The sequence below is a fragment of the Triticum urartu genome, chromosome 7A (genome assembly GCF_056163025.1).
Source record: "Triticum urartu cultivar PI428250 chromosome 7A, HENAU_Tu73, whole genome shotgun sequence".
Lineage (NCBI taxonomy): Eukaryota > Viridiplantae > Streptophyta > Magnoliopsida > Poales > Poaceae > Triticum > Triticum urartu.
Window position 1 is genome coordinate 635,321,933 of NC_141879.1, and position 70,317 is coordinate 635,392,249.

Consider the following 70,317-nt stretch of genomic DNA (forward strand, 5'->3'; position numbering starts at 1 on the left):
GATGGATTATGATGTATGTGAACCCTAGGCATCATATGAACCCTAGGAAAAATTAGTAATGTTCTAGTGGTAGACACTGAAATATTTCGGTACACACCGGTAGGCACTGAAATATTTCGGAACTGCCCTAGGAAAAATTTGTAATGTTGTAGTGGTGGACACTGAAATATTTCGGTACACACCGGTAGGCACTGAAATATTTCGGTACTGCCCTAGGCAAAATTTGTAATGTTGTAGTGGTAGACACTGAAATATTTCGGTACACACCGATAGGCACTGAAATATTTCGTTGCTACAATTTCAGTACACACCGATGCACACTGAATTATTTCACTACTGCAGTTTCAGTACACACCGGTACACACTGAAATATTTCAGTACTGCAAATTCTATACAAAGTTGGCATTTTGTCATTTATGTGTGAATTAAGCCATGCATCATATGGCCTAACTTTGTACATGAGTTTGGGTCAATTTCATGTCTATTTATTGTTAAAATTATTGTCATGCCATGAAACACAAGACAAGTCACTGACCCAAGCTTGCAAAGATGCCATATCAATGTTGCTGATATGAAATATGCATGTTTTCACCAAGTCTTGTGTCTGAATTAAAACTGAGCATTTTTTCTTGATGGTATCCATGGATCTAGAACTCCTATGAATTAGCTCATGTTGGATGTTTTGTTCTCCATCATTTGTACTAGCATTCCGTGCGATTAGATGCCATGACAAGACCCCTGGCATATTTATTTTCTTGCCTCCAACATCACATGTGTGTTTTGCAGGAAAAAACCTGGAGTTCACCAGGCTGGCTGAAGTTGTGAGGCTGGGAGGCTGATGGTGCTGCTACTGGCTGATCCTTCTTCTTTCAGTTTGTGTTCGTCATTTCTCAAGCCGTTGGACCAGGGCTACTTCCCTATGCGCTGTTAATGTATTAACTAATTCCTTCGAATTTGTAGTATTAGTTAGTTTGAATGTGGAAGTACCTTAATTTTTAGGAACGTAATGTTGCTATGTATGACCAAGGGTTTCATACCTTAATCTTTGGATAATTAATTATGTGAACTATTGGATGTGGCGCATAACGAAACGCCTCTACCATTGATACTAGTTCAACATGTCGGTCCAATTAGAGACCAGCCACTACCATATAGAACAGTTAGCATTTCATACTACAACCTGGCACATACAAAACATCACACAGTGGAAGCACATCCCTAAGCACCTTGCATTGTACAAGGTCTTAGAGACAAGCCTCTACCATATATAACAGTTACCATGTCACACTACAGCCTATAAAACATCACACAGTGGAATAATCATAGCTAGTAGAGCATTAGTTACCAGTTAATAATAGTTGCAATCCATCACAAGCAATAGTACCTAGATATGAGTAGATATAGGTACGGTAATACACGACAAGTACTCGCAAACAAGAGCTAACATAACAAGTTCATTTCACATTGATACATGGCCCACCCCAGTTCTAAATGAGGTGGATGGTGATCATCATCCTCAAGTCATGGCGACGGGTGTTCGCAATAGTGAGTAGGATGGCCTGTCCTACCCGAAGATTCTTGGCACGAAGGAACTTCTTCCACCCTGCCCTGCTCAAGACAGTGCGACCGTCCGTGTCCACTGCATAGGCACAGCTGGTGATGGAGCCCGTTCTGGTAAGGCGTAGTCCAGCAGCCATGCCTTCTTCGTCCGGGTTGATGCCACAGCTATCAAGTAACCTCTTAGGTAATTTCTGAAAACAGTTGACATGATATATGATCATGTCACGTGCAATTATCAACAAAGCATACACTTCAAGACACATATATCATTGGATTCAACACTGAGCATATATATCATCACATCACTACACTATACGCCAAGCATCAAATTACTACAGTAATTAGGCATATCATTAGATTACTGCGTACACTAAGCATATCATCGCATATTACTACACTACATGCATGTCATAAAATTCTTCACTAAATGAATTCTAAACTAGGCCTCTCATCACAGTACTACAACATGCATATCATATGAACTACTACACTAACTAAGCATGCATATCATGTAATTACCACACTAAGTAACATACCATGATATGCCGTTTAACATTCGTCCTTGTGATGCGGGTCACGAATGGCTTTCCTAGGTAGTCTTCACGTAGCGGAAGCATGTCCCAGAGGTTGCCGATTTCCTCGTCGCCCAGTCTGAGTCCTTGGGCATACAGGTATTCAACAAGTGGGTTCTCATCATCATCTGAATCGTCAACATCTGAATCAGCACCATCTTCCTCCTCATGAACTTCATCCTCACTATCCGGAATCAAATTTAGATAGATAACAGAAATCCTGGGCCTATCTCTTCTGAAGGAGAAGCTGATCAATTCACCCCCACTAAGACGCATGCGGGCGATGAAACGATCCCAATCATCTCCTCCTATCTGGGTTATCTTTCGCCCCTTCTCGACCTGCATAGTGTATGGGCCCCCAAGAGCGTCGAAGGTCACGGTGTCTGCGACGAGCTCATTGAATGCCAATCTCACATTGCATGGTACGATCTGTGTAAGATAAAAACAAATAACAGACACAATACATTAGTGGAAATAGCAAAAAAACACAAAAAGAATGTACTGTCAGAAGGTTCATATAAATTGTTACCGCTGCAAAAACAAAAGAAGGCTGGAAGTAGATGCCGAATAGCGTGGCAGTAGAAAGGCTGGTCCGGCACCATGAGTTGCAGCGTCCACATTGTGCTTCCTCCATTCTACACAGAACATGTTGAACTCTAAGTTGAATTGTACATAGTACAATACAAAGATCATACATATAATAAATCATAGTGATAACCTATACTGGCAATGGCCAATCAATCTATTTTATATCATCTACATAATAAAGCAATGCCAATGACAATGGCAATGCCCGTCTCATCTAAACCTGGGAATAGTTCGGCATCCAAACTAAAACCAGTCCAATCCACGGCACACATCAAAACCAAACCAATCCAGATATTTTCATTTAGAATCTAGACCAAACCGAACTATACATGCTCGTCATCCAACCCAGTCCAAACCGTTTTCAACTTTTGGATTGAATCCAAAGGTTCAAACCGTGGACAAAGCATATGCGAGGGCACGTCATGAATCTAGATCAGACATGGCGTCAAAGCTCGAGAGAGCCGACGAGCTCCAGCCGGCAACTGTGGCTCTTGGATTTGAAGCAGTAGTAGGTGGTAGTGGCGGCTCAAACTAATTGATTGATTTGGTCTCAAACCATAGAAACCAAATCAAGATCCAATCCAAAAACTAAGTTTCAGTCCAAACCAATCGGCTCAGATCCGCCTCTGTAGGGAGACGCGTTTGGGGAAGGGAAGAAGAGTGGAGATCTCACGTACTTGCCGGAGTTGGCGGCGGCCGCGCACCGGCAGCGAAGAGAGGGGTCGTCGGCACATGGCGGCGGAGGCGGCGGTGCTGGTCGAGAAGGGGAGAAAGAAAGATGTGGAGTGGTCGAGACGGGGAGAAAGAAAAATGTGGTACATGTGGTGGCTCGGTTGTGGGGATGACAAGGGGACCCACTTGTGAGACCGATAGCAATTGATGGCAAACCGCAGGAGGTGCACGACCGCGTGCACGACCGCCACGTCCCCACGTGGAATCGGGATGGCCGGGTGGGTGTGTCAAGTCAAATCGGCACCCGCGGCTTCTCGGTAACTCCAAGAGGCAGGAGCAGTGCCTTTCTTCCCCAAATCAGGTAGAAAACCCTCGTCCTCTCCCGAACCTAACCACCCTCTCTTCCTTCCTCACCACCTCACCACCCTCTCCTCCTTCGTCACCACCATCCTCCCTTCTTACGCCTCCCTCCTCCTGTCTTCGACCGACGATGAAGCGCGGGCGTGAAGATGCGGCGGACGAGCCGGAGGCAACCATCGGAGCAGAGCAGTCTGCTGCCGTGGCTGCAGCCGTGGGTGCAGCGGCTGAGTCCGCCGTAGCGGCGGAAGCTGGCGGTGCAGCGACCATTGTGCCTGCTCCCGCTGCCATCGCAGCCGTCGAGGCACCCGTCGGCGAGCACAAGGTCGGGGAAGATCTGGAGGAGGAGAAGATGAGAAGGCGTAAGCGCAAGGTGCATGACGAAATCGAAGAGCTGATGGAGGAGAACGCCATAAAGGAGTTCGACCTAGATAGCAGGAAGGGCAGCGACTTCGACGAGGATGCCATCGACGAGCTATCTGAGGTAGTACTCTGTTTTTTGCTCTGTTTTTTCATGACATTGGGGTTTTTCTTGTTAACTAGATGAGCATCAATTTCACTTGGGCGTTCTAGTTGTACGTATGTAGGATTGTAGGGATCTAGCATAGATCTTCATGTTGGATGTGGATTTTTAAATCTGATTCACATTTTGATTCTAGTAGATACTCTGGGTTTTTTTCATGGCATTGGGGTTAGTCTTGTTAACTAGATGAGCATAAGTTTCACAAGGGATACATTAATGAAAGAAGTGGGGTAATGAACCCAAATACAAGAAAATGTTCATGGCAGGGATACATTAATGAAAAAAGTGGGTTAAACAATGGATATATGGCAGGATTCTCCATTGGCTTCCCCAGGACAGTGACAAAATGCTGCAGTTCCTGATTCATTATAGTTTATGTACATGAATTAATTTGCACACATGTTCATAGATGATTAGTTTGCACACATGTTCATAGATGATCCATTTGCAAATTCTATACAGATTTCCATTTTGCAAAGGAAGTGATCGCTCCCTTAATAATTATGGGCTGACATTACATATCCACTGGATACCAAAAAATCAAAACATTTCATCTAGCCAATTTTCCACAGTATGTTATTTAGATGATCATAGCCACATCTCTCATCAATATGAGCAGTGAGACACCCCATAGCTCCTTTACCAATTTCCTTCTGAAAGTTATCAGAGTCTAACAATGTTGGAGAAGCAGTATTGTCACTGTCAGAAAGAATAATGGTTTCTTCATTCCAGTAGATAGAACAAACCCCCCTTGTGTGAAACATGGAGGAGTACAATGAAGCCATTTTTCTGATTCCAATAAGAATTACACCTGTAACAAGTATCAAATATCATTAAACCAAGCCACTTCATGTAGTCTTTCATGTGTTAATTATGTACTACTTGTGCACTAATCTATAAATGCAACTATTCCACCGTCCATATTTATGCATGTCAATTTATTTGGCTCAATTATGTATGTGCACATAAGCCTTATTTCTAGCAAATAGATAGTTGCCATGTTTCACATGTGTACTTTCAAAACATTGTAATTAAAGTCAATGTACCATAATAGATTACCTGAGTTGTTCTATGTGTACTAATTCACTAATTGACAGGAGGATGACGACGACGTGGACTACAGCATGGACAGCAGGCACAGCAAGAGCCGGTACACCCTGAGGCATCTGATTGCTGGGAAGATCAAGTACCGTTTCTTTGGCAAGATTGAGTGCCCTTTCTGTTGCAAGGTGATCGGTGGCGGCATATATGGCATGATCCAGCATGCCTTCAGCACTGGCAATGGACATGGCAAGAATCGTAGTGCCAGTACTCTGGCTAAACATGCTGCCTACGCACGCTTCCTTGAGATTGTCAAAGTCAATGAGCCCTACAACATGCATTGAAGAAGGGAGAGAAGTGATATGCTGCTAGAGTGCTGTTGCTGCCCCAGGACCGTTGTGTCCTCTTATGTTATCTATGTTTCTTTGTTGTTGGAGTCTAAAACTGATGTCCTATGGTGTGTCTAAACCTATGCTGAGCGGTGGTTGATCTGCCGTTTATGTTAAGAATTTGCTGCTACTCTGGTTTAGTGTTCCTAGTTGTTAATACTATTTTGGTGATACATGTTTAAGCCTTGTACAATGCTAGATGCTTAGGGTGGTGCTTAGAAAAATAAACAGGGTTTTTCTGAAGCACCGGTGCCTATTTGTACAGGAGAGACGCCTAGTTATGCGTCTACCCTGTACAAATAAGCACCTGTGCTTAAGAAAAGCCTGGTTTATTTCTATAAGCAACTCCCCTAAGCACCTTGCATTGTACAAGGCCTTAGCAACTCAAGTATCGTACGGTGGTCTATGTTATGGTTGCTATGTTATTCTGCCGTATGGTGATGCATGCTAGGAACTCTAATAATATGACTATGGTAGTTATAGCTTGGCATGACTATGTTTAGTGTATAACTCAGCATGTTCCTGCCATATCTATGAGCAGTTACAACTGAACTATGCATTAATTTTTGACAAAATTAAAGCATGCAAATGATTGCCGATTCCACCTATTGCCAAATCAAGCTTTGTACTGATGATGCATTAGATATTGCAATAAGTAGAGGATGATCATAATTGCCAAAAGTACTTATTTCCACTTTCTGATAAGAACTCAACGTGTATCAAATGATGCTAAAAGTAGAGCATGAGCATGAGAATGTATCAATGCATTAGATATTGCAATAAGTAGAGGATGCTCATGATTGCCAAAAGCACCTATTTCCACTTTCTGATAAGAAAAACAAAACGTGTATCAAATGATGCTAAAAGTAGAGCATGAGCATGAGCATGTACCAATTAATGATCAATTGATGCTACCTATTTGTGTTTGAATGGGATCAATAAAGCTGGTGCTGGTTTATGCTCTCTGCGTGACCGTGATGGTAACGAAGACACTTGGTTGGCTATGGTCTTGCTGTCAAATTTATGTTTTAGTTCTTTAAGACTCTTTGCTGCTTGCTCGGGATCGACTAGCTTTCTCGGGCGTCCACGTGCTCTCTTCCTTTTGGGGGAGTTGGGTGCACCGGTATCCTTCTGGGAGTTGGATGTGTCAGGTTCGTTGGAACCATCAGGATTATTGACTAATTGTACGTCCTCTTCTGAAGCATCAGGTAGAACTGCTTGCTGGGCATCGTACACTTCCTTCTGTTTAAGAGAGAGTGCTGCGTTAGTTCTAATCATGAGACTTGTGAAATAAATGATATATTCTTGATGTAGCGCTAACCGTTATGGGGAACTTATATGATTCGAGACGAAGCGCATTGCAATTTGAATGCAGTAAGGCTGTACATATTTTCCACCTGAAAATATCTATCCTTGCCTATATTGGATAACCAACACTGACGTCAGCATAGCTTTCAAGCTAAACAAAGTACAAATATAAATTAGGCATTCAATTACCTGGTTCAAAATATCGGTCATTTCATCCCCGTTCCATGACAACATGCACTGCAGTGTCCAAACCGCACAGGAAGTCCTGCGATGTTTAGTTAAAGATCAGTAATCTTATTCGTGTACGCAAATAATAATTTATGAGGCCATGCGTACCCATCGGTCTGTTGTGGTATGTTCTCATAGCGTTTTTTGGTCCATTCGGCAAAATTGATGTTCTTAGCTGGTGATATCAACCCTTTCTTGACAGCTTCGTCAATGCAGAACTAAATCGAGTCCACCTAGGGTACGACGAGTTATACATAGGGTTACGGTACTTTGGGAGCTCATGTTCCATGCGGATCAAAAGAGGCAGCAAGAGAACACTTACAAGAGAATCTTCCTTGGTCTTGTTGCAATGATAATTCATGGAGTTCAGAGTCTGAATTTCTTTTTTGTCAAAATTAAACATCATTAGCATCCAATGGTTTTGGTGTACATTCAGTGGGACATGCACCTGCAGTAAAATTTGGGTTGGGTTGAGAACCGAAATTTGTCGTGTACGTAAACTATGAAAGTGTGGAAAACGTGTACCTTTCGGCGCCCTACAAATTTTCCTGCTACACGAGCTAACCATGAGGCTGCACGTCCAACAGGAACCACCCCCTTCATTTGTAACAGCTTTTCGGTTTCTTGAGGGGATATGATTGAGGTAGTATCATTCTCAATTTGGCTAATGCTAGCATATGCCATAATAACCTGCCAAATTTTCAATCATACAATAATAAGACAGTTGTTGCGGTAATGATGTAGAATAGAGTATAATGGGCTTACATCACCATAAATGTATTTGTCGTCCAAATTTCGCTTCAGATTTTCTGCTGTGAGGGTAATGTCTCCGATTCTAGCTATTTCAACAGGGTCGTATGTTCCGCGGATGTAAACGGATGTCTCTATGTCCTCATCCGTGAACTTGTAATCATTACCAAAGACAGGCTTCATCGGAGTTAATTGTGGTTCCTCATTGTTTTCCGTCACATGTCTTGCACTTGGTGTACTCGAAGTCCCTGTCGTGAATTGGCTAGCCCTAGGAGTTCCTGTCAGGGATGAATTGCACACATTGACTTGATCCTACAATGAACAAAGGTAGTTCATCATTAGTTTGTTACTTTTAGATATTAACGTGTTGGGCCATATTGATCACCTGCACGCCTCCTTTCTGTGACACTGATTGTCGGTTCCTTGTAAATTCGTATTTTAAGTCCTGTAACAATGCAAACAATAATGAACATGAAGGAACATATTCATAAAAAATACAAAATGCACAGTATGACATACATGGAGTTCCCTCCTTAAGTCTTTAATTTCGTCCTCGGCCTTCGACAACCTAGGATTAGTGCCAGTTTTAGTCTTCATGTCGATCAAGTCTTCACCTAGAGTCTGGTATTTGACATCAAATCTGTGCTCAATTTCCATTAACTTCCTGCCTACCTTCTTTTCATGATCAGCAATGCGTGCATTCATGACTTCAACTACCATTTCAATCTGTGTAAACAAAATAAAACCCCGTTGATAACAATAGCTAAATGAATGAGGTTCCATGACACCTATTTGTGATATTGCAAAAACAAATAGTCTTTGGAGTACATACTTGCTGGCTACTAAATTGATGTCCTTGTGATGGTGCTCGATACGAATCATGTTGATGCACATGTCCATCTTTTTTTCTTGGAAAATTGTTAGAATTCTCGGGCGGTCATTGAGGAGCACAAATTTCCATGACAGCCTATTTTTTAAAATATAATGAACCATTAGTACCAAATAAAAAATCGGATATAGAAAGTTCAATTGTAGATAGGTACCAGCCCGTTATAAAGACCTCCTTTCTCGTAAGCATCGCTTCTTATAGTAGCCATCATTTCGTCCCATCGTGCGATCAATGGAGGGGGTCTAGAAGCATACATTAATCGGCCACTACGCACGTGCTCCCAGTACCAATACTACACAATAAATTAGTTCATCACCATACAGATATGCAACAGAATAATAATTAAAGGACATTAAGTAGTGATCTAGCACTAACCTGGAGCAGAATTAGATTTCCTTGTAGATTTACGTGATCTCGATTTCTAAACTTGTGAACGGATAGGAAGAAGTGATTAAGTGTGAAACATCCCCAGTTAAATTTCCGAAGGTTTTCAAGATCTGTAACAAGGTTGAGATATTTCGAGTCCACATAATGTTGTGCTGTTGGTGCTAGAACAGTACCAATTGCGTACAGAATGAACCGTCTCAGGAAATCACCGTCTGGGGCTTTGGAAGCTCGGATCGCCGTTTCAAGGTCAGAAATCAAAATTTGCCCATTGTTTGCATAGGCGGTAAACAATTCTGTGTCGGTTTGATTTTCCAAATGTGGCTCTATATCCTCCCCTTCTATTGGAATGCCAAATATACCTTGCACGTCCTCTTTTGTTATAGGAATTGGCGTTTTACCGATGGTAATGGATTTCGTGTCCATATCTATGCTCTTGGCTAGTCTAACCAACATTATGCGCCGTAGTGTCACTTCATGCATCTGGGTTAGACCGCCAAGACTGGTTTCTGATATGATGTACTTTTTGTGGTCTTCTGACAATAGTTTCATGGTTTTTCCGAACCTTGTCTGTGAGCATACTAACTTCATATGACCATGCTTTTCGGCGAGTTCCTGTTACATTCCATTAAATATTACTGAGTACACATGAATTATGTGTACGAAACGATTGTACACAAACAGTCAATTACTTACCGCATCGGTAGTTTCGGAGATGGGCTTTTCTCCATTATTAATGTTCGTATCTGAAACTGACATTGCTGCCTCGTATGCAATGATAAAATCAGGCTCCATTAATCTGAACAAAATTGGAAAATGTATAACAAAATTAGCAGAGAAATAATTTTAACAAAATTAACTGGGTCATTTAACATATGATCCACTTATGGTTTAAGCACAGAACCTATTTGGGTGAAAAACCTATGAGGGTTCAACAACTAAAGCATCGGCGGACAACGATTATAAAGAGTTACGATCAGCTAATACCTTATCTCGGAGATGGTGCCACCGAGTAGATGGCGGCGGTTAGTGCGTCGGAAACTATAAGTGCCGGTATAGCGCGGTCGACGGCGCAAAGGAAAAACGGCGCGTTCATGCGAGGAGGAGGCGGCGAGAAGAACACTAACGTTCGAGCCCTCAGATCACGTTGGCGGTGGGGGGCGAGTGGTGGCCGCCGACTCCTGTATTCCGTGGGCGACCAGCGTCTCCGATCTGATCTTGCAGCGGTCGTGGGAGGTGCGGACGGCCCAGGTGGTTAGAATGCGGAGCTGTAATCGCGGGATTTAGGGAGGGGTGGGCCGCGTGAGTTATGTGAGATTTGGATAAATGATATAAAGAAATAAGAAAATCTTGTGAACTCGGTGTGGGGTTTACGGGGTTTAGGGTTTAGGGGTTTAGGGTTATTAGGGTTTAGGGGTTTAGGGTTATCAGGGGTTAGGGTTATCAGGGTTTAGGGTTGAGTGTTTACATGCAAGCCCGGAAATGCGCGTGTCAGAGAACGTACTTGCATGTATATGTACTAATGATCCCAAACTTTCTTAATGGCATCCCATGACCACATAGAGAATGAATGCATAATGGTTTCCATGTTGGGCAAAATTTTGAATGTTTTTACGGTTTAGTGGGGGGTTTAGGGTTATCAGGGTTTAGGGTTTAAGGGTTTTAGGGTTGACGGAACTATGTTTGTCTTACGGTGGACGTAGCACACACACCAGACATTGGTGGAGCGTTGGTCTACAATGGATTCCCTCCGGTAGCATCGATCCGATCCGTTGAATGGCTCGGCCGACAAACTTCGTGCCACATAGAGCATGCATCCATCCACTGGACCGGATCAATGTTGGGTTGGTTTCATACAGGTGAGGAAAGCAGCTAGTGCTTTCGGGGTGTTGACATGCTAGGCCGGAAATGCGCTTGTCAGAGATCGTACTTGCATGTATAATCCCAAACTTTTTTCATGGCATCCCATGACCCCATAGAGAATGCATGCATAATGGTTTCCATGTGGGGCAAAAATTTGAATGTTTTTACGGTTTAGTGGGGGGGTTAGGGTTATCAGGGTTTAGGGTTTTAGGGTTGATGGAACTATGTTTGTCTTACGGTGGACGTAGCACACACACCGGACATTGATGGAGCATTGGTCTACAATGAATTCCCTCCGGTACCATCGATCCGGTCCGTTGACTGGCTCGGCCGACAAACTTCGTGCCACATAGAGCATGCATCCATCCACTGGACCGGATCGATGTTTGGTTGGTTTCATACAGGTGAGGAACCCAGCTAGTGCTTTCGGGGTGTTGACATGCTAGGTCGGAAATGCGCGTGTCGGAGATCGTACTTGCGTGTATAATCCCAAAAATCTTTCATGGCATCCCATGACCACATAGATAATGCATGCATAATGGTTTCCATGTGGGGCAAAAATTTGAATGTTTTTACGGTTTAGTGGGAGGGGGTTTAGGGTTATCAGGGTTTAGGGTTTAAGGGTTTTAGGGTTGACGGAACTATGTTTGTCTTACGGTGGACGTAGCACACACACCGGACATTGATGGAGCGTTGGTCTACAATGGAGTCCCTCCTGTAGCATCGATCTGGTCCGTCGACTGGCTCGGCCGACATACTTCGTGCCACATAGAGCATGCATGCATCCACTGAACCGGATCAATGTTGGGTTGGTTTACATGTACATGTACAGGGACCCGAAATGCGCGTGTCAGAGATCGTACTTGCGTGTACATGTACCATCCGTTCCATCCACTGGCTGGGCCGACAACCTTCGTGCCACATTGTTCACATTGTCCAATTAACACTTTGTATAGATTTTTTTGGTAAAAAATGAACGAAATAATGCAACTAATCTGAACGTAACGTTTGGCATGTATCAAACCAAGTTGCCACTATTCCTCAAAAAAAGAACCCAGTTAGCCACTAATTGCGCCAAACATATCTCGTAATTACCAACGAAAATGGGTTGACAATTATATCTGGAAATTCTTGGACTGAATTTATTGCTCTTCCTTTTTTAGAGAACAATAAGTTAGAATGGTGGGCGGCGGGTTGGCACGGGCACGGCGATGGCTCGGGCTTGTGTGATATGTGGTTCGACCTGTGGTCAGTGCACATGTTTTCGAAGCCCCGAGAAGATCGCGCTCGTTAAAAAAAACTTGCATCGAAGCGCATTACTTCAAAATAACTAAATAACCCTACAATCATGGATATATACCTTCCCATTCTACCGCATATCTACCCTATCCTAACCACCCCCATCTACCTTGTTTCTCCTCACATAGCCATCGTCGGGATCGCGCCATCGCTTCTCAAGCAACCACGCCGATGCCGGATTAAAAAGGTCTCCTCCACGGCTTCTCTCATCTTCGATTGCAGTGCTGATTATTTTTTCCATTGATTCGACCAACAAGTAATTTCCGAAGAGATTAGAAAATCCAGCTTTTGCCATAGTTGAGTAGTTCTGGTGTGATTCAAGTACAGGATGTCATGCAAGAGCTTTTTGATTGATAGTTTGTACTAGTTGATCGTACGAACTGATTATGAATATTTTTTCACGGTCGTATTGTTTCGAATTAGTTGGATGAGGGTGTGGATACAGTTTTCATACTATGGGTATATGTGTTGCTGTAGGGACCATGGTCTCAGAGGCGCATAACAACCGTGCGGAGTACGACAAGTCTTTGCATGAAGCGCGTCGGGAGATCGACTTGAAGGTGCAAAAGGATCGCGCTGAGGTAGATAAGAAACTGAAAAAAGAACGTTCATACGTGGACAGGATGATAAAGGAGGAGCGTGAGGAGTTTTCCCGTAAGATGGCGAAGATGCGTCTTGAGATTGAAGAAAAGTATAAGAGGGACTGTGAGTACATGGAAAAAAAGTTTGTCTTAGGCTACAAGGAAATGCATCAAACGTTGCAGAAGGACCGGAAGCTTGTGGACAGTATTATACAGACAGAGCGAGTCAGGATGGATGCCTATGTGTTGCAGGCACGTGCGGATATGGACAGTAAGCTGCTACAGGAGCGGTCGGACATGGATTATAAGGCCATGCTGGAGAAGGTCCGCTTGGAAGGACATATGTTAGAAGACCGTGCGATCTCACGGCCACCCCGACAACATGTCTTCAATTATTCTCCCCCTGTAAGTATCTCGCACTGATTCTATATATTAAGGACCTACGTATTCTATGATATAAACATCTTCAATTTGTGGCAACCTTATGTCGGCGATTGTATGTAGGCTAAGCATCATGAGACGGCACAGTCGCCATTCACTCGAGACATTGCGATAGAGTCACCCGTTCAATGCCACATCAGTCCACCCCAACAACATATCGTCAATTCTCCCCTTGTAAGTACCTCGCAACGATGCATACCCAAGATATGGTATGACCTTTCAAAACTTGTGTGTAAACCCACTGTCGACGTTTCATACGCAGAATAAGAAACCTGTGATGGCAGAGTCCCCAGTCACACCACATGAAGGATACATTCCACATAACAAGGTGAGAAGGTTTGAGATGGCACAATCCCCAGTCACTCCACATGAAGGATACATTCCACAAAAGCAAGTAACAACGCCGCAATGTTGCTATGCACATACAAAATTATGTTTGCCCCTTTACTCATTGAATGTATTAACTCTGATGTGAGATACTAGGTGCTGGTCATGGAATTTTTTGTTAGTAGGGATGATGAGATGTCACATGTCCCGAGAGCATACTTTGATGAACACCCGGCAGAAGTCAGAATTTTTGAACCCGCCAAAGTGACCTACGATCTCATTATGAGTGAAATGAGAGATTCTTTTGGTTTCAAAATGGGAGCAGAACTGTGCTACTTCTTAGCCGGGTCCATGTGGAAGCTGCCAGAAGGAATGTTCTTGATTGCAGGACCAGATGATGTAGAAAAATGCTTTCTGATCTGAATGGCAGCAAGACATGTCACTTGTACATTGTGTACAATAGAACTACGGGTTGTTTTCCCGAGGATGACATTGATCCAGAGGTTTAAATTTTAAATGTTACGTGCATCTAGTTTATGGCTACGACTTTTTTGATTTCTTCCTAATACAATTCCTATGGTTTTCTACAGGAAGTGAGAATCCAAGAAATGGAGGGTCTTGCTAGAGAGTTGGCGGAGAAAGACCAAGAACAACTTCAGTTGTATGGTTACATTGATGTTAAAGAGAAATAGATTGAAGCACATGGGATGGGTCGTCGCCAAGCCCGACGCAATCTCCAACGACGCAACGCAAGAGGTCACTGGCTTTTGGCAGTGCAGAAGACCATATGGAGTAGGCTCAATTGTTTTCAGAGTCAAAACAATTCTAAAAAAGCCCAACCACTCTAAAACTTGTAATAAAGTACTAGCACCTAGGACTACAAGACCAGTTTAAGCTTCAAACCAGGATTATTTTGTTGCAAACAAACATTTTTTTTCAGTTTCACACTATGTTCGCAATTATGGTACAATTTATTCATGAGACAGTTCGTTGAACAACAATGCATGTGTTTTATGACCAATCGTACAGTTGTTTCTGAGTTGTTTGTGAGATGGCATTGCATCTAAAGAAGTTTCCATCTATAAAACTTGTAAAAAATCATTTATGTTGTCTTTGTTGAAACTGTTTTTCGTGCCTTTCATCTACACGTGTGCGTAATCATTATAGCCTACAAAACCATACAACGCCTACAAAACCATACAACGTCGAAAAATAATTTCTAGTTAACCAACGACATATCAAATAGACGGGTAGAAATCATAACAAAGTACTAGACATTACAGAACGGAACAGAACCCACAACCAACATGAAAAACAACCCACCAAAAGGCCAACACAGGCCATTAACCCGAAACGGCTACCAGCCGGCGAGCGTCCTACTGGCGGCGGGAGAGGGCAAGGAGGCGAGGCGAGCGCCTCGGGAAGAGAGGGGAGCGGCGAGGAAGCGTGGTTGGAGTCGCTGGCGTCCTGGCCCAGATTCACGCGTCCACCACCACCCCATCGACGTCGGCGAGCTCCAGGCGGCGCCCTCGCCGGTGGATCGAACCTGGTCAGAAGATCAGCAATGCCGTGCCGAGATTTGGCACGTAGTCGCATCGGAATCGCGTATGACGCGAGAGGCGTGCGTCGCACGTGAGCTTGTTTTTGGGTAGAAATCATAACATAGTTCGGATATATAAAGTTCACGTCCGCCACCCGCGCATGCAAACCCACGTCGCCGCCATTCCCATGCATGCATGCCTCAGGCGCAGACAACGAGACGGCCCATCCGAATTAGGCCCATCCGAATTAGGCCCATCCAAAGGAGGCCATTAGAACCCTCCCCCCACTCCACCTATTCCCCTCGCACTGTGGCCTCCCTCCCTCCATCGCTAGATCCCCCACTCGTCCCCCTCTGTCCGCCGCCCCTGCACGTCGTCAGCGACTCCACCCCCGCCGCCCCCGCGCCCCCCGAACGGGATCGGCCGGATCCATCTCCTCAACCACCGCAGGACAGCGCAGGTACCCCAGTTTCTGTTCATGTCTCAATGGTATCCATGCTGATAATGCTAGGTAGATCGACTGAGTGTAGCAATTTTGTGCCACCAATCCACTTTTCTAGAAAATACTTGCTAGAAAACCATCTGAAACTTGTGATGCTTGCTACTGTATAATATAGGACTTTTCAAAGTTCTGTTATGATGGCACTATTGGACACATACAGTAGAGCTGCGTTTTTAGTTGTTATACTTTCAGTTACCATCACTGCTTGGGAAAGGCCGAATTGGATGCATTCAGGTCTGCAGTTGATAGTGTATCATCATAATGTAGGTGCTGTGTTGTGTGATTCTTCATGCTGAGAACTTCAGCTTTTTCAGTTATAGTGAAAGGCTTCTGTATAAAAAAAACTACTAAATGATCACAAAAACTTCTAGACAACATTCTGTATGATCTGACCAAAACTTGAACTAAATGATCACCAAAAGTTGAAGGATTTTGCATCACATCACAACCATAAGTGTTCTGCACCAGCATCATAACAATCACATAACTACATAACAAAAGCAAACTTGTTCATCATTACAAAAGCAAACTTGTTCAACATAACAAAAGCAAACTTGTTCAGCATTATAAAAGCAAACTTGTTCAACCACATAACTGCAAACTGAGACACATAATACCACAAACAACTCAATATCCCCAGTAGTAGGGGTCATCCCAATGATCCTCCGCCTCTTGCCAGTACTTCAAACCTTCTTTGACGATTTCGATTTTCTTCCATGCCTTGTAGGTGACGTACGCATCTTTCGCTGCGTACTCGATGAGGTTGTTTGGCAGTGGGCTGTCCCCCCATAGTTTGTGGTCCAATTTCTTGTTGATCTTCTGCTTCATTTCCTTGTATGATGGGTGGATGAGGCTGGCTGCAAACTCAGCCAAAGCCTGCCACTTCTTTCCATTGTTTGGAACTCTCCATTTGCGCTGCATGTCGACGTACTTGTTGGGGTTGATCTCCAAACCAGACAATTTCAGCTTCTCCTTGTCACCTCCAATGGAGAAGCCAACAAAGGTGTACAGCTTCTCCTCCTGCAGGAGCGGGCGGAGTTCCTTGGGCCTGCATCAAATTAATCTGGTGCATCAAATTCATCTACTTCAAAAACTTCAGAAACTACTAATTAGACATAAAATTCAGAACTAGTATTGCATCTACTCCAGAACTTTAGAACTAGTATTGCATCTACTTCAGAACTTCAGAACTATTGCATCTACTTGAGAAACTTCAGAACTATTGCATCTACTTGAGAAACTTCAGAAACTACTAATTAGACAGAAACTTCAGAACTTCAGAACTAGTATTGCATCTACTTCAGAACTTCAGAACTATTGCATCTACTTCAGAAACTTCAGAAACTACAGAAACTACTAATTAGACAGAAACTTCAGAACTTCAGAACTAGTATTGCACCTACTTCAGAACTACAGAACTATTGCGTCTACTTCAGAAACTTCAGAAACTACTAATTAGACAGAAACGTCAGAACTTTAGAAACTTCAGAACTGGATGTTTTTACCATTTGGTTGCTGCGGTGATGTGGTATACCAGGACGAGATCCTCCACGCATAACTGTAGAACTGCAGCCATTTGCGGAGGTTCGTCTTCCCTCCTATACTCGACATCAACGCTGATCGACCGAGAAAGCATGCCGTCGAGCCTCCTCCTGATCTCGCAGATCCTCTTGTCCGCTTCGTCTGGATTGCTGGTGCATACGACATCCAGCTTCTCCTTCTTCAGGTGGATATCAACCATGAGCGGCACGGTGTAGTCCTGCTTCTGCCCAGGGACCGGAACGTCGTCGTCGACCACCAGCGGCTCCTTGCCAGACGCCTCACCTTGGTGATGCTTGGCAGATGGAGGGGAGTTGCTCCATGATGCCTCCGCCATTCTCTTGGCAGACGGAGGGGAGTTGCTCCACGATTCCTCCGCCATTACCCTCCTGGCCAGCGATGGTGGAGGCAGAGGGGAGTTGCTTGATGGTGGAGGCAGAGGGAGGCAGAGGGAGGAAGATGGAGCGGCAATGGAATGAGGAGGGAGGCAGATGGAGCGGCAATGGAATAGGAGGGGAGTTCCCTGCGTCGTGGGGAGTTGCTAGTGGAGGGGGTCGTGGGGAGTTGCCAGTGGAGGGGAGACGTGGGGAGTTGCCTTGAAAACTCAAACGTCCTGCCCTTTGGCCCTCGAAAAATCTGGAGGGGAGACGTGGGCCCTTTGGTTTGTCCTGTTTCTGAAACAAAACAAAAAAATAACAGACATATTTTGTTCTCACTGCAACCATATTAAGAGATCAAAAATGGCACCAAAAAGTCACTGCAGCCATCCTAAATGGCACGAAAACAACACCAAAACAACATCAGCCAAAACAGCAAAAAATGCATCCATCGATCGTTCTTTATTTTTTCTAACATTCCGTATTCTGTGCAGTGAAATAGACACAACGCTACAAATGCAGGCTGACAACGCCCGCTATTTCATGACCATCAGGACAGACGGCGGCTTCATCCATGCTCCGGTCCCATGAGTCGAGTCGAAAGTAGTGATGCTATGTGTAGTTCTCAAACATTGATTGGCTCATGTTGTAATTAAACTTTAATGAATTGTATGTCTCTTTGGTTTGGACAGTCGTTCAACTTAGATGTAATCGATGCTATTTATTACTAGGACCATGAATTGTGCTATTAATGTCTTGCTTTTCTCTTCCGATCCTTTTGTTGCATACTTATTTATTGCTTATGTATTGTCTGTTGTTTGGCTTGTGCATAGAGATGCCGTCGTAGGTCGTGTACAAGGGTAAGGTTCCCGGAGTCTACGACGACTGGGAGGAGTGTCGGAGACAGGTTCACCGTTTCAGCGGTAACAGTTACAAAGGGTACACCACTAGGGCGGAGGCAGAATCTAGATACGCCCGCTATCTAGCGCGAGAGAGGAGGGAGCATTGGAGGAACCGGATGAAGACCAGTTTCATCGCGATGATGCTCATCGTGATGACCGCAACTCTCTTCTATGTGATGGTAGTTTAGATGATCGATATCCACTACAAGAAATCTGTTAATTCATGACGGATTTCTGGTGACGTTCACGAGATCCGTCATGAAAACCATCACATATAAGCAAGATACGAATGGGCCTGAAAACAGTAGCCCCTTTATGACAAACTTTGAGGGACCGTCACAAAAACTGTCACGGATCGACCAGCTGTGCCTAGTCGGGCCTAGACTTTTTTTCTTCATATACCATTTGGACCGTCATGGATGGTTCTAGCTGATGTGCCATTTGTTTGGCCCACGGTTCAGTCGAATGCAATCAACCCTAAAGAAACCAAAACTGAGAGCGTGCGCGGCAAAAGAAAATTTTAAGTCGCCAGCGCGGGGTGTTGAAATTTTCGAGCCGACCCGTTTAACTGCAGAGTCCATGCCAACCTAACCCTAATTACCCTTCTCCCAGCTCCTCCCTACCAACCTTCAGCCGCCGCCACTCCACCTATCCTCCTGGTGCCACTCCACCGGCGCCGGCGCTGAACCACCCCGCGTCGGGCCGCTCCCCACCATTCCCCTCCCATCGCCATTCAGATCTCCCCTAGTCCTACCCCTCAAGCCGAGGCGGCAGTGGCGGCAGCGGGACTGACGGCCGGACTTGGAAGCCCCCGAGGTCACCGCGGTGGGGCAGGCAGCCAAATTTGGAAGTCCCCGAGGTCACCGGCGGCGGGCACGGATCCAGCTCCATCCAACGGAGAGACCTTGTGAGTAAGGAGTCACCCATCTTGGTTGTTCGTCAGGGATTGAGTGCTTACATAGTTTCGTATTCGGGATGGGGATCTGCAGGTCGGTCTCATGGGGATGGTTAGCTGCAAGGCGGAGTAGAACACAAATGAGTCCTTCACGCTCGACCACGGCACCGACCGCATCGATTTCATTAGATGGTGAGTGCAGAGCATAGACAACATCGACGATGTTGGCTATTAGTACGACAGTGCAAGAAAATCTAGTAATATGGGAATAAAACCTACAGATTCTTAACCATCTCTGATTAGTTCAGTAATTGAGTTCTAGATGTGTTTTAGGATACAAGTTGCACGCGACTAAGACAGATTTTCCAATTTACATGTCGCAAGATTCATCTCTATCCACCCCTTTGTCTTGCCTTTGGTCTTCCTACGTCCAGGGGAATGGCTTGCTTGCTTTTCACTTGGTACATAATACTTGTTCTTCCCAGAATACTGTCTAGACACCATACTCCATCTTATTTATTAATGATTTTTAGGGGTTCTCATGCTTGTTTATTCTAGATTTCTCTATCAGAACTGCTTGTGTGTCCATCTGCGACAATGGCTTCTGGTCAGTTTATCTATTTCTTGCTTTCCTTGCAGTGGCGGAGTTACAAAGAAAAGCCTGGGCAGGCCAATCTAAAAACCATGAAAAAATCAACCCAAGGAAAGGATGATGGCTGCTGCTGAAAAGTCTTCCTCAACTCCATCCGTAACGTACATCTCTTTTTTCACTTGAAAACCAAATCGATTTTGCGTTGATTAGCGTTGCTACCCAGTGCCCATGGCAATTATCTACTACCCAAATTAGCATGTGTATTATCAATTCACTGAATCTCAGAGTGCTATAGCCTACTTTTTATAGGGAAATTAGACTGCCTGGGAGATGAGAGTTTGCGGGGTGTGCATGTGCCTGTGTTAGTGCAGCAACGCTCGTCGCCTAGGTCTGCACTTGCCGTCGCCCAGCTGGGCGCAGCCGCTGCTAGCTGCCGCTTGGGGTATGGCCAAGCCACCGCGGCATGGGTCGCCCTCGAGCATTCGCAGTCCGCACCGCTCTGCGCTGCTACTCGCTGCGACCGGTAGCCGGACCTTAATTTGCTGCTCCGGCCCACCTCTCTCTTTCCCTCCGTGCAGCTGTTCGCCTGGCTCGTGCCCTAGCATCGAGGGCGACCGAGGCTGGATGCAAGGAGAGAAGCTTGACGAGGCAAGACAGCATGCGAGCGAGGCTGTCGTGGGCTGGCCTGCGCGTATATAGTTAATTTTTACCTCAGCGGCTGGGCGGGTCATGGCACGCTTTTGCCGTCGCAAAGCTCCACCGGTGCTTCCTTGCTCCCTAGTGTTGTTCATTATACTGTATCTTAGGAACCTTAATTACTTATTTCTTTCTACTGCAAGGTATTTGTTCAATTTCAACCTGGATCACGTATCTTGGAGTGACAACCCACATTCAGCTGTTATATCTCGAAATGGCTCACATGGCAAGTTGGATTCCATTCCTGTGCAGGTGAATTTCGGCTTTCTCTTCTTCTTTTACATTGTCATGTAAATCTGAAATTACTCAATATCAATTTATGTATGCAACAGTATTTAACTACTAGGTGTAAATGTAAAAAATGTTGATATAACTTCAAACATTTTAATTTTGGAAGACAATGATTACCCCAATCCAATTGGAGTTCAGTTAGCGTTTACTATTGCTCACTTGTTATACAGTGTACTGTCTATCTATGTTAGACCACTTCTTGGTTCTTTTAGGAATGGTAAATCTCACCATGGACTCATTGTTTGGGCAAAAAAACACTTGTGTTTATTATTAGTAATATTATGCCAATTGGCAATTATTACTGAGCAAACAGAGACAGAGGTGATGGTGGCACTGTGAAGAGCGCCTTATATATCCGTCAGGTTTGGTCAGCTGTGAATGTTCAGACAGTTGTGGTGGTGTATCCACTTCAGATTTTTGTTAAAACCTGAAGTAATATTGCATTTCTTTATTGTGGTCAATACTTTCATGTAGTTTGGAACATGATGAGTCACTATTGCGTGTGTTTCAGTATGCCAAAGCTGAAAACATGTGTGGCAGGTAGTTAGAATAGTGTGGTGTGCGAGCTACAAATGGGACACGTGTCACGCTCCGGAGGCGACGGACGCCCGTGCTGGATCAGCCGGCTGCTCCCAAGCTTTTCCCTTGTTCTAAATTGGTTAACTGAAGTTCTCTCATGCTCGTGAATATTTGGTCTTTGTAAAGAATTATACTATTAGAATAATGAGATCACTAGGTGGATCATTTAATTGCCTAAAATGTTTTGCTTTTAAGTGTTTTTTATTTTACATGAAAAAAGCAAGTTTGATAGGAATTGGCTTTAATTGGTGAAGAAAGTATGCCTCCAGTATTACTTTTTCTGGTTTTCTAACTACAAACTACAGAACATTGTATTGTATGGACCATCCTATATTGTATGAACAATCTGTTTTGATAGACCAAGCCCTATCAGTGTATATAAACTTCATTTTTTGTGGTACTTGATGAATAAGAAATGATCTCTCCATCCTTTGCTTAAAAATTGTTTGGAAAATCAACTACTCCCTCTGTAAACAAATATAAGAGCGTTTAGATCACAACTTTAGTGATCTAACCGGTCTTATATTTCTTTACGGAGGGAGTATACTATTACTCTGTAGATTCATTTGGGGGCTGGCTGTTATTACTTACTATATTTTTGTATATGTTTTGGATTCTATGCAGGTTGGCACTCAGCTGGAGATTGAAGTTTTTAGCAGGAATTACTTGGCTTCGAATAACTACCTGGAAGCATTAGTGGTGCAGTGTTGGAGATTAAATCCAGCTAGTACTATAGTTTACTCGAAATAAAAAAAATGCTTTTAGCGCTTTCTATATATGTTGTGATACAAATATTTGTTTTCAGAAATCAGACTAGATTGTTGGAAGTTTATATTTTCTTGTGGCCAGATGCTATTGTGTGAATGAATTTGTCTTGTTGCAATTGGGTTGCATGAAAAACACGCTGGACAAAAAATGGGCTAATGGTTGGACTAAAAGAATAGGTATTCTAATGGGTAGAACTGAAATAAGTGGCTAATGGGTTGGACTGGACCAAAATTATTGGACTAAAACCTTAATTGGGCTGGATACTAGATGGGCCATGTTGGCTGCCACATCAGATCCACATAGACGCCACCTCAGGTCCATGTTGCTACCAGGTCACGTAAATCTGTGACGGATTAGTCTGTCATGGAATCTTGGGCCCAGCGGGCCTGGGGACAGATCTATGACGGCCAGAAACCGTCAAGGAAGGTGATGTGCCAAATTGTGACGCGATATACATGACGGATTTCAAATCCGTCACGTGTGCACATCCACGACGGTTTCTCATTGATCCATGACAGCTTGGGACTGTCATCGATTAACATGTTTCTTGTAGTGATCGACTTGTAGTGTGAAGACAAACTCGCTACTCGCGGTCTCGAGACTTGTAATGTTCTATCTTTGTTCGGTCTTTTGAATTCGGAGACTAATATGATGAATTGTATTCGGAGAGCTATCTTCTATTGTATTCGATGAATGTGCTGTTGCTGTGTGGTGCTGTCTATATTCTATCCAATAATATATTTTGTAACCTGTGAAAATATCAGAAATGTGCATTTTTTCGACCACCTCCAAATCACCTCAGTTTTGGCACACATGATCTCTTCCACAAACAAAACTAGGTTTCCAAGTTTTTGTATTTTTTTGAATTTTTTTTGAATTTATAATTCCCTCTAGACTGACTGCTGAAAACATCAGTCTATGCCTCAAGGGGGCATTGTAAAATAATTTTTTTCAAAATTTTCTTGCATACACATGTTTTGCACATGTGGGTGACCATGTACAAGAAAATTTGGGTGATTTGGAGGTGGTGGAAAAATTCACGTTTTTTCAAAAACTGGCTTAAGTTAGACCAAAATGGTCCCTCCGGGAATGCGGGCATTTTTTCGACCACCTCCAAATCACCTCAGTTTTGGCACACATGATCTCTTCCACAAACAAAACTAGGTTTCCAAGTTTTTGTATTTTTTTGAATTTTTTTGAATTTATAATGCCCTCTAGACTGACTGCTGAAAACATCGGTCTATGCCTCAAGGGTAAAATAATTTTTTTCCAAATTTTTTTGCATACACATGTGGGTCACCATGTACAAGAAAATTTGGGTGATTTGGAGGTGGTGGAAAAATTCACGTTTTTTCAAAAACTGGCTTAAGTTGGTCCCTCCGGGAATGCGGGCATTTTTTCGACCACCTCCAAATCACCTCAGTTTTGGCACACATGATCTCTTCCACAAACAAAACTAGGTTTCCAAGTTTTCATATTTTTTTGAATTTTTTTGAATTTATAATGCCCTCTAGACTGACTGCTGAAAACATCGGTCTATGCCTCAAGGGGACATTGTAAAATAATTTTTTTCAAAATTTTCTTGCATACACATGTTTTGCACATGTGGGTGACCATGTACAAGAAAATTTGGGTGATTTGGAGGTGGTGGAAAAATTCACGTTTTTTCAAAAACTGGCTTAAGTTAGACCAAATGGTCCCTCCGGGAATGCGGGCATTTTTTCGACCACCTCCAAATCACCTCAGTTTTGGCACACATGATCTCTTCCACAAACAAAACTAGGTTTCCAAGTTTTTGTATTTTTTTGAATTTTTTTGAATTTATAATGCCCTCTGGACTGACTGCTGAAAACATCGGTTTATGCCTCAAGGGGGCATTGTAAAATATATTTTTTCAAAATTTTCTTGCATACACATGTTTTGCACATGTGGGTCACCATGTACAAGAAAATTTGGGTGATTTGGAGGTGGTGGAAAAAATCACGTTTTTTCAAAAACTGGCTTAAGTTAAGACCAAATGGTCCCTCCGGGAATGCGGGCATTTTTTCGACCACCTCCAAATCACCTCAGTTTTGGCACACATGATCTCTTCCACAAACAAAACTAGGTTTCCAAGTTTTTTGTATTTTTTTGAATTTTTTTGAATTTATAATGCCCTCTAGACTGACTGCTGAAAACATCGGTCTATGCCTCAAGGGGACCTGCATGCAAGAGTCGGGGACCTGCATGCAAGAGTCGGGGACCTGCATGTGAATAGTGATTCATCAAGGCCTTGACAGCTACTGGCACAGCGGCTGCCGCCCGATTTGCATGCAGTGAAGATGAACGTGCATGGAGGTTTTTCAAAGATTTCCAAGCACACCCCAGTGGGCCCCGCTTATTTAAAAAATACGTCAGTCATCATTGCTCTGTAAATGAAGAATATGCATGATGATTATGAATATGCATGACAACCATAGTAAGGGTGAAGAATCATAGTGCCCAATTTGTCGAAATACATCATCATTCTTAAAGTTGGACATCAAATGATACACACAAAAAATGGAAACGAAAGATGTCGAACTAATACAGTAACATGGCAGTACAACCGCACTTCACTAAATTACTGTCACGATGAAATAGAATGTAAAGACCACGTCACACAAAGCTGAATGGCGCACGACTTTCTCTGGCTCATCGTCGGTTCATGCTGTATGTAGATATCACAGTTCAGCCTCGAGATCCTACACAGAAGAATACAATAAATCACATGGACATCAATTATGAGTAAAACACATGCAAAAAAAATATGAACATATTTCGTACCTTTAGCAATTTAGCGCATTTACGTCGATTGTGACCTGGTTTCTTGCAATAGCCACAGATATTCTGTGATCTTGACTTCTTTGTCTTTGCCTGCAGCCTTTTCTTCGGTGCACCTCGTCCTGGCACATGCACGGGATCCAGAACCTTATCAACTTTCTGCGAGTGCGGCATCAACGGGCCAAACCTAATGCTGTTATGCTGAGCATTAGTTGACTCCTTGCTGTCAGCTTGTTCAAAACTTGATTGCTTGCCATGATGTTGTGCTTGCAAAAGCATCTTTAGACGGTGATAGTCCTCATCAGAGTGGCATGCCTGGAAACTTGCGGCGTGACTACAATTCCGCAACTTGCGTACCTCTGCAGGCTTACCGAATAGTCATACATCTGGTTTTTTCTGGTAGGTGCGTATGCACATTTTGCATTCATGGTCCACCTAGTGGGAACGCAACAACCGGGCAGAATTATTTGTTTTAAAATCCCCAATATGTAAAAAATGTGGGAACATGGTGTGCCTGCGCATTCCAGCTTACGGCAAGAACAACTCACCCTGTGCAAAAGACCTCCTTGCTCTTCAATGCGCACTCCAAACTTTTTATCCATTCTTTCCTGCTTGGACACAACATAAGTGGAATCTTCTGATCCATCTAGTATCTCTCTAATCTGACATTTGCTGACAGCATCTATGCTCCATAAGACCATCTTAAAGACACTAGGTGTGAAAACTGTTGCGGCGTGTTTCTCAAGCGGCGAAGCATTTTCCTCTGTAAATGGAACGGACTGCAAGGCTTCGACGTCATGGAGAGCTTCGTTAATCCATCGCGACGCAAGGCAACGCTCATAGTGCTCTAGCATTTCAAACAACGACATCTTACCCTCAAGATGCCTATGTAGCACAGAGTTCAAGCTCTCACTCCTCTGATTGCTGCTCAATCCTAGGAAACAACGCCCCTCAAGATATGGAGCACACCACAACTTTCTCATCTGATACATCTGATGCAGCCAAGACTCCTCACTGGTTACTTTATTCCGTTGTAAGAATTGTATCCATTTTATCTCATGCTCTTCAATGGAAGAAGTATCATAAATGAAAGATCTGGATTCCTCCTTTACGTCGTCATCATGCAGATGGCGTACAATGTTCTGCTGAATGTGCCATATACATAGTCTATGGTTTGAGTCTGGCCAGACCACTCTTATTGCTCTCTGCATTGCAAGGTCCCCATCTGTGATCACAGATATCGGATGCTTCTGTGCCATGCAATCAGAAAAGGTCCGCAACATCCACTCGTATGCCTAGCTTGTTTCATGAGAAATTATACCACAGCCAAATATAACAGTGCTGCGGTGGTGATTCAACCCGACAAAAGGCACGAATGGCAGATTGTATTTGTTGGTTCTGTATGTGCTATCGAAAACAATGACGTCTCCGAAAGCCTCGTAGTCAAGTCGCGATTGACTATCAGCCCAGAACAGTCCCTTCAGATGGCCATGCTCGTCTACCAAGTACTTGAAGAAAAAATCCACATCTCGCTCTCGCCTCGCCATCATGTGCATGATCACCGTTTTAGCATCACCGGCACTGATTGTCTCCTGCTTATTAGCATGGCAGAAATTATAAATGTCCCTCTTTATGCATCCAACCTTATCAAATCCACCGTATTGAAAGCACAAAATATCCATCATACGGTATTTGCGGATCCCATATTTTTCCATGTCCGCAATGTCCGCTTTCTGCTCATCGCTAATTCGTCTGTGCGAACGCAGCAGACAAGAAAGATCCCGTGGGGCTAGAGCATGGCTGTGCTCATCGATGAAATCCTTGACAAACCACCGACCGGTTTCCTCCTGTCTCGTAATGACCAATTTAGCATTACACCCAACACGAGTTAAACTTCGTGGCCTCCTCTATCTTCCATCTTTCTTTTCATGTGCTTATCTTCGCGAAACCCTTGACGACTACACACAATTTTCCTTAAAATTATGTATTTGTTGGATCCATCCCACTCAACGTAGCTTTTCCTCACACTAAAACCTTTTTCAAGAGCATATTTGTTGTAGAATTCATAGCCTTCAGCCTCACTATGAAACATCTTGCTGACAACATTTACATACTCGAACATACTCTCATCACTTGCATACGCCATGTCTTCCTGCATATGACATGTGAGGGAAACCAATCATCAACATCTTTCTGTTTATCAATGTTGCAGGTGTAAAATAGCTCATAGGCAAAGACAAGTGCATGGAAAAGACTTTGCTGGTTTGACATGTGAGGGAAACCAATCATCAACATCCAACAAGTAGTATCTCATCTTCCTTTAAACTATATTTCATGCGCTGTGCAAACCTAAAGTGATGATGAATTTAATAAACTAAATTAAGTGAACTATGGAACCAGTATCTCATCTTCCTTTAGTATATCTCATCTCAAACGTCAACATCTTACTTAAACAAACATGATGCGATTAGCTCAAGAGAAACTATGCCACGATGAAGCTTTCCATTCGTTGTTCTAGTCCGTACCCGGATCTTGTGGGGTTGAGGTTGTACTGCATGCACGGTGGAGGGGCGCAACGGCCAAGAGAACGAGCAGAACGCCAAGCCGAATTCATACCTTAAGGATGGTACGCGCGAAGAGATGGGATCGCCCGCCGTGGTTGCCGCCGATTCAGCCGGCGCAGATCCGGCCTTCTTCTTCTTCGGTGACGGCGTGGGGGCTGGGGTTGGTTGGGTGGAGGACGAGGACGATGAATTTATTCCTCTCGCCGGGCAGGTCGAGGACGGAGAAGGTCAGGAGCGGCGAGCGGCGACGAATAGATCGGAGGAGGATTCTGAACTGGATCAAGTAGACATGGATCTGGTCCTCAGGTGATCGGTTCAAGAAAATATATTTTCCCCTGGACCATTATGCCCTTATCGCAATTAACATATTAAATTCAATCAATTAAAATTCCCCGCAAGATCTGACGGCTAATAAAAATCAGACGTGATCAGACATGTAAGTACTGCTAAGTACTCCGAGTACTAACCCAATCACCGTAAAACAGCTCATATTACTGATGACTTCCTATATCTGTTTCAGGAGGCGAGCTAACTGTGCTCTATAGGGCGTGTTTGGTTTCTTGCCTCGCACCTGCATCGCACCCACCATGCAATTTTCGCAACGTTTGGTAGGCTGCGCGTCGTTCTGGGCCAGGCCCGACTGATGCAAAATAGGCCCCCCAGCCAGGCTGAGCTCGCACGCAAGTTTCGGCCGTTTCCGCGAGCTTGTATCCGCGCCCGCACCCACGCCTGCACCCACGCGAGCGAAGAGGGCTAGGGTTTCTCTCCCTGTCGATTCACACCCGCATTTGCGCCGCTCTCCCCACCCCTCTCCTCTCTCCTGCGAACGAATCTCGTCGCCCCGTCGCCTCGTGGGCACGTCGCCGGCGCGCATCCTCTCCGCGCAGAGGTTGGACTCTCCTCCCATCCCTCTTCCATCTGTCCCCATCCCTCACAGATCCCTCTCATCTCTCTCCGCCCTTGCGCTGCTGCTTCTACCGATGCGGATGTGAGCAGGCTGCCGTTCCCTGCACGCGTTTTGGTCGGAGCCGAGCTCCCGGCCATGGCCGTCGTGGCCGGCGCGGGCGTGTTTAGGTCGGAGCCGAGCTCCCAGCCATGGCCGCCGTGGCCATGGGAGCTGCTCCCCTCGCTCTTGTACAGGCACGGCACCCACACGCACACATGCGCGTGCTCACGCGTTCACCGCTGCCCTCCACGCTTGAAGTGAAACTTCCGTTGGGGATTGCAAGGGCCTTGTTAGCAAACGGGTTCATGGAAGCACGTTCCAAGGACCATGTTTGTGGATCTGGAGTCCACTATCTGGTGTTAAAACCATCAGACTACCGTAGTTCCGTTGTTGATATAATCTGGCTTTGAGATTTGGACCGTGTGTTCATAGACCACATGCATCCCGTCGCTCCTGTACAGGCCCTGTCCTGAACCTCCTCTCCTAGATCTGTGTAATCATTTATTCTCTTATGTAATCATTTTTCCTTTTCTTTTGTTTGTTCTGTACATAGAAGTGATGGCTGAGATGGCGGCTGATGGTGGGCATGGCGGTGGGAATCACCCATTGCGCTGGACATCTCCAATGTCTGGGTTCATGTTACGTCGCTTTGTAGAGCTCATTGCTAATGGAGTGAAGACAGAAAAGGGCTTTAAGGAGGTGCACCTAAACCAGGTGGCTAAGAATTGTAGTGAGCACTTTGGTCTTTCCATAACCGGGACCCAAGTGTACAATCACCTCCGCAAGTGGCGTGCTAGGTGGGTGAAGATAAGTAAGCTCCGAGACATTAGTGGGTCACTTTGGGATGATAACAACTATGTCATATTGCTGGAGGAAGAGCACTACATGGGCCATATCAAGGTTTGTACTAGCTTTTAGTGGCTGATCAGTAGCTATTTAGTTACATATGTTCATAGAACTACTTATGCTCATAGAATTATTTATGTTTCATGTAGGACCATCCCAAAGATGTTGAGTACCTCAATGTGCCTTTAGAGAATTATGTTCAGATGCTTGCTATCTTTGGAAGTGGTATTGTTACAGGAAGGTATGCAATGACATCTAATGAGGATCTTGGGGTTCCTTCAATGGTGGGAACCTCCTCATCATTTGTAAACCTTGAAGCTTGTGGTTCTGAATTTGTTGTTGATGGGAATGAACCTGGTTTGAGTGCTACTGCTGCTGCTCATGGGGAAACTGCTGCTGCTCCTCATGGGAAGGAACCATGTAAGGATGCGTCTAGCTCCACTGGCAAAAGGAAGAGGGCTAGCTTGATGAGTGAAGAAGAAGTCTTGGTCATGAGCAACATGTCCGAAGCAGTCCGTGAAGTTGCTATTGCTATCAAGTCCACCGGAGAGGCACATCCTGAACTTTATGGTGCTGTCATGGAGCTCCCTGGTTTTACCGAGGATGATCTGTTAATTGTCTTGGACTATCTCAATGAGAATGCCAACAGGGCTAGGAGCCACTCATTCGTGCAGATGTCGGAGACTCGTCGCACTCGTTGGGTCATGCACCACCTCTCCAAGGTCAACGGTGGAGTGCCCGTGCCCAAGGAAGGATTGCTCAAGGAAGGAATGCCCAAGGATGGAATGCCTGTGACCAGCAATGAAGTGCCCAAGGGTGGAGTGTGAGCAAATATGTGCCAATCAACGAAGCTGACCATATTTTATTGTACTTGGTCAGAAAAACTATCCCCGTATATATGTGATGTAAAGACAATATAGATTTGTGGCTATCTAATATGTGAACTCTGGACTGTAATATGGACCATATGGATTTGTGGCTATCTAATATGTGAACTCTAGTACGTCTTGATTTATGTGCTATTTATGTGCTGGACCGGAAAAGAAGAATTCTTTAGTTATTTTGTACCATAAATTGCTTATATGTGTATATAAACTGCTTGTGTACTTATACAAACAGCAAAGATGCTACTGAAATTTTGCTTTTTCTTACTTCAATCATCTCATTCATTTTTAAGACGTGTGAACATATATTCTTTTATTACCTCAATCAGCAAAGATATCTAATTTGGAGTGCGTATTACCAAAATTATATTATGATTATTTTACATACATGATCAATCACCCTTGAGTCAAATTCCACATCATACAACCTACCAAACAACATATGTTGTATGCTGCATCTCTCATACAACCTCAGATGCAACACACCAAACAAAATCTGAATTGAGCCTGGCTCATCTCATGCAGTACACCAAACACACATTTTAACTCAGTTTTGCATGAGCTCAATCAGGCTAGCCCCAACCAAGCTCCTTCATGCAATGCATGCTAGATGCACCCAGGCAACCAAACACGCCCATAATCAATCTTCAGGTACGAATCCCATGCGAATTCGAAATTTTGAGAGAAAATGTTTCTGTGTACAGCACGTATGCATACCTAGTTAACTGATCTGTTGCTCACTTATGTATAATAACCGCGCTTACATTATGTGACTAAAATTTTACAGGTCAGCCAGGGCTGCGTGGGTGAGTCCTGCTCTTCCTCCGGAGGCAATGCCATCAGCAAGCTACAGGAGTAAATAAAAATTATGAGGTTATCATCTCAGGCTAATCCAATAATCGAATTTGGTTGTAATCAGCCTCCGTGCCTTCGTTTTGTTCACTACACTTTCTGTGGTAGCTACGCAGTTGTATTATTTTAGTTGTGGCAATGTTTAGTCATCAACCAATGGGCCAAACAGGCTCTTAGTATCTCCTTGCCTGTGTAAAGTATGGTGTTCTATTTATTTCTCTTCTATGCTTTCCAAAACTTTCTTTGCACGAATCCTGAAACATGTGTCAGTAATCAGCGAGAAGGAATGTGAAATTCTCATTTCTTTCATGGCAGAAGATTCCCTAGAATTTTATCAATAGCTTTACTCGCAAATTTGTGCATGTATACAAATTTGAAATCGATGGCACGCCTCGGCTAAGTGGCCCAATAACTGATGACTTTTAGTTAGAAGAAATTTGTTCATGGATTAATTAATTTGGATGTAAGTTCAAATTAAATACTATCACTGTTCTCTGCCTTAACCTTGGCCTCAGAGACACGCTTCAGCCTGAGCATATACACTCGAGAGCTTCAGGTGTGTTTTATCTTGCTGGGTCTTCAGGTTTATACACTTGAGATTTAATGCTAACGAAGGATTATATGGAAGAACAACAAAAGTTCACCAACCCAAATACTTACAAGACACAAGCTAAGCACCTCCAGCAAGCTAAATCTAGCTTCAACACTATAACAACTCCTCACTGCGTGCCGGGGATGTTCGCAAGATCATCTCAGCAGAATACCGCCATCGTAGTCACCTGTAGTCGGTCGAAGAAGACCTTGGTTTACCATTGTTCGACGAGTTGAGGTGCAGAGAAACAAGTATCACCCCGATCGCAACGATCAAGCAGCCAACAAGTGTGCCGAAGAAGAGCGCCCCGGGCCGCCTCATCTGCACAAATCCACACACTCCCCCGGATGTCACCAGGATGAAATCAGTCAGCCCATCGCCAGAGAAATCCTTGAGGATTAATGCATGAGTCAGCGGCGCGGGGAGGTCGCTGGACGCCAGTAGGACACCAGAAGGAGAGATCACCACGGCCTCCTGGTCGCCGCCCGCGATGATCACCTGCTTTGGGTCATAGGCGTGCAGAGAGAAGGCTTTGTGAGTGGGGATGACAGCATTCTCTGTCATCCCTGATGGAGATGGAAGGTTGGACCATGTTGCGCCTGTCGATAGTTGCCACCTCCATGTCGCATCGTGATCAAGTAGGCCTGAAGAGTATAAGCTCACCTACGATGATAGACAAACAAGTCAGGGTATTGGAAATAAACCGCTGCTCATTATTTCAAGCTAGTGCCGTCGACTTGATGCGTCCAAAACCGCTAAAGAAATACACCGACCTCTCCCCGGCTTGTTAGAAAGATGATATTGCCATGACTTCTCTCCAGCAGAATTGGTGCCGCCACCTCTAAGTTAGATGGATCAAATGTCCTCCCAAAACTTCTTGAAAAGTCACCATGATGGAACAGATTGAGATGGTTGTAGTGGCAGATTGAAACATTAAAAAGCTGCTCCCGCACCGGCACACCAGACATGGCAACTGCCCAACAGGGTTTCAGCACTTCCATCGACCCGCTAACAACAGTTTGCTCAGCACCATTTGCACCGACAACCTACAGAAGAATGGACCAACAGCTTTGGTAACAATTATTAATAAAAAAAAACATTGGCAAAGCAGTCATATCTGACACCCACATATTCATTAGGAGAATGGAGCAATGAAATTGCCCATCCCAGCGTACAGAGATTAACACATACAAGAACTACTGAGAGATTGAGGTGAAATATATGATACTGGATCTAAGTTGGGTCAGTGTGTGCTAATTCTCTCATGTCCAAATTAAATTAGGAGACCTCAAATTCCATGGTAAATATGAACTCTGATTATTTAAGGTGAAAAGATAAGGGAATGCACTTATCATGATAACATAGCACTTGTGCAAGCATTGCATAATTTTTGGCAAATCATTTATGACGAAGACAAGGCATGATTTCATGAAAAGGTAATTTGCTACTTGCTAGGATAAGATGATAGCAACACAAATTACACAATAATAATACAAAGAACAAGCAATATTCAGTATCATCTATGTTCATGTTTGAGCAGAAAGCTCAATTTCTCCCTCTACAAGGAACTAACTAGAAGTGCTGTAAAACCATTTGAACTATTTATCGAATGACTGGAAAAGCCTAAAAGCTACAGTACATCATAACACCTTGTGACACAAGCAATCGAGAAACAAATCCACAGCTCTGCTGGAAATTACAGACATAAAATACGAGCGGCAGTGGCCTGAAGAGTATTCTCTGTAAAATAGGGTCTAGCATATTGTACATGTACACGTATTTGTATACATATATAATTGTATTCTGATCATCTGTATATTGAGACATGAGGCTGGATGTTAGCCACTCACGCAAAACCCTAAACCCAGTGTTTCAACTTGGTATCAGCTAGGTCAGGCCGCCGCCGCAGGTCCCTCGCGCCGCTGCCGCCCGATCCTCTCTCCGCGTAGCCGCCGCTTCCGCTTGCTGCTTCAACGTACGAGATTAATCTTAATCTAGCCAGAGGAATCCATCCAGCTGCTTGCTAGCTAGCTAGCTAGCTTTGCCTGTACGCTGCGCCGCTTCCGATCGCTGCTCCCGCGCGTGTCATCTTCCGCGCCGCCGCCGCATCTTGCCTCAGCCGCCGCCGTGTGACGTTCTTCTCCATGCCGCCACAGCGATGTCATCTTCCGCCCTCTCCACCGGCCAAACTGCCGGCGCCCTCGTCTCGTCCCCCGTCGCCACGATCCCCGCCGCGCTCACCGTCCCGACGATCTCCGTCCGCCTCAGTCGTCACAACTTCATGCTTTGGGGAGGCATCACCAGCACTGTCCTTGCCGGTGCCAACCTCCACGGACACCTCGATGGCACCAAGGCGGCACCGGCCAAAACACTCGTTGTCGGCACCGGCGACGCTGCTACCGCCGTCGACAACCCGGAGTACCACCACTGGTGGGTTCAAGATCAGCGCGTCAAGGGGCTCCTTCTCACCTCCATGGATGAGGATATTGCATGCCAACTCATTGGCTACGAGTCGGCGCATGCGGTGTGGACAGCCGTCGCCGCCATGTTCGGCGCCCAGAGCCGCGCCAACGTCCGTCACATCCGGCGGCAACTTCAGTCGCTGAGGAAGGACGATCTCTCCGCCGCGGAATACATGCACAAGATGAAGGCACTTGCCGACATTATGGCCGCCGCCGGCTCCCCGATCCGCGATGATGAGCTTATCGATCACATCCTCACCGGCCTCGGCTCCGCCTACAACTCCATCACCGCCTCCTTGGGTGTGAGTAACGCACCCATGCCCTACTCCAGCTTTTACTCATTGGTTCTATCCTTCGAGGCACTGCAGGCACAACAGAGTGCGGTGGAGGGGTGGACTTCCTCGGCTAACGTCGTGACTCACTCTGGCCCCTCCGGACATGGTGGACGCGCTCCCTACTCGGAGCCCTACCCCTCCCAGGGTGGGGGTCGCCCGGCCGATGGCAACGGCCAGCCCGGGCAAGGCCGTCAAGGCGGCAACGGCGGCCCCAATGGTGGCCGCGACCGCAACTCCTCCTACGCCGGCAATGGTCGGCAAGGTGGCGGGGGTAACGGCGGCAACAACGGTGGTGGTGGCCGTCGCAACAACCACTGGCGCCCCCGGTGTCAAATTTGCAAAAACTGGGGGCATGAGGCCGATGATTGCCGCAAGCGTTATGACCAGGACCACAACTCTCGCTCCGCCAACTCGGCCTCCACCAACACCGTCGACTATCCTTGGGTGCTGGACACCGGGGCTACGGATCACCTGACGAGTGATCTTGAATGCCTCCAGGTTCATGAGCGCTATGATGGCAAGGACCAGGTTCAGGTGGCCAATGGTGCAGGTTTGTCTATTTCACACATTGGTCATTCCCGTTTACCCGGTTCATCACTCAAACTGCGCAACATCCTTCATGTTCCACACATCAGAGAGCATCTTCTTTCTGTCTATCGCGTTGTTTGTGATAATGACGTGTTTGTTGAATTTCACCGTCGTTTTTTCTTTGTTAAGGACAAAGCAACCAGGCGCGTCATTCTTCAAGGTAGCAGTCGAGGGGGGGTCTATCCGATTCCCTTTACTTGTGCTTCGTCATCTCGCCATGCTTCATCCAGTGTCTGTGTTTCGTCGTCGCAATGGCATCAATGTCTAGGTCACCCTACAAATAATGTGGTCACCTCCATTGTTCGGAGTCATGATCTTCCCTGCTCTAGTTCAAATACTTCACCATTAGTGTGTGATGCATGTCAGCGTGCTAAGAGTCATCAGCTACCGTATTCCACGTCTTATCATGTCACTACTGTACCTCTTGAATTAATACATTCAGATGTTTGGGGTCCCGCTATTGCGTCTTCGGGGGGTACAAGTATTATGTCAGTTTTGTTGATGATTACACGCGCTTCACTTGGATTTATTTGCTTAAACATAAATCCGATGTTGAGCAAGTCTTCTATAACTTTCAGGCTCATGTCGAACGCCTTTTGGATTGCAAAATCAAGGCTGTTCAGTCTGACTGGGGTGGTGAATACCACAAGCTCCATCACTATTTTCAACGCACGGGCATCTCTCACCGTGTGTCGTGTCCACATACATCTCAGCAGAACGGTATTGCCGAGCGCAAACACCGTCATTTGGTCGAGACCGGTCTTGCCTTACTGGCACACTCGTCTCTCCCACTCCGGTTTTGGGATGGGGCCTTTCTTACGGCGTGTTATCTCATCAACCGTATGCCCACTCCGGTTCTCAACAAAGACACGCCTCTGTTCCGCCTGTTTCATGTTCAACCCAATTATTCCTCTCTCAGGATTTTTGGGTGTGCTTGCTGGCCTAGTCTCCGCAAGTATAATGCTCACAAGTTGGAGTTCCGTTCGAAGATGTGTGTCTTCCTTGGCTATAGCCCTCTGCATAAGGGCTATAAGTGTCTTGATCGCACCTCGGGTAGGATCTACATCTCTCGTGATGTTGTTTTTGACGAGTCAGTTTTCCCTTACTCCAGCCCGGGTGTCTCGGTTGACATTGCCTCCATTGAGCATGCTCTCACTTTTCCATCTAATGAACCGGTTTCGGATGTCCATGTGCGGAAATACGACCTGTTCTATTTGTCACCTGACTTGTTTTTTGCAGATGCTGCTCTAATTTCTTCACAGGAACCCGTCGTCGCACCTGTATCCACCGGCGCGATCGACGAGCATGGTCCCGAGGCAGCCTTGTCGGCCTCGCCCACTGGCGCGTCCGCGGTCCCGTCTGCCTCGCTTGCTGGCGCGACCGTAGGCACGACTTGGTTGCCCGCTGGGTTGCCCGCCTCGCCTGGGTCAGCCCAGCCCGCCTCGCCTACTTCGGTTGTCGTCGAGTCGCTAGCCGCATCCTCTAGGCTGCCGTCTCCACCTGGATCTCCCTCGTCGCCTGTTTCGGCCCAGTCCGACGCGTCCCCCCGGCCCGTGTCGCCTGTTGCTGACGATCGTTCAGCCGCGACACCACCGGCCGGGTCTCCTTCGTCGCCGCCACCTTCTACCGGTGATGCAGCTACCGGGCACACTATGGTCACCCGTCACCGCGATCATACGCGTAAGGCCAAGACATACACGGATGGTACGGTGCGGTACGACACTCGTCGGCGTGCATTCTTCGCCGCACCCACCTCTCATCGTGATGCTCTTGGTGAACCGGCTTGGCGTGCCGCCATGTCTGAGGAATTTGCCGCCCTTCGTCACACAAACACATGGGTGTTGGTGCCTCGGCCTCCTGGTGTTAATATTGTGGGTTGCAAGTGGATCTTTAAGACCAAACATCGTCCGGATGGTTCTGTTGACAAGCACAAAGCTCGCCTCGTTGCTCGCGGTTTTACTCAACAGCAAGGGATAGACTATGGAGATACTTTCAGCCCCGTGGTGAAGCCTACCACGGTTCGTCTGGTCCTCTCTCTCGCCATCTCCCGCGGGTGGTGTCTTCGCCAGATTGATGTGAGTAATGCTTTTCTTCACGGATTTTTGGCCGAAGATGTCTACATGCAGCAGCCCCCTGGCTTTGAGGATGCTCATCATCCCTCTCATGTCTGCAAACTCCAGAGGTCCATCTACGGGCTCAAACAGTCGCCGCGTGCCTGGTATGCTCGGTTGAGTCAGCGTCTCTCACAGCTTGGCTTTGTTCCTTCCAAGGCGGATGCGTCCTTGTTCATATTTTCACATGGTGCTATTCAGATCTACATGCTGGTGTATGTTGATGATATTGTGATTGCCGGTTCTACACCTCATGTGGTGGATCGCCTTGTGCAGTCCTTGTCTGCGAGTTTTCCCATCAAAGACTTGGGCAGGCTGGAGTACTTTCTTGGATTGGAAGCGTCCTTTCATTCAGGGGGCATGACATTGACACAGAAGAAGTATGCACTTGATCTTCTTCATCGCGTCAACATGGAGAACTGCAAGTCCACTTCCACTCCACTTGCTACATCCGAGAGCCACTCGCGTCACAGTGGAGCATTGCTGAGTATCGATGACTCTTTCAGGTACCGCAGTGTAGTTGGAGCACTGCAGTATCTGACACTCACCCGTCCAGATATCTCCTTTGTCGTGAACAAAGTGTGCCAGTTCCTGTCTCAGCCTACCCAGGTTCATTGGAAAGCAGTTAAGCGTATTCTGAGGTATATCAAAGGTACGCTAGACACGGGACTACGGATTCGTAAGTCCAGATTTACTGGAGTCAGTATATTCACCGACGCAGACTGGGCAGGTTGTGTTGATGACCGGCGTTCTACTAGTGGCTTTGTTGTATTTGTTGGACCCAATCTTATATCTTGGAGTTCCAAGAAGCAACCTATGGTCTCGAGTTCTAGCACCGAGGCAGAGTATAAGGCATTGGCAAATGGCGCGGCTGAAGCCATTTGGATAGACACAGTTCTCACAGAACTTGGAGTCACACGGCAGCGCACACCCATATTGTGGTGTGGTAACTTAGGGGCAACTTACCTGACGGCGAATCCAGTGTTTCATGCTCGTACCAAACACATTGAGATTGATTTCCATTTTGTGAAGGAACGGGTAGCTGTTGGTAAACTGGAAGTCAGGTTTATATCAACTGATGATCAGTTAGCGGATGTATTTACTAAACCCGCTACTCGATAGATGCTAGACCGTTTTAAAACCAATCTGAATCTTGTATGTAGTTCAGATTGAGGGGGCATGTAAAATAGGGTCTAGCATATTATACATGTACACGTATTTGTATACGTATGTAATTGTATTCTGATCATCTATATATTGAGACGTGAGGCTGGATGTTAGCCACCCACGCAAAACCCTAAACCCAGTGTTTCAACTTTCTCTGGAACCAAAAAATGTGGTGCGGATGAAAAAAGTGAATTGCAGCTGTAATTTTGACACTTCAACACACCTGAACATGATCTAGAACTCCATCTCCATTAATATCCGCATGAAGGCCTCCTTCTGTCAAATAAAGCTGAAAATGGAAATCACAAAAACAAGTGAGACTATTAACTATGTACAAGATTGTGGTACAGAAACATAAATTTTATCAATACACATGAACTGTGACAATGAAAATGGAAATCACAAAAACAAGTGAAACTCTCTTCTTACAAGTAACATGAGAAAAGAAATAACTTTTCTGATCTTACACGTAGCAGGTACATTGAGTGCAAGACGGCTGGGAAATCGGGTCAACTATGATAAATCTGCAACTGAAATAAAGGTGAAATGAGAAAGAAACTCGTCTCCTTTTACAAGTACGTACGGTAAATGAGAAAAAACTACATTTACGATGTTAGCAGCACGTACCTTGAGTGCGGGATGGTTGGGATGGATCTCAACTGCATGCTTCAAGGACGCATGGGCCTGCTTCAACGACTCATGTGCCTGCAACTCGTCGATACCCCTGCCAGTGTAGCCTAGGATTTCAGCATCAACTTTCTCAAGACGAGGGAGGTTCACCAGGCTATGGAAGTCCCAGCCATTGGTCCCTTCCAGGCCGATTATTATCCTAAAACACTCAAGGCTGGACATTGCTCCCAGTACAAATCTGGGCTGGTTAAAATTCTTCAGTTCCAAGTATCTCAACTTGGGGAATGCACCCTCCTCCATGGCGTTAGGAAAAGCCATGTAATCATAGAGAAGAACGGTGAGAGTAATGAGCTCTGAGAACCTCCCGAGGATCTCCATATTCTGCGATTTCATAGCCGTCAGTTCCATATGCAAGTGGCAGAGGTTCGGGAGGCATGAGGAGTTAATCCACACTGGTAGCCCAGGAAGCAGGCCATTCACTGTCAGATGACGGAGGTGCCCAAGGGTCACAGAGCCAGTGTAATCGGACCAAGGCTGAGGATACGGTCGATGCCTACAAGTAACCATTATGACTTGAAGTTTTTGTAGATTGGCAACATGTCCCATCAAATCTTTGAACAACATATTACCGTGCTCCTCTTCAAAGTGTAGGCTAAACTTTCTCAACTCCTTTAGCTTGGCAAGCCCTTTCAGAAAATCTGGAGAGACAAGGTGCAACTGTAGCTCTTCTAGGGATGTTAAATTCATGCAGTCCAACACCTCCATATTGGAACCGCCAAAGCGCAGGCACTTCAGTTGTGTCAGCCGACCAACACTTTGAGGCAGTTTTTTAATGCCAGTTCTGCCCAAGTCCAGTACCTGCAAAAACCTTAGATCCCCTATTTCTTCAGGGACCTCTAAGATAAGCGGCATGGAGATCCCAGGCAGGGAGAACCCAACCAGCCGGTCCGAGAACCCAAGGTACCTCAGGTGAATCAGCCTCCCAAGATAATTAAGATGATAAGGAGAATCTTCCGGCTTCACAGAGCGCTCACTTCCCATGAAAGTGCAGTCTTCTAAAGCCAACACACGTAGAGCTTTAAAGTTTGAAAGCAATGGCAACGTACTAAAGTGACACATGGTGGCACTATATAACATCACCTGCTTCATGCTCATGTTAGCGACAGATCCATCCTGCTCTATGATTTCATTATTTATGGCCAACCTACGAGAAGTGGTATGTGGAGATGTCATGTTACTGTTTGATGCAGTAACGAAACTTTCGTCTTCTGAAAGAAAATGAATCATATCAAGTACCAAATCATGCACACGACAAGCATATATGATGTTGTGATATTGCCTCTCCACTGCCTGGATCATGCTTCTATCTATGAGCATGTTGAAGTATCTCTCTCCAACCTCAAATAATCCTTTTCCTGGTTCCTCACGGACATATCCTTCAGCCACCCACTTCCAAATTAAAGTGTCCTTTTTTATCTCATAATCTTCGGGGTATATGCCTAGGTGCAATAGGCAAAGCCGTGGATAATATGGAAGATCATAGTAGCTATATAGCAATATCTTTCTTGTGGTATCCACTTCTTTGTTATCTTCATTCCCGAAACCAATAGAGTCATAGACCCCAGGTCAATCTGTTACTGGTTTACTAGCCAACAAGCTAGCTATTGTAATGATAGCTAGCGGTATGCCACCACATTTCTGCAATATCTTCTCAGATATCTTAACCGATTCATGATAAGGACTTTTGCTTTTGCCAATAGACAATCTCATACAGAACAATTCCTTCGATCTACCTGGAGAAAGAGGTTCTTGCTTGTAAATGTCACCAGCCTCTTTTGCCACTTCAAAGATACGAGTAGTTGTGATTACTCTGCTTCCACACTTACTATCAGTAAAAACACATTTGATTATATCCCATGAATTCATATCCCATATATCATCAATGATGATAAGGTACCTATTGACATGGCAGCAGGAGATACATGAATTAGTAAAACTAAAGTGTTGTCCTGGAAATAAAAGAAATATGGCAAGCGTCTCAACCAAGAACTCAAAATGGCATTATTCAATTCACGACAAGGTGCTTTAGGACAACTGAAACATAAGTAAATGATTAATGAATGAATGGAGGACACTATCAAAATACATGCAAGGTTTTGGTTAAATCCATTCTATTAGAGTTTATATAATACATCCATTTTTATTTTTTAATTTGAATAACCATTTGTTCCTACTATAGGTGCATATAATTGGCAAGAACACTTTACCGTAGGTAAAACATGTACCCCTGCTTCCCTGCCGCCGCCGGGGGAGCATGGCGAGCAAAGCTCGCCCGGCGGGCTCTCCTCCTCCCCTCGTGTGGGGGCCTCTGGCCAAGGCGAGGCGTTGCCCCTGGGCACCCGGCGTGGCGGCGGTGGGGGAACGCTGTGGCGACGGTTGTGCCACCACGGCTACGAGGGCAGCGTGGGGGCCGGCCATGGTGTGGCTGGTGGCGGCGGATCTGGGGCTCCCTGCCCAGATCTGTTCCCCTCTTGCGGCGGTCCTAGGGTTCTTCTAGCGCCAAGACGCTGTTCTGCTTGATGGCAGCCCACATTGATCTGGCCGTTGATGAGTTCCAGAAGGCACCAACGGAGACCTCCATTGGGTGCTTGACGCATGTAGATTGCTGGATCTGATGGGATTCAGTCGTGTGCGCCCCTATTTCAGGTCGAGTAGCTCCAGGAGGGTGTGACGCGAAGCTTCGTTGTCTGTTGACATTATGGGACCTGTCGGTATTTCGATTTCAATGGTGAAGACAGTGGCGCAGAACGTCATGGTGGCTGAGTCTGATGCCTAGTAATGGTGGATCGAGTCGAGGCGATGAGAACTTCGTTTGGTGATTCGTGACTAGTAGCAGCGGCGTCGGCAAGTGGGGGAGCCAACATAGTAGGAGTATAGAGCCTTAGCTTTCAGGGTGTAAACCCATGGTCTGGCTTTAATTGGTTGTGTCTGGCAGTGGCCTTGTTGAAGGCATTGTTTTGAGAGCGCGAATTTTCTTCAGGGTGAAAACCAAAGATCTATGATCGAACGACGACGGTGCTTGTGCACTATTTTCTTCTTAGAGGCGTCCCTTTTGGAGAATTTGGACTTCGGGTGTTGTCTTGGTGGTGGTTCGTGTTGCAGTTACAAGGAGTCATCACTGCAGCGGGATATTTCGTTTTGTCTTTTTTGGTTTGTTTTTGGGTTGTGTGCACGCATAATGTCTTTAGGGCATTTCATTGTTGCAGAGTCTAGGTGTAATTGATATCTCCGTGATATTAATATATTACTTTGTCAAAAAAATAACATGCAAATGCAATCTAAATATAATTGATGTAAAACATCTGCAGAAAAATGAAGCTCCCATTTACGCCTCACTCTTTATCACCGTCGCTTAAAGGACATACTATAGTAAACATGCATTTTCAATTACGTTTAAGTGTACGCCGATACTACCTAAATCTTATCTATGCGTAAATGGAATGAATTTTTTCTTAAAACACATAAGTGTACGCCGATACTATCTGAATCTTATCTATGTGAAAATCTGCAAGAATGTGAAGCGCCCATTTCTACTTCACTTTTTATTATGAGCGCTAAAAATTAAACTATATACTAATAAATATGCATTTGCAATGAGGAAAATCTCTCACAGCATGCAAATTAGGATGATGGTGGTACCTCTTGTTCGTAAGCAGTTCTCGGAGTTTTTCAATGAGCAACACCTCATCTAACAGTGTAACATTGTGACAAGAGGCTTTGTCAATTCGGAGGAGAATACCTATGAGAACATTCTTCACATTAGGCTTCTGACCGACGGAAACAAAAGCCTTACATACAAACTCTGCTTGTATCTTGTCGTAAACTGCTCTGGCAAGAGTCGTCTTGCCAAGTCCTCCAAATCCGAAGATCGAGAGGATCTTGAGCTGCTGCTGCTTGGACACACAACCATCTTCATCTGCCAGCCTCTTGATTAGCTCGTCTCTTGGCCCCTCGATGCCAACAAGCTCTCTGTGATCTTTGAACTGAACCATCAAGCGAGGGTCCACAGCGTCAACCATGGTTGAAGCAGCTAGAGTTGCCTCAACTTCATCAATCTTGTACCGGTCGCGTCGATCCGCCACCTGCTGGACCTGATCCTTGATGCCTTTGATTGCATCGGCGATCTGGTGGCGCGCCTTGCCTTTTGTGAACAAGCTGGCCACCTTCTTCACGAACCCTTTGAAGCCGTCGGGGTTAGCGGCGGGCTCAAAGCCCTGGACGCCCACCATGAAGCGCTCAACCACATCCTCCATCTCGTATGCCAGCTCCCTGACATCATTGGCCCAGATCTTGGAGTTGTCGTCGAGCTTGTCGCGCGGCACCATGGCCACTTTGCGGAGGGCGGCGTCTATGCTCCTCATCTCCCTCTCGAGAAATTGTACATCTTTCTTCACGCCCTTCTGCAGCTTGTATTCTCCGTGGAGGAGCTCGAACAGCTTGGGGAGGAGGGAGCCCATGGCCGCCGTCGCGGGGTCCATGGCTCGAAGGGTGGCTTTCGCTTCTCTCTCTTCTTGGTCTAGTTCTTGTACGTCAAAGTCAAACACTGTTGGCGGAGATGGGCACATGCGGTGGTGGAGTTAGTGGCTGGATCCTGGAGGGGGCGACGGAGCGGGGCTGGAGGGGGTGTCATAGTGGAGACGACGGCGGAGCGGGGCTGGAGGGGATGGAGGAGTGGAGGCGCCGGTAGAAAGAGGTCCGGAGGAGGCCGCAGCAGAGGTGCCTGGGGGCTTTGTGGTGGGCAGGAGCGTGAGTTGCCCGGGGCTGTGTGAGTGTGTGGTGGGGAGGAAGAGGGGCGGAGCAGATAGCACTAAAAGGAGGCTACCCTGTGCAAATGTGTGCGGCTGGCGGCTGCTGCCGTGCCGACGCCTCCCACTTTTGTATAGCTCGGCGTGTGCGGTGGTAGAAGTCAGTGGGAGGAGTAGTGGAGCAGCCGGGCCGGACCGAGTTGAGTGGGTTGGGTTCCTGGGCCATGCACGCGAGTGGAAAGCCAGCGAAGAATTGGTTGACTTGACTCAGTCTGCTGCTATCGTTCTCTGTCTTTTTTGCCTTTTCTTTTCCTACTCTTCTATCTAGCCTGCTGCTATAGTGTGAATCTTCGCGATTCCAAGGGAAAAAATGTCTGAACCTGATTGGTGGGAACTGAGCTTCTTCGCTAAGCTAGTTATTTAGTCTTGTGGCGACGGAGATGTGCTAAACAAAGAGACCTTGTTGTGTTTAGCCCTTAGCCGCCTTCACCCTACCGTCTCGTTTTAAAATCCCATTCCTCCTCTTTGTCTTTGTAGGTCGACGAACGGTGTGGTGGCGGACTCCTGGGGCACCAAGCTAGCTGCAGGCGGCGGAGCATAGATGGAGGGCGACAGCGGACGGGAATTTGTTGGTGTTGCACCGATTGTTCCAGAAATTTTTTGGATGTAGACTATGTATGGGCCCCAACGTCAGAGACACGCTATTCCCAGCGTGCTCCTTATTTGCCACGCACAAACTTAACCAGGGATGCTGCCACTAGGCTTGTATGAGTAAGACGATCATGTTTTGATGTAGAATGGTCTGTCAACAGCTTGTCTCACTGGAACAGCATCGGCATGAGCAGTGGCGGAGACAAGCCTAGGGCAACTAGGGCTTAGTACCAAGGTCCCTTGTAATTTCTTTCTACAAAGTACTTAAAATTTCAAGAATTGTAGTTCAAGCTTGCTCAGCCCTAGGCGTAACTGGCTGCTAGCTTCGCCACTGGGCATGAGTAGTGATATGTCCTGTTGATTTATTTTGTTGTTGTTTCCGTCCTTCTCCTTCCGTTTTTAAATATAAACCTTTTCAGACATTTCAATACTGAAAATGTTGTTTGGTGGCCGAGCTACCTGAAAGCCGTTATCATAGTCATCCGTTTATACCGTGGTCAGTAGCAGGCACGTATTTCTCTATTGTATTTCAGTGAGGAGCCTTTTAAACGCGCCCGTATCCGTTCACTGTTGAACAGTTGTATCCCATGGAGATGAGGAGGTCAAGCAGGGGAGCTTCTATTGGGCGCTATAGGCGCCCGTTGGAGAAGTGGCGCCTACAGCGACCAGTAGCGGGCCGCGACCCATTAAAAAATTCGCACCATCGCTCCCTTCGGGTTCGCTTTCGCTTGCCTCATTGGATTTTCTTGTCGGCTGTGTTGCGCTGCTAGTTCAGAAAAAACACCGGCCTCCAGTTTTTTTACAATTTTGAATATGTCTGTGAAAATAAAAAGAGTTCATAGATTTATTTTAAAAAATGGAAAAAAGTGCATTGATTTTAATAATAAAAATAATAAAAAAGTTCATCAATTTTTAAAAAGTTCACCCAATTTAAAAAAATTCATCGGATTGGAAAAAAATTCATAAGATTTAAAAAAAGTTCATTGATTTTTTTAAAAAGTTCACAAAATGGTAAAAAATCATTGATTTCAGAAAAAATACTGAATTAGAAAAAAGTTAATTGAAATTGAAAAAAGTTCATCTATTTAAAAAAGGTTCACGGGTTTTTTAAAAAGACATGCATTAAAAAACGAGTAAGGATGAGAAAAAAGGAAAAAGAAAAAATATGGAGAAGAAACTAAACTGAAGAAAGAACTAAAAGAAGAAAAAAAATGAAGTACTTGTACACCGATGGGGTGATCGCCTGATGGCTGGAGTTAACCGCTCGTAACAAAGGGGTCGGAAGTTCGATTCCTTTGCGAAATGCACTGTAACGGACACATGAAGTGCCGAATAGGATCCGCCTTCAAGCAGCGTGGGAACATGTGCCGTGACAATTCCGTTATGTTGCATGGATCGGACTAGAAAGCAGAACATGAGCTTGACTGGATCGTCATGCTCCCATCTGAACCAGCTAGCCGGTTGGTCGATCGTTGGGGTTCCTCAAAAGAAGAACTCCATCCCATCAATTGCGATCGCACTTATGTTTAGTTTGATGATAGAGGTCGAACCAAGCCAATAAATACAAAGTGGTATTTTTTTTTGGCTGATGGGCTAACCGATTGTTCCACATGATACAAATTTCAAAGTAGCCCACGAGGCACATCATGTTTTCTCAATCATCGAACACAACAGAGGCCCACGTACAAAGAAGGCACAGCAGCCAACGAAACCTATGTTTGTCTGTTACTGAAAAAAAAACACTATGTTTGCCTCAAAATCTATATCTATATCTATACCTACTATTAAAGGGAATAGATATTTTTAGTTTGATTTAGTCCTTTTCGTTAGACTCATACACAGGCTAAGCCATCTGGGCGGAAATCACTAATTAAGGAGTATTCGTTGCAAAGAACACTCCACTTTCCCAGGTCGCGACAAATGGCGCACATGCAGCGCGCCACTTGTCGCAACCTGGGAGTTTTCCCTTTTTTTTGTAGATCCGTTTATTCAAAACGTTTTATCTTTTAAACCGTGCGTGAAATCTCGAACCGTTTTCACTATTGGATTTCTCGCGTCGAGATCTTCAAAACTAGATCCCATATTGATAAGTTTTGACGAACTTTTTTTTCACCAAAAAACCCGGAAGAAAAAACCGGGTGAAAAAACCGAAACCGGGAGCACGGTTTTTTTCCTTCCCAAAAGAGGCACGCCCGTGCCTCTCGCGAAATCACGCCCGTGTCTCTCATGGAAGCAAAACCGTGACTCTCGTGGAAGAAAAAAAACAGAAACGTGTTTTTTTCCGTTTCTGAAAGACATGGTCATGACTTTCGCGAAAGCACAACCGTGCCTCTCGCGAAAGCAAAACCACGACTCTCGGGAAAGAAAAAAAACAGAAAACGCGTATTTTTTTCCCTTTTTGAGAGGCACAGTCGTGACTCTCGCGAAAGCACAACCGTGCCTCTCGCGGAAGCAAAATCGTGACTCTTGCGAAAGAAAAACAATAGAAAACGTGTTTTGTTTTTCCCTTTTCGAGAGGCACGGTCGTGACTCTCGCGAAAGCACAACCGTGCCTCTAGCGGAAGCAAAACCGTGACTCTCGCGAAAGAAAGAAAAAACAGAAAACGCGTTTTGTTTTTCCCTTTCCGAGAGGCACGGTCGTAACTCTCGCGAAAGCACAACCGTGCCTCTCGCGGAAGCAAAATCGTGACTCTCGCGAAAGAAAAAAGAAAGCATTTTTTTCCGTTTTCGAAAGGCACGATCGTGACTCTCGCTAAAGCACAACCGTGCCTCTCACGGGAAAAACCGTGACTTTCGCGAAAGAAAAGAAAAAGAAAATGTGTTTTTTTCGCGCAAAAAGAATTTCGAATTTTTTTTATCGAAAAGCTAAGGAAGATCGGGGGAAAACCAAAACGTCGAAAAAAACCAAAAAAACATTTAAAAAGCCGAAAACGCGTGCGAAAAAATTAAAAAAATAAAATCCGGAGAGAGCGTCCAGAGCGCAACACGTGGCGAATGGCTGAGAGCGCGCCAAGTGGCGCTGATCGTTGCGAGGCTCCCGAAGGAGCGCTCCTTAACTAGTTGCTCCCCACCTGGGCCAGGTACTTATATGTTGTTGGGCCTTTTATGGGCTTTCATAGAGACCGCGAAAAATAATTGGGTCAAAATAAATCAACATTGTTGGAATTGAACACAAGACCTCCTGTCTGGATCTTCGATATAACAACCAACGACCTATGCGCCATTCATATTTACTAATCCCAACTCACTCTAAATATATGAGTGGCAGTCCTCATGTTGAGGGCGAGCTAATTAAGCGAATGAGCTAATTAAAGGAAGAATTGTGGACTTAAATAAAATATTTAAGCAGATGTGGCTAATTAAAGAAAGAATTGTGGGTAAAACGGTGGAATAATTAAAACAAAGACTGTGGTCTTAATAAATAGAATATTCAAATGATGAGGCTAATTAAATGAAGGACTTGAGGTAAAAATGTAGGATAAAAGGAAGGATTAGTAGGTTTCAATGTGTTGGGGCTGCTAAATTAGAAAAGGAAGGATTTGACTCCCGACTAAAACAAGTGAGAGCGTCATCATAATTAAAGAAATGATTATACTTAAATGAAATCAGTGAGAGATTATGCCCGGCAAAGAAAGTATGAACATGGCTAAATTGCATCATATTTTTTTATGTTCATTTTGTAGAAGGATGTTGGGTTGCAGCATGTTCTTCATAGTGAATCCGGTGTTGTGGGACATTATGCTTGCACAAAACATCAATTTTTCTCGTTGCAATGCACGGGCATATGTGCTAGTAAATAAAAAAGGCAACAGAACCTATGTACACATCACAGCCTCAAAACGGTTGGACGAGATTACGAGAGCCAAATAGCTCGTCCTCCAAAACGGACATAAAGTTTCTTAGCCCGAGCTCATATGAGCTCAGTGAACAATAAAATTGAAAGAAAAAGAGAAAAACACTTTTAAAAATTCTGAACTTTTTAGTCAGAAACATTGATAAAAGTTTCAACGCTTGCAAATTTTTATCGTGAAATGGCATTTGTAGAAGGCGGGGCGGCTGAAGGACCTGAATCTTGGCGTCGTGTGTGGGGAGGAGGACCACGACCCTCGGGCCTGCCATCGCCTTTGAGATCCGTGACGAGCGGCGGCGGGAGGCAGTCGGCGCCGTGCTTGTAGCGTCGTCCGAGAGGTGGTACCACGCCTCGTGGAAGGATAGGTCGCCCTCGTGCTGCTCGGCCGGCCCTTGCAGTCAGAAGAATGGCTCATCTAGGAGGATCGCGGCCGGAACTGAAGGAGAATCAAGGAGATGAGTGGGCTGACTTGGAACAAGAAGAAGACGGCGAATGCGGCGAGGAGGAGGATGCCCAGGTCGCGCTTCCACATTTTCGCTTGCACTACTGCTTCACTAGACGGACGAACCCATGGGCCGTTGTCATCGCCATCTAGCTCATTAGATACCCTCAGGAAGTCAAGATTGTCTAAAAAAAGGATACCCTCAGGAAAATAAATGTAAAATGAAATAAACTGAAAAATGTGAAATGAAAATCCATCAAAAAATGTAAAAATAAAGGAGCAATTATATACTCCTTCCGTTCCTAAATATAAGACCTTTTAGAGATTTCAATGTGGACTACATAAAGAGCAAAATGAGTGTAATCTACACTCTAAAATATGTCTATATACATTCATATGTAGTCCGTATTGAAATCTCTAAAATGGCTTATGTTTAGAAACAGAGGGAGTATGTGCAAGTTGCTTGAGTTTATGTGTGCGAAATGAAGTTGCCCCTTTCATTTCACATACAAAACTACTAGAGTAAAATTACACACTGGTCAGCCATCGGTGTCATACAAATTGAATCTTAGTATGATGATCTCATATCTCGCTCCATTTCGGCTTTCAAAGTCCTGTGCACTTTCCATGTCTCTTCATTCCTCACAAATTTATGTGTTTTATTTTCTGTGCACTATCATGATATGAGATGCCAAATTATTGTGTTTGATGGACTCACATAAATCATAAGTTTCTTTGTTATAATTTTTCACATGTCTTTATTTTTTATATCTATGCAATTCAAGTAAGCCTTTTTGTGGAATTTTGATGCATCAAGTTATATGAAAATTTTGCGGAACTCATGGTTTGCGAATTCGTTTCGAGGTTGTTATTTCAAGTAATCGGGGCAGCACAAGAAGTGTAAATCACATCTTTAGACTTTTTAAATTGCACTTTGCAGTGAAACTACTTAATCGTCTGACTGGAATTAGGCAGAAAACACATTTGAACTAAACCATGCACATTTTACTTACAATATCACAACTCAACATTAAAAAGGAAACTATTAGACACACCACACAAGAGCCACAATTAATCCAACCACGTCTGTTTATTGAAAAACCTTTGAGCGGAAGGAATGTCACAGTGCATCATGAGAAAGGACTGAAGTCTGAAGGACCCGCATTGAATGGTGTAATGCCAACCTTCACTTCATCATTGTCCATGTACGATTTTGTTTACGTGACTGCAGGAGAAGACCGGTTTCTCTTTTTCGACCTGAAGGAACTACAAGATAAAGCTCATGGATTACAATCGACCTTTCCACAAGAGGGGAAAAGCAGCCTTTTGGTTTCAACCACAACCATTCTAAGTGCAATTTAATATACAAGAGAATTTTCAATCCTCATGGGGATGGTGATTTCATAGCATGTCATTTTTGAAAAAATGGGCCATTTATATGTGAAGAGTGCGTACAACGTGATGTTAAAGCTTAAGGATCGAAAAAAAAATAGGGTAGTCGAGTACCTCTATTAATGGAGAAAGGAGGTTCAGGAATACCATTGAAGGCCAACATCCTACAAAAAGATTAGAATTTTTGGATGGCGTGAAGCGACTAATACAACCTGGCGCTTTAGGTTGATAGAGTTTTACATCATCATGCTACCACCCATCCTTGCTTTATTTCTGGGGTGGAGGATGAGAGTACTTATCATGCTCTTGTGACTTGTCCTAAGCCTTGTGTGTTGCGTCTGGCGTCAAGGGACGTAGGAAATTTTCGGGAAGAGATTTTTACGTTTTCGGGCCTAGACTGATTGCCTATTTTATTAGACCAATTGAGCTCAACTCAGCAGGAGCATATCCTCTTTGTTGATCTTGGCATGTGAGGAATGATTTGATTTTTGGAAGAGGAAAAGAATCTATCAATAGCTCTGCTATTTTTGTGGATAGTTACCGGTCTTTCTTTACATCCTATCAGGCTAATGCCGAGGTGGCCTCCAATAACAAAGGAAAGGAGGTGGTGGCTGGGTTTACACCTATTACTACTGCTTTGGGGAATCAATTGGTGTGGCGGCCGCACCCTTCTAACCATATCAATATCAATGTTGACGTTAGTTTTCTGGAGAGCATAAGTGCAGCAAGTATTGGTGTGGTGGCTAGAAACTCTTCTAGAGATGCATCTCATCTTGGGACTTTATTGGGTTGTGTTTCGATGAGAAAGAAGCGGAGCTTCGGGCATGCCTGGCTGACGATACTTCTCTTCACACGGCTATTATTTTGAAAATCGATGCACACTCTTGTGGTTTCTTTCCTTGCAAATGAAAGTCCTGATAAATCCATGCTCATTGATCTAAAGAAGGAATAGCTTGGCACCATCAAGCTTCTCGATAGTTTTATGATGTCTAAAATCATTAGGCAGACCAATATGATGACACATGAAATTGCTCGATTTAATTTTGATAATAGATTTGACGGTCTACTTCTTAATAGTTTTCCGCCATGCGCTGCATTTTTTGTAACGAAGGTCTGCAATAATGTTTTAATTAATTATTAATATACGGGGAGTTATTTTATAAAATACTCCTTTCGTTTTTTTTAGTCTGCATATAAGGTTTGGTCAAAGTCAAGCTTTCTAAAGTTTGACTAACTTTATATTAATAAATATAAACATTGACAATATGAATCAACATTACCAGATGCATCATGAAATGTATTTTCATACTATATAGTTTTAATATTGTAGATGTCATATATTTTTATATAAATTTAATCAAACTTTATGTAGTTTGACTTTGACCAAATCTTATATGCGAAGTAAAAAGAAACGGAGGAAAGTACATATGCGAGAGAAGGCACGCAACAATTGCACTGATTGCATGCACGTATCGTATCTTTTCCTAATTAACTACTGACTACAGTAACTACAAGAACATAGAGGGAGTACTCGTACAATTAAGCACTATAATCCACCTATACATGCAGATATACTCGGTGTGCGGATTTGTTCATCCGATGGTGGTGGCGCACTGACAGTCCTGCACGACGACGGCCCTGGGCTGCGACGGCGAGATGGCAGCGGCGACGCACTCGGCAGCGAGGGTGCGGCTGCCGGACACCCAGACGGCCACCTTCCACCGAAGCCGCCCCTCCAGGCGCAGCGTCAGCAGCGTCGGCGACCGCCCGCCCGCCGTCGTTTCCTCCGCCGCCGAGGACGAGGAGAGCGCGGCGGAGAGCACGATGTCGCCCTGGGCCTGCTGGAACGGCGGGATCGGCGCGGCGGCGGCGAGCTGGAGTCCCGCGTAGGACGCGCGCGCCCGGAGGCCGTCATAGAGCGCGAGGGCGTGCGCGTTGGGGTTGTGAGCGACGAGGGCCGCGTCGAGCAGCACGGTGCCCATGCCCCCGGTGGCGTTCGTGGAGGCGGTGGCGGACAGCAGCCTGAACCGCGGGCTGGAAGGAAGGAGGGTGAGCCAGAGTATGATGGCCATGGCCAGCAGCAACGCCACCGCTGACGCCGCCACGATCAGCAGCCGGCGCCGGCGCCTGCCGGAGTGGTGGCGCCTGGCCGCCACGCAGTCCCTCGGGGAGCGGTCGGGATCATCGGTGATGAGGGACATGGAGATGGCCGGAGCGCACGGCAGGCTGAGCTACCTATAGCTAGCTAGTGCAAGAAAGCGCGAGAGAACAGAGGAACAGTGTGTGCGAGAGAGAGCTGAGCTAAGGTCTGTGGGTGAGTGATACTATCAGCAAGGTTACATATATATACCACACGGAGCATCAATCATACGTACATGTTTTCTCTGGTAGTTAGTAAAGTAGTAGTTGATACAACCACCATAATATGAAACTTCGTTACTAAGAATACACACATATGTTCTAGTTACATTAATTATTACATACTTCCTCCGGTCTTTTTTAGTTCGCATATAAGATTTGACTGAAGTCAAGCCTTATAAAGTTTGACCAACTTTGTAGAAAAAAGTGCCAACATTCACAATCTGAAATCAATACCACTAGATGCGTCATGACTTAAAGTTTCATATTATATAACTTTAGCATGGTAGATGTTGATATTTTTTCATATAAATACGGTCAAACTTTGTGAAGTTTGACTTCAGAGAATTCTAATATGCAAAGTAAAATGGACCGGAGGGAGTACAAGGGTTTGAACTTAGGATGAAGTCAGGCGTATGGTTGTTTGTTTGCTGCTACTCCCTCCGTTCGGAATTACTTGTCTCGAATATGGATGTATCTAGAACTAAAATACGTCTAGATACATCCATTCCTACGACAAGTAATTCTGAATGGAGGGGGTACATTTAAAAATAATAAAAAAGACAAAAGATTTATCACTTCCATTGATTAAGAAGAAGGTTTAGAGGTCTAAGCGGAAGTTTGAATTATAAAGCATAATTCTCGCGGCATTACATTATGTAAATATTTGGCCCCCGCAAGGCACCACAATGAAGTCGCCTCTTTCATTCTAGCAACTATAACAAGGGTGGTCTAGTATCACTGTGACTTTTCTCCAAGCATCCTCTAGCCCCCCCCCCCCTCCCTCGGCGGGTAGACCAAACTCTCACCTCCAAACTTTGCTGGCGAGCCCGTGGATTGGCTTTCCTTCTGCCACTCTAGTGGCTGGTGGTGGAGAGAGGAATCCCTGTATCTTCGCTCCGGCTAGTAGTTCAGGTTAGGGGTTTTAGTCATTGCAGATGCGGTGCTCGGGTGGATGGAGGTTTTTATTCTTCCAGATTGTCTTCTGGACTCCAATCCTTCTTGAATTCATCCATCTGGGTGTAGTCGACGAAGCTCCAACGTATATTCTTGCCGCCTTCTTGGGGTGGCAAGGTTAGGGTTTCTCGTCGTGCATGCGTGATGATGAAATTTGATGTCAATTGCTTCGGATCTATTTAATTGGTCAACAGAAGGGTGTTGGTCCTTAGGGGCACGTGCACAAAGACTTCCCGATTATCATCAATAAGATTAAGCCTGCTCCGGTAGGGGAGCGACAACAGCATCACGTTGGTGGTAGTGGTCGTTTTGTGGTCTAGAGACCTCGATGTAATTTTTATTATGTTTGAGGTGTTTTCTTTTCTTCTAATGAACTTCTACAATAGATCTGAATATTCTTCAGAAAAAAAACAGAACTTCAACGGGCACCGCGGTGTTGCGAAGACACGTGCGTTCTTCCCTTTTCAGATTTCTCACGAGATAACCAACATAAGAGAAACCAACACCTTTCGCGATTACATCTTTTTGGATGCATTAAGGCTTCGCCACTCCTTCACGGAATCCACACCGCTCTCCAATCTAAAGGATGCACATCATGCAGACCAAGCTAGGACTTAGTGCCTGTTCGGCAATCCACCAACTTCTGAAAATCCAAGGATCTGCGGAGCGAGGAATTAGCTGCTCCCTGATTTTCAACTACAGCCCCGGCTGCTCCGGAGCGGAGTTGTGGAGTGAGAGTGACTCCGAACAAGGCCTTAATCATCCCCAAACTCTGCTGCTACATCAACCACATCTTGTTTTCTTCTCCTTTCTTCTTGTGAAGAGAAGAGAAGAAGAAAAGCACCTGCGTCCGTCTGCCCCTGATGGAGATGGTCAGATGGAAGATGACTGGCACTGGCTTAGCCATCGCAAGATGCTAAAGTTGCCAAGGAAGTTGTTTTGGTGAATCAGCCAGCAGTTTTAATTAGATCAGACAAGCACGTCTTCACCTGGACTAAGGTAATTACGAAATCTGGCAATCGTCATGTAAAGCTAGTACGTAGAAAGGAAGAATGGAAGCAACCCCCACCTATTCTTCTTTTCTTTCCGCAAAGCAGCAACAACAACTGGCTAGCGCTGGTAGATGGATCGAGTAGCTCTGCCGGAGGTGGAATCTTGTTGTTAATTTGGGTGTGAAGCGTGAGTAAACTGCCATCAAGAAAAAAGAGGTTCACGCATATACTACCAAAGAGGATTCTCGAACATTCAAGTCCATCCTCAGCGCAGCAACCCCGCTCAAATTACTCCTCTTATCACATCAATCAATCATCATAAGATCGATGAGACAGAGTATCTTTCTTCTTCTTTATTTTCTTGCAAACACCGAGTGTAACTCACTGGGGTCGCAGAACTTCATGGTTGGATCGCTCACAATCAACGCCTCGCTATCAGAATTATATCGAGCACACTCACACAAGCAGACAGAAACATTTCATTGATTTATTGCACCGTATCAAAGTGATACAACCGCAAATAGCTTCAACACCCGGTCTCTCTATATCATAAGCACATCAAAGTCCTGATAAGATAATAATCATAACGAGAACAAATTAAAGCATGCCGGGCGGGACAAAGTTACAATGGCGCGTGGCGTAACGAGAACAAGGGACATCAAAATCATGATTTCTATTGCCTAAAAAAATCATGACTTGTAGCCCGTAAGCTGTACATCGGACGTTACCGTTGAGTATATTGTGACATGTATATTTGTGTGTAGGGTCCACCTGCTGTTTCCTTGTATAGTTGAGGTTGTGGCCCACCTCTGTACTTATATATACGTGTCTGGTGCACCGGTCAATACATCGAGATTGCACAGCCCATAACTTGTCCTTCTACATGGTATCTAACGCAGCACGATCCTAAACCCTAAAGCCGCTGCCGCCACCAGCCGCCGCCGCTGCTGGTCGCCGCCGCCTCTCCCCACCACCTCCCACGCCGCTGCCGCCGCCTCTTCCCGAGGCCGCCGCTGCCGCTTCTCCCGCTTCCGCCCGCGCCCTCCCTCTCCCGCACCCTTCCCTCCCACCCGCGCCGCCCCCTTCCACCCGCACCGCACCCGCTCCACCCCACCTGCCACCTGCGCCGCCGCACCTCCCAGCCCGCGCCGCAACCCGCCCCGCGGGTCCCAAACCCTAACCCTTGCCATGAGCTCCTCCTCGTCCACCGTCTCCAACCCGTTCGCCGGTTCCGATGTCACTCTCGTCCGCGACCTCAACATCCATGAGCGTGCTCCGGTCAAGCTTGATCACACCACCGCGTCCTACTCCGCCTGGAAGCAGTATTTTTCGCTTGTGTTCCGTGAGTACCTCCTGCACGGCCACGTGGACGGCACCGTGGACTCGGCGCTCATAATCAACGACGAGGAGTGGATGATCCTCGACGCCACCATCATCCGCTGGTTCTACCTCACCATCTCCAGCGACCTCTTCCACACCGTGGTGGACGACGAGGATGACGCCCATGCGGTCTGGACCAAGCTCAATGGCCTCTTCACCGACAACTGGCTGCAGCGCAAGGTCCTGCTCTACGGTGAGTTTTACAGGTGCCAGCAACTTGACTCATCCATCGATGATTTTTGCATGCGTCTCAAAAAGCTCGCCGATGAGCTCCGTGATCTCGGGGAAAAGATCGGCGACGAGCTCCTCATCAGCACCCTCTCCGGCGGCCTCAACGAGGACTTCGGGAACGCCGCCTCCAACCTCACCCTCATCCCGGAGCCCGCCTTCGCTAAGGTGGTCGCGTACCTCAAGTTGGAGGAGCGCCGAATGCGGGTGGCGTGGACTCGCACGACCCACACCGCCCTCGTCGCCGGCACCCGCGGGGGTTCTGCCCCGCCACCACAGCGCCCGCCGCCTCTTCCCGAGGCCGCCGCTGCCGCTTCTCCCGCTTCCGCCCGCGCCCTCCCTCTCCCGCACCCTTCCCTCCCACCCGCGCCGCCCCCTTCCACCCGCACCGCACCCGCTCCACCCCACCTGCCACCTGCGCCGCCGCACCTCCCAGCCCGCGCCGCAACCCGCCCCGCGGGTCCCAAACCCTAACCCTTGCCATGAGCTCCTCCTCGTCCACCGTCTCCAACCCGTTCGCCGGTTCCGATGTCACTCTCGTCCGCGACCTCAACATCCATGAGCGTGCTCCGGTCAAGCTTGATCACACCACCGCGTCCTACTCCGCCTGGAAGCAGTATTTTTCGCTTGTGTTCCGTGAGTACCTCCTGCACGGCCACGTGGACGGCACCGTGGACTCGGCGCTCATAATCAACGACGAGGAGTGGATGATCCTCGACGCCACCATCATCCGCTGGTTCTACCTCACCATCTCCAGCGACCTCTTCCACACCGTGGTGGACGACGAGGATGACGCCCATGCGGTCTGGACCAAGCTCAATGGCCTCTTCACCGACAACTGGCTGCAGCGCAAGGTCCTGCTCTACGGTGAGTTTTACAGGTGCCAGCAACTTGACTCATCCATCGATGATTTTTGCATGCGTCTCAAAAAGCTCGCCGATGAGCTCCGTGATCTCGGGGAAAAGATCGGCGACGAGCTCCTCATCAGCACCCTCTCCGGCGGCCTCAACGAGGACTTCGGGAACGCCGCCTCCAACCTCACCCTCATCCCGGAGCCCGCCTTCGCTAAGGTGGTCGCGTACCTCAAGTTGGAGGAGCGCCGAATGCGGGTGGCGTGGACTCGCACGACCCACACCGCCCTCGTCGCCGGCACCCGCGGGGGTTCTGCCCCGCCACCACAGCGCCCGCCGCCTCTTCCCGAGGCCGCCGCTGCCGCTTCTCCCGCTTCCGCCCGCGCCCTCCCTCTCCCGCACCCTTCCCTCCCACCCGCGCCGCCCCCTTCCACCCGCACCGCACCCGCTCCACCCCACCTGCCACCTGCGCCGCCGCACCTCCCAGCCCGCGCCGCAACCCGCCCCGCGGGTCCCAAACCCTAACCCTTGCCATGAGCTCCTCCTCGTCCACCGTCTCCAACCCGTTCGCCGGTTCCGATGTCACTCTCGTCCGCGACCTCAACATCCATGAGCGTGCTCCGGTCAAGCTTGATCACACCACCGCGTCCTACTCCGCCTGGAAGCAGTATTTTTCGCTTGTGTTCCGTGAGTACCTCCTGCACGGCCACGTGGACGGCACCGTGGACTCGGCGCTCATAATCAACGACGAGGAGTGGATGATCCTCGACGCCACCATCATCCGCTGGTTCTACCTCACCATCTCCAGCGACCTCTTCCACACCGTGGTGGACGACGAGGATGACGCCCATGCGGTCTGGACCAAGCTCAATGGCCTCTTCACCGACAACTGGCTGCAGCGCAAGGTCCTGCTCTACGGTGAGTTTTACAGGTGCCAGCAACTTGACTCATCCATCGATGATTTTTGCATGCGTCTCAAAAAGCTCGCCGATGAGCTCCGTGATCTCGGGGAAAAGATCGGCGACGAGCTCCTCATCAGCACCCTCTCCGGCGGCCTCAACGAGGACTTCGGGAACGCCGCCTCCAACCTCACCCTCATCCCGGAGCCCGCCTTCGCTAAGGTGGTCGCGTACCTCAAGTTGGAGGAGCGCCGAATGCGGGTGGCGTGGACTCGCACGACCCACACCGCCCTCGTCGCCGGCACCCGCGGGGGTTCTGCCCCGCCACCACAGCGCCCGACGCCGCCACAGCCGACGGCGCCTGCCTTCCCGCCAGGTTTCCCGCCCGCCCCGCCCGCCCCCTTCCCGCCGCCCCAGCCGGCGGCCAATGGGGGGGTCGTCGCGGCGGCCGTCATGGTGGCCGCAAGCAGGGGGCGCAGGCGCTCAGGGAGGAGCACCCCGCCCACCGCAGCAGGCTTATCAGCCGGCCCCGTGGTACGCCGGCCAAAACCCATGGACCGGCGTTGTGCACGCCTACTCCATGCCGGTTCCTCGGGCCCCCGCCCCGGGACTTCTCGGCGCCCGGCCACAGCCACATCAGACATTCTATGTCGCGTCGCCGCCCTACGCGGCGCCCTACGGCCAGCAGACGCAGCCAGGTGGGCCGCAGCCGCTGCTGCCCCTGACGGTCGCGCCACCTCTCTCGCCGGTGCCGTGGGACCCGGCCCTTCTGGCGGCTCTTCACACCGCTCCCTCCCCGTCCAGCTACACCGGCGGTGGCGACTGGTACATGGACACCGGAGCCACCGCCCACATGGCGGCCTATCCCGGTAACCTCCACACCTCCTATCCTGTCCATACTTCCAACCGCATCACCGTCAGTGACGGCTCCTCTCTCCCTATCACCCATATAGGTCACGCATATTTTCCGTCTAACTCTACTCCAATATCCATGTCTAATGTCCTAATTTCTCCTGAACTTATCAAAAATCTTGTTTCTGTTCGTTCTCTTACACGTGAAAATCCGGTTACCGTTGAATTTGACGCATGTGGTTTTTCTGTTAAGGACGCTCGCACGCGGATGGTGCTCCACCGATGTGACAGCCCCGACGAGCTCTACCCGGTTCACTCCGCCACCTCCACCACTTCCGCCGCCCCTGTCGCTCTCGCCACCGGAGTGGATCTTTGGCATGCTCGCTTGGGTCATCCTAATCCTGCCACCCTTCGCCACACTCTTCGGAGTTTTTCTTTCACGTGTAATAAGAACAAGGATCACTCGTGTCATGCATGTCGCCTCGGCAAACATGCTCGTCTTCCGTGCAGGGCTTCTTCTTTTGTTGCATCATACCCGTTTGAGTTAATTCATAGTGATGTTTGGACCTCTCCTGTTGCTAGTAATACGGGCTTTCTTTATTATCTTGTCATACTTGATGATTTTTCGCATTATGTATGGACCTTCCCGTTGCGCTGCAAGTCGGATGTTATATCCACTCTCGCCGCGTTCTACTCCTATGTCCTCACGCAGTTTGGTCGTCCCATTCTCGCGTTGCATACACACAACGGGAAGGAGTTTGACAACCTCGCTGTTCGTAATCTTCTTACCACACATGGCACGATTTTTCGTCTCACTTGCACGTACACCTCGCAGCAGAACGGTCGCGCTGAGTGCATCCTTCGCACTCTCAATGACTGTGTTAGGACTCTTCTCTTTCATGCCAATGTGCCTCCGTGCTTTTGGCCTGACGCTCTCGCCACTGCTTCCCTTCTCATCAACATCTGCCCATGTCGTACTCGCGGGAACTTTACACCTCATCATCTTTTCTTCGGTGCACCCCCCTCTTATGATGGGCTTCGCATCTTCGGCTGCCTCTGCTACCCTAGCATCGCCGCTACTGCGCCTCATAAGCTTGCACCCCGCTCCATCGCCTGCATCTTTCTCGGCTACCCACCTAACACTAAGGGCTACCGCTGCTATGATCCCGTCTCCCATCGTGTTTTCACCTCCCGACATGTTTACTTTGATGAGATGGTGTTTCCGTTTCAGCAGCAGGTACCTCTTGTCGTCTCGTCATCGCCGGCCACCGGCGGCTCTTCGACGACTTCGTCAGGTGGCCGGTCTCGTTCGGCCCGTGGACCGCCTCCGGGCTTTGGCGGTCCTCGCGCCCTCATGCCGGCGCCCGCCCCCTCGACCGACTCGGCCGACCCTGCCGACGCAGCTGGCGCCTCTCCTTCACCCGCCGCCCCGACTCGGGCGCCGCGGGGTCGGGCACCGCTGGCTCGGCCGCTTCTTCGCCGGTCCTGACGCCGGCCCCCTCGCCGGTTCCGACGCCGGCTTCCTCGCCGGCCCTGACGCCGGCCTCCACGCCGGCCTCGACGCCGGCCACCTTGCCGGCCCCCATGTCGGCCTCCTCGCCGGCTCCGACGCCGGCCGCCTCGCCGGTGGCTCCGACGGCGCTGCCTGGCCCAGTTACCCGGGCTCGTGCCGGCGTTCATCGCCCGAGCATCCGGTACTCGAGCGACGAGAAGGGACTGCCGACTTCTACCTTCGAGGAGTTCCGTTCCAGTCTTTGTGTCACTGGCACCGCTTCGACTGCGCGGGGGGGGGGGGGGGTGTTGAGTATATTGTGTACGTGTATATTTGTGTGTAGGGCCCACCTCCTGTTTTTTTGTATAGTTGAGGTTGTGGCCCACCTCTGTACTTATATATACGTGCTTGGTGCACCGATCAATACATCGAGATTGCACAGCCCATAACTTGTCCTTCTACAGTTACAGCACGAAGTTGTTCAGAACTTTCTTGACCAGATGCTCCCCGTACACCACCTTGTCGTACTTGGCAACGCCACCCGTTTTCTCCCGGCATAGCTCCGCGGGCTCAACCACGGCATCGAAGTTTGACTGTATATGTGCGACATAAGAAAAGAATTTGAGTACAAAAGGCCGCATGCATAGAAATGGTTGGTTTTGCTAACCTAACAAAAAATTATTTTCCTTTTGTTGATGAATAGATACCTCGTAAAAGAAGGCAACAGATACACGGTAATGAAGGGAGTCGTTGAAAACTCTATGGAGTGTGGGCTGATATATTCCATTAGACCAAACCTAAAACCATATCAGTACGATAGTCAGCAATGAGCATTTTTTCCCACACAGAAGTTGGAGTAGGATCAAGCATGTTTCATGTTTTGGAGGAGACTAACCTCTAGCATGTCACCAATGTTGCACACGAAGGTTCCAGGGACTGGCTTCGCCTGTATCCACTCGCCACACAGGTTTCTGACCTGACCATAATATATAGCAAAGAATTTTTGAAGCTTTTTTTTCTCTTGATGATAGTGCACGCAGAGGGAACAAACCCAAAAAAAATATGCAAGATGTATATGACAGTGGTGTGTTAATGAAGAGACAAGTACCTCAAGAGCACAAATGTCATCATCTTGGTTAACCAGTGTCAAAAGGCCTACAGTTTAACAAAATGGTGTTACTAATATTTCCTATATAAACTGCAAGACCCTCCACTGATGTTGGGAGGCAACAAAAATGCAGAAAGTATATGATTTTTCAAAGAAGTAAGCAAAGTATACTAGTCCAACTGACCGTAATCCGTGTGAGCTCCACTGAATTAGCCACATAATGCATGAACAGAGAAGAAAAGCAGAGTGAGATTTATCCACCCAAGTGAGCAGAATTTGTGCAGAACATACCAGAAAACATCAATGGTTTATTTATTTATTTTTGCTTACCATCCAGTATCAGTGCGTTGCTCCTGTGGAATACTAGCTGGGGCTGGATACCCAATCAGCCTGAGATACCAGAAGGGATCTCCCGCCGTTCCGCCTTGGAAAGCATCCGACGGCGCACCTAGTGCCAAGGCTATACCTCGCATGATCTTCCTTGAAAGATCTGCAAAGGAAAAAATGGCATGATAAGCATCACTAGTAATGACCACAATCACACAAGAGCAATTGGAGTAGTTAACATGGAGCTGAGTGGGAATTTCTCCCCATCACCCACTTTGACCAATCAAAAAAATAATGAGCTGAGTGGTCATTACTAGTGAAAAAAAATACCAGCCCACGTCGCCGGCCATGCCCGGATCGTCGACCTTCTCCACGAGCGCGCTCATGTCTGAACAATGCGTGCGGAGTGTAGATGAGCAATTACTTACCGGTTGATTCACGGGCTGTTTGATTGACTGGTAGCGTGCCTACGTACCGACGAGCGGGATGGCCTTGAAGTCGGAACCCATGCTGAACGCTGCCGGTGGTGCTGGCCGGCGGCGAGGGGAGAGTGGAATGTAAACGGTCGACGCGGCTCCGCGTGCGACCTGCGCTCCTTATTAGCTCCTGTTCTAGCACATGCGTGGTTGGGTAATTCAAATCAGATCGGGGGACGTGGCTCCGGTCCGGAAAGATTCCTTGAATGATCGGCGGACATGTGTACCCAATTCCCTCGGCTATTTAGCATCTGCATCCCTGCTGATCTAACCGTGGATAAATGGAGGGGTGTGAATGTGTGTGATGTCTTTCGTAGAAGATTGCACCCCTCCCCTTCTTGTCTTGATGATATGTGGCGAGAGCAGAACATCCCATTTACTGTTGGATCTGATCGGATAGGCTGGGCACCTGGGCCTAGCAGTAGGTTCTCCACGAAAATCTATGTACAAAATGCTTGAGAGTAATATCGCAGGCTGCGATTAAAGATGGATCTGGAATGCTAAAATGCCTTTCAAGATGAAAATTTTTCTTTGGTAGCTATTTCAGGACGCTGTCTTGACGAGAGATGTCATGACAAATGACAGTGGCATGGTAACACTATTACACCAGGTGTTCTTTTTGCAACGAGCGTGAGACGTCTCAGCATTTGTTTTTTCTGTGTCTTGTGGCAAGGGTGATATGGCGTTCGGTTGGAGCAGTCTTTGGGTCTTTGTTATTCCTGGCAATATTTTTTTTGGTGCTTTGTGTTTTTACCTAATGGAGCCAGATTCTTCACCTTTGGATTGGCAGTGATCTGTTGGGCCATTTGGAACAGCAGGAATCGGGCCACTTCTGATCGAGTTCAAGCTGTTGAGAATAGCAACTTGTATTATTAGGAGGCCAAAGCCAACATATATACACATACATGAGGATGCCAAAAGGCTACAAGAGAATGTCAAGAGACTAGAATGTGAAAGGCCAAAGGACATCAATAATATAACTCTAACACCCCCCCCCCCCCCTCAAACTCATGGTGGGTCCACAACACTGAGTTTGGAGAGGTGAAATCTATGTTGCGCTCTAGTCTAAGCCTTCGTAAAGAAGTCCGCTAGCTGTAACTCAGAAGGCACATACTGAAGAGCAACAACATGATCCTGCGCAGCAGCACACACATAAGAAGCATCAACACCAATGTGTTTGGTAAGCTCATGCTTCACGGGGTCCCGCGCAATACGGATAGCACCTGTGTTGTCTGATAGGAGGGTGGTAGGTGTAGTAACAGAAACACCAAAATCCTCCAGTAACCATCGTAACCAAGTCACCTCTGCCGTCAGAAGAGCCATAGCTCACAATCCGGCCTCTGCACTCGAACGAGAAACTGCAGTCTGTTTCTTCGTCTTCCAGGAAATGAGAGAACCATCAAGAAAGACACAGTAGGCAGAAAGTGAATGGCGATCCGTAGGATCACTAGCCCATGTAGCATCCGAATAGGCCTGGAGCTGTAACGAGATGGAACGGGGAAAAAAGAGACGATGAGAGATCGTGCCACGAAGATATCGTAGAACACGAAGAAGGTGACTATAGTGAACTGAAGTGGGAGCAGAAACAAACTGACTCAGAATATGGACAGGATAGGAGATATCTGGACGAGTGACAGCAAGATACACAAGACTCCCAACAAGATGGTGATAACGCGTCGGATCAGACAAGGGCTCACCATCAGAAGCACGAAGATGGACATTGAGCTCCATAGGAGTCTCAGCAGTGCGCTCATCACTAAGAGCCGCACGAGTAAGAAGATCCTGGATATACTTTTCTTGGGAAATAAAAAAGCCATCATAGGTGGAGGAAACCTCAATCCCAAGAAAGTAACGAAGAGGACCAAGATCAGACATAAGGAACTGCTCATTGAGACGGGCCTTAACAAAGGCAATGTACTCAGAATCGTCGCCAGTGATGATCATGTCATCAACATATAAAAGAAGAAGAGTGCGACCACGAGCAGAAAGGTGGACAAACAACGCTGGATCATGATCACTGGGTGAAAAACCAGCAGCAGTGACCACAGAGGCAAAACGCTCAAACCAAGCGCGGGGGGCTTGCTTAAGGCCATAGAGAGAGCGACGAAGACGACAAACCATGCCATCAGGAACTAAATACCCAGGTGGTGGCTGCATATAAACCTCCTCACGCAACTCACCATTAAGAAAGGCATTTTTAACATCAAGCTATGACACAGACCAATGGCGAACAGAGGCCACGGCGAGAAGTGTGCGGACAGTGGTCATATGGGCCACAGGAGCAAATGTCTCATCATAATCACGACCATGCTCCTGCTGAAAGCCACGAGCCACAAGATGAGCTTTATAACGCTCAAGAGAACCATCAGAGCGAGTCTTAATCTTATAGACCCACTTACAAGTGATGGGACGAACACGGGGAGGAAGAGAAACCAGATCCCATGTACCGTTGCGCTCAAGAGCGGCAATCTCCTCTGCCATCGCTAACTGCCATTCAGGATGAACAAAAGCATCACGATAAGAGGTAGGCTCAAGTACAACCGAAAGGCCATATTGGCTAGGAGAATAGCGGTCAGGAGGAGGGCAAGGTCGAGCCCGAAAACCATAAGTCGGCTGGGATGAGGAAGACGGTGCATGAGAAGTAGATGGCACGTCAGTAGATTCATCTATAACACGTCGACGACGGGTATAATGAAAAGGAAAAGTGGGATGAGAAGGAACCACTGGAGGTGATGGAGATGGAGAAGACATCGGTGATGAAGGAGGAGTGTCATGCAATAAGGAAGGAGAAGAAATGATAGGAGAAGACGGTGTCGGATCTGCAATAGTGGGACGAGGAGGAGTAGGAATATGAGGCATAGAGGGAGGTGTATCAGGAAGCGTGAGAAAAGAGATATCCTCTACTGAAAAGGTCAAAGAGGATGGTCGTGGGTAGAATGGACGAGACTCATCAAAAGTCACATCCCTAGAAATACGCATCCGTCGACCGACAGGATCCCAACACCGATAACCCTTATGCTCATCACTATAGTCCAGAAAAATACACTCGACAGACTGAGTGGTTAGTTTGGTGCGTTCTCCGGGGGGCAAGGAGAACATAACAAACACAACCAAACAATCAAAGAGCGGAATAATCAGGAGAATGATCAGAAAGACGCTCTAGAGGAATACCTCCCTGTAAAGCAGATGAGGGTTGAATGTTTATGAGATGTGTGGCAGTGGAGACAGCCTCAGCCTAGAAATGAGGCGGAAGAGAGGCGGCAATCATCATCGCACGAGCTGTCTCAAGAAGGTGACGATGCTTGCGCTCAGCCACACCATTCTGAGCGTGAGCACCGGGACAAGAGAACTGAGCAAGAGTACCCTCCTCGGCAAGAAAACCATGCAACATTTTGGAGATATACTCGCCAGCAGAATCAGCACGAAACACACGAATAGGTGTAGAGAACTGAGTGTTGACCATGGCGTCAAAACGCTTATAAATAGAGAGAACCTCGCTACGAGAAGACATGAAATAAAGCCAAGTTTAGCGAGAGAAATCATCTATAAAAATAATATAGTAGCGATGGCCCCCTTTGGAAGAGAAGGGAGCTGGACCCCACACATCTGAATGTACTAAGTCAAAAGGGCGCTGAGACACCGACTCGCTAGTAGGATAAGGTAACTGAACTTGTTTACCAAGCCTACAACCCTGACACTGTAAGGAGACATCTCCTGAGACAGGCCCCAGAAGACCACGACAAACTAAAGACGATAGTCGAGAACCACAAAGATGACCAAATCGATGATGCCACTGCTGGAAGGAGCTGGTAGCTGAAGCAACGAAGGCAGATGGACTGGCGAGTGTGGTGGTAGCGGAAGGAACATTAAGCCAGTCCAACTCCCAAAGCCCATGAGAATCATGGCGGCGCGGGCCAGCCCCAACCAGAGCCTTCGTGTGGCGATCCTGAATAGTGCAAGAATCAACGTCAAGAATGACACGACAACCAGAATCAGTAAGCTGTCCCACAAAAAATAGGTTCATGGTAAGACGAGGCACATGAGAAACATCTGGAACATAAAAGGAAGATGTGGCAAGAGTGCCTCGACTCGCAACAGGAAGAGGAGTACCATCAGCAGTAAGAACATTAATAGGAAAATCGAGAGATCTACGAGAGGACAAGACAGAAGAATCGGATGACATATGAAATGAAGTTTCAGAATCCAGAACCCATGGGGATGTACCTGACTGTTTAGACTGTGGTCGCTCAGCACTAGAAGCACCAGTCACAGAGCCTGCAGTACCTGTCAAAGAACCTGAAGCAGCAAGTAGACGCTTGAGCTTCACAATATCCTGCTCAGTCAAGGAGACAGTAGACGGCGTCGAGGAAGAAGCATGAGTCCTAGAAGAAGAATTGCGCTCCCTATTACGCATATCACGCTTCTTCTTGAAGCAATCAGACTCAGGGTGACCATCCCTGTTGCAGTAGTCACAATGAGTACGAGGACGAGATCGGCCTTCACGAGAGCGGGCCTCACTACCCGGAGGAGTGGGCAGTAGCGGCGGAGCACTGGAGTGAGAAGACACTGATGGAGTAGCAGCTCGAGCAGCGAGCACAGAGGGAACCTGAAGCAAACCAGCACCACGGAGGCGAGTCTCCTCAGCACGAAGCTCAGAAAGCACCTCAGAAATAGGAACACGGCCACGAGCAAACAACTGAGCACATCGAGGCTCAAACTCCCCACGAAGCCGTGACAAGAACTCATAGACATGCTGAAACTCCAAGTCTGATCTCACAGTCTGGCAACACGGGCAAGTGCCACAAACAGTAGTGCGAAGGAAGTTAAGCTAGCGCCAGATAGCAGAACTCTGAGTGTAGAACTCATCAATAGTGGAGTCTCCCTGCTGGAGAGCATGCTCCTGACGGACCACAGACAAGTAGAGAGCATCACCGGAGGGCTGATAGCGCTGGCGAAGATGAGACCACATCTCAAAGACAGTACTGAGGCCCATAAACTCAGAAGCAAACTGAGGTAGAACACTAGCAGTGAGGACAGCCGCAGCACGAGCATCATCGTCGCACCACTGAGTGTAAGCAGCCAGAGCATCACGGTAAACTGAAAGAGCGTCCGAATAATCCAAGACCTGCTGGTCATAAGCAGCAGCCGCATCATTAGCAGCAACCGTGGCTGCAGCCCTATCAGCATCAGAAGCATCTGCGGCAGGAGCCGGTGGCGTCGGCGGTGGGGTAGGAGCCACAGGAGGCACTGGGCACAGAGGACAGGGGACCTCGCCGGATAGAACACCCCAGAGACGAATGCCACGCATGTGAATGCGCATAAAGGCAACGAATTCAGCATAGTTAGCCCCATCGAATATCACCTAACAGCGCGGGATGGCGACATAACCAGATGATGCGGAAGACATGGTGCTCCTTTTCTGTCCTTTTTTTTGTGGAATTAGCAAAGGTCACCCAAGAGTCAACTGGCCAGGACAAGACCGGTCAGAACTACCAGCAGATCAATCAGACGAAAAGCTAGCCAAAGGAGAATAACCACGATCTGAAGCAGTAGACACCCGGACGTGAAACGGCAACAGCGAGCGCGGACAACCGCGTAAGACAGCAGCAGCGCGGACGGGGCCGGCGGCCGGCAGCAGCGGCGCAGACGGGACCGGCGGCCGGTGGTGCCGCAGAAGGTAGCAGCGGCACGGACGAGGCCGGCGGCCGGCAGCAGCGGCGCAGACGGGGACGGTGGCCGGTGGCCGGCAGCAGCGGCGCAGACGGGAACGGCGGCCGGTGGTGCCGCAGAAGGTAGCAGCGGCACGGGCGAGGCCGGCGGCCGGCAGCAACGGCGTGGAACTTGGAGGAAGACCAGCGGCCAGCAGCTGGATCGATTGGGACCAAGTCCAATAGGATCCAACACTAGCGCTGAATCGATTCACAGTGGCTACCTAGCTTGGATGGGAAGCTCCTGTAGGTGGAGATGGACGCAAGCAAAAGAAAAGCACGGGCCGGTAGGAAAGAGAACAACTGCGGCCGTGGAGGAGATTGGATCGGGAGCAGCACGAGTTGTGCGTGCGCAAAAAAGTACCTAGAGCTCTAATACCATGTTGAGAATAGCAACTTGTATTATTAGGAGACCAAAGCCAACATATATACACATACATGAGGATGCCAAAAGGCTACAAGAGAATGCAAAAGAGACTAGAATGTGAAAGGCCAAAGGACATCAATAATATAACTCTAACACAAGCTACCTAAGACACCTTTGAAATTGTTTTCTCTGCTTGTGTGTTTATCAACTATTGCGCAGGCCTTCTGAAGGGATCAGACCGTGAGGCAATGGAGCGGGGTGCACATATGCTTAGGGGCAGCACCAGCAACATGATGAGGATCTACGCTGCGGCCGCGGATGACTCGGCGACGATCTAAAGAAGAAATTGCACCGCTCCCCCTTTCTTCTTCTGCCTTCAGTTCCCTGATAGTTGATGTTCTTTTGTACTGGTCTTGATGTTCCTCTGCTCCTGAGTGAGCATTTGGTTTGCTCAACTATGGAGCTGGTTTCTGGACTTATTACGTGGTTTTTTTTATGAGTATTAGGTGTCGTCGGGTTTTCGTCCCATAGCAGGTGTCTCGTAGGCGAGTTCCTGTGATGGGTTTCCCAACGGTGCTTTGAACTCGCTTTCCCCTTTCCCGTCTCTTTCTAACTCTTGGTTTAGGAACTTTGTATTTCCGTTATTCAGTTAATGGAAAGGGGTTATGCTCTGTTCAGAAAAAAGATGAACGGTAACAACATCTACAACCTAGCGCCTTAAACCGATCTCAAACATTTGGATGGAAGACCCGATCATTGACCAGTCAAAATAATCGACTCACCTAGGCGTCTCAACCTAGTCTCAAACACCCTGCTGATCAGCGCCCCTCGTATCCAGCCCAATTCAGGGGCGGATATGGGGCGGCCCGGGTACGTCCGCCATGTCAGACTAACGACCGGGTCCACACGTAATCGTCTGGAAACCCAATGGTCTAACGGGTGTCTCCTTCGGTGAGGGTGTGAACGTCGTGTGGCACCGCTCCGGCTCACCGCCCGAGGGCCAAGATCCAGCTATTTAAGCCATCTGGTGTCCCCGGTCCTAGCCACATCCACTTCCTCCCTCTCCACGCCGCCAGCCTGAGCCCATTCACTTCTCTCCCTTCCTGCTTCCCTCTTCCTTCGCCATGGCCCGGCAGAAGAAGACCACCTGCCGTATGCTAACACCGGAGCGGCATTTCTAGTTGCTTGAGGAGATCTGGGATAGGCGTGCCACCCGGATCGCAGAGGGCTTGCCTCCGGACTCGTCGGGGCTGTGGAGGAGGAGTCGAAGCAATGACCGAAGACCATGGAGGGGGCGGATCCAATGGAGGAGGAGGCGGCATCGCCGGAGGAGGAGCCGCGGCCGGTTGCCTGCTTTGCCATGGCGGACGACATGGCGGAGTTTGAGATCGCCCAAGCGGCGGAGATGGCAGAGCAGACCGTCATCCTGGAGTCCATCTAGGGTGAGGCCTATGTAGAGGCCAACCGATGGTTCATCCGGCAAGAACGGACGGAGACCGACGTGCTTTTCATGGAACTGGAGGCCGAGGACAATGCGGAGGAGCCGGAGTTGCAGATGCCGCTCATGTACCCAGAGCTGGGCACGGAGATTGTGGACATACAATGAGTAGGCTAGGATACACTTTAGTTGATCTATGTAGTGTGTGGATTTTTTTTTTCTATTTTGCATGGTTTGTATGATTTAAGATTTTAAGTATGAGGTCTTCGAATCAGAGAACGCAATTTGACGGCTGTTCGGTCACTGCCCACAGACGCCTGGGCGCGCCCACAAGCGTTTGAGGACAATGGTTTGGTGTCCATGGTTGTAGATGCTCTAATGGTAAAGACCAACCTTCAGTCAGTAAAATGTCTGATGCGGGGGACAAAATGACTCGATTCTATGTCAAGTTGTTAGATTCATTTCTAAAAATCACGTTGGAGCTCGAGCATTATGAACCCTTTCTTTTTTA

The 70,317-nt window shown here is 47.0% G+C and overlaps 5 protein-coding genes and 3 pseudogenes across 8 annotated transcripts; 1 reads left to right on the forward strand and 7 right to left on the reverse strand.

Moving 5' to 3' along the window:
* Positions 1 to 1,373: 1,373 nt before the first annotated feature.
* On the reverse strand, positions 1,374 to 2,766 carry LOC147960905 (uncharacterized). Its single transcript, XM_087537808.1, has 3 exons — positions 2,662 to 2,766; positions 2,097 to 2,561; positions 1,374 to 1,751 (listed from the first exon to the last, which is right to left on the reverse strand). The coding sequence occupies exons 1-3, from the start codon at positions 2,764 to 2,766 to the stop codon at positions 1,488 to 1,490; spliced, it is 834 nt and encodes a 277-aa protein (XP_087393934.1). The 3' UTR covers positions 1,374 to 1,487.
* Positions 2,767 to 25,156: 22,390 nt separating this feature from the next.
* LOC147960906 (protein FAR1-RELATED SEQUENCE 5-like) lies at positions 25,157 to 27,402 on the reverse strand (annotated as a pseudogene).
* A 1,922-nt stretch (positions 27,403 to 29,324) lies between these two features.
* On the forward strand, positions 29,325 to 30,439 carry LOC147960907 (uncharacterized). Its single transcript, XM_087533980.1, has 2 exons — positions 29,325 to 29,666; positions 29,762 to 30,439. The coding sequence occupies exons 1-2, from the start codon at positions 29,325 to 29,327 to the stop codon at positions 30,437 to 30,439; spliced, it is 1,020 nt and encodes a 339-aa protein (XP_087390106.1).
* A 1,414-nt stretch (positions 30,440 to 31,853) lies between these two features.
* On the reverse strand, positions 31,854 to 39,464 carry LOC125528551 (uncharacterized). 3 transcript variants are annotated; one of them, XM_087532144.1, is made up of 5 exons: positions 39,231 to 39,464; positions 39,071 to 39,133; positions 38,827 to 38,892; positions 32,714 to 32,986; positions 31,854 to 32,603 (listed from the first exon to the last, which is right to left on the reverse strand). In XM_087532144.1, exons 2-5 carry the CDS (start codon positions 39,083 to 39,085, stop codon positions 32,124 to 32,126), a joined length of 834 nt encoding a protein of 277 aa, XP_087388270.1. In that variant the 5' UTR covers positions 39,086 to 39,133; positions 39,231 to 39,464; the 3' UTR covers positions 31,854 to 32,123. The 3 variants fall into 3 exon arrangements, with proteins under 3 accessions (XP_087388270.1, XP_087388271.1, XP_087388272.1); XM_087532145.1 differs by having other exon boundaries at positions 39,071 to 39,127; positions 39,231 to 39,419; XM_087532146.1 differs by having other exon boundaries at positions 39,033 to 39,133; positions 39,231 to 39,385.
* Positions 39,117 to 44,152, reverse strand: LOC147960908 (disease resistance protein RGA5-like; annotated as a pseudogene). Its single transcript, XR_015610111.1, has 2 exons — positions 42,933 to 44,152; positions 39,117 to 41,190 (listed from the first exon to the last, which is right to left on the reverse strand). The product of XR_015610111.1 is annotated as a disease resistance protein RGA5-like (transcript).
* A 7,512-nt stretch (positions 44,153 to 51,664) lies between these two features.
* On the reverse strand, positions 51,665 to 52,674 carry LOC147960909 (NDR1/HIN1-like protein 26). The gene has a single exon (XM_087536037.1). It carries the CDS (start codon positions 52,572 to 52,574, stop codon positions 51,966 to 51,968), a length of 609 nt encoding a protein of 202 aa, XP_087392163.1. The 5' UTR covers positions 52,575 to 52,674; the 3' UTR covers positions 51,665 to 51,965.
* Positions 52,675 to 60,846: 8,172 nt separating this feature from the next.
* On the reverse strand, positions 60,847 to 61,975 carry LOC147960910 (homoarginine-6-hydroxylase 2-ODD-233-like). Its single transcript, XM_087536984.1, has 6 exons — positions 61,821 to 61,975; positions 61,675 to 61,694; positions 61,491 to 61,537; positions 61,278 to 61,358; positions 61,090 to 61,179; positions 60,847 to 60,975 (listed from the first exon to the last, which is right to left on the reverse strand). Exons 1-6 carry the CDS (start codon positions 61,961 to 61,963, stop codon positions 60,847 to 60,849), a joined length of 510 nt encoding a protein of 169 aa, XP_087393110.1. The 5' UTR covers positions 61,964 to 61,975.
* A 4,001-nt stretch (positions 61,976 to 65,976) lies between these two features.
* LOC147960911 (uncharacterized) lies at positions 65,977 to 67,700 on the reverse strand (annotated as a pseudogene).
* Between the last annotated feature and the right edge of the window lie 2,617 nt (positions 67,701 to 70,317).

Excerpts from the sequence above, each read along its gene's own strand:
- LOC147960907 (XM_087533980.1), top strand. The coding sequence starts at position 29,325 with ATGGCTGAGATGGCGGCTGATGGTGGGCATGGCGGTGGGAATCACCCA. Across the intron at positions 29,667-29,761 it reads ACTACATGGGCCATATCAAG|GACCATCCCAAAGATGTTGA; the intron begins GTTTGTACTAGC and ends TGTTTCATGTAG.
- LOC147960910 (XM_087536984.1), bottom strand. The coding sequence starts at position 61,963 with ATGCGAGGTATAGCCTTGGCACTAGGTGCGCCGTCGGATGCTTTCCAA. Across the intron at positions 61,538-61,674 it reads TGGAGCTCACACGGATTACG|GCCTTTTGACACTGGTTAAC; the intron begins GTCAGTTGGACT and ends GTTAAACTGTAG. Across the intron at positions 61,359-61,490 it reads ATGACATTTGTGCTCTTGAG|GTCAGAAACCTGTGTGGCGA; the intron begins GTACTTGTCTCT and ends TATTATGGTCAG.
- LOC125528551 (XM_087532144.1), bottom strand. Across the intron at positions 32,987-38,826 it reads GAGTTCTAGATCATGTTCAG|GTTGTCGGTGCAAATGGTGC; the intron begins GTGTGTTGAAGT and ends ATTCTTCTGTAG. Across the intron at positions 32,604-32,713 it reads TTCTAACAAGCCGGGGAGAG|GTGAGCTTATACTCTTCAGG; the intron begins GTCGGTGTATTT and ends CTATCATCGTAG.
- LOC147960905 (XM_087537808.1), bottom strand. The coding sequence starts at position 2,766 with ATGGAGGAAGCACAATGTGGACGCTGCAACTCATGGTGCCGGACCAGC. Across the intron at positions 2,562-2,661 it reads CTTCTTTTGTTTTTGCAGCG|ATCGTACCATGCAATGTGAG; the intron begins GTAACAATTTAT and ends TATCTTACACAG. Across the intron at positions 1,752-2,096 it reads ATGTTAAACGGCATATCATG|AAATTACCTAAGAGGTTACT; the intron begins GTATGTTACTTA and ends AACTGTTTTCAG.
- LOC147960909 (XM_087536037.1), bottom strand. The coding sequence starts at position 52,574 with ATGTCCCTCATCACCGATGATCCCGACCGCTCCCCGAGGGACTGCGTG.